Genomic DNA, 69,688 nt, shown 5'->3' on the forward strand with positions numbered 1-69,688 from the left:
AACTCTTGTGGAACCCAGTTCTCCTGGGCCATCTCTTGTGCTTAAAGGGAGGGGGAACCCAAACTCTGCAGGGTCAGGATGTCGGGGGCCTTCTCCCAGGAAAGACTTGGAAGCAGGGCGAGAAAAGGAGATGCCGTTGGCCTGTGGACACAGGCTTTCAGCTTGGGGTCCCCGGAGTGTCCTCAGCTAACAGAGCAAGGCTTCCCTACCAATCTGCTGGGAGGAGAGTCAGGAGCCCCGGGTCTCATCCAGAACCTGCCCTCCGTGTCTCACCTCCACCACGGGCTGGCCCGGGCCAGCGCCCAGGCTGCTGGTGGGACCATGTCGGGGCTGCATCTCAGGACAAATGAGGAACGCTGAATGAGATGTTTCAGTGCCCCCCACTCCTGGCAAGGGTCTGATACACTGTCCCAGGGGGAGTTGCAGGGAGAGTCTGCAGTAAACATCCAGGTACTGGGGGAAGCTTAAATGTAGCCTGCGCTCCAGTCCAGCCTCACCAGAGCTGGTTGGTACTGGAGAACAGATGGAGAGCACTCTGGGGTTTCCTAGTGCCCATCAGTGGGGGGGGGGAGGTTTGGGGGGAGTGGGCCAGGGGAAGGACTTCTCACAGCCCGCTGCATGGGCACAGGACTTCTGCCAGAAACATACCCACACCCACCTACACCCTGAACCCGATCTGCAAACCTCTGGTCTAGTACAGCCCGGCAGATACCGTGACTCCCTCCGGCCCCCACTTGGGCCATCCAGACACCCACAGACAGATGTGAAAGAGACCCCTTCCCAGATGTGAAAAACTAACGTCAGCAACAACCAGATGTTGCTCAGCTGCCTGGGGTCCTCTCCCGTCACTGCTGCCCCTTGGGAGGACGGGACAGGCCTGAGTTTGGATCCATGCCCCGCTGCTAACTCACGCTCTGAGCCGGTGTCCCTTTCTGTTAAGTGGGGACAGTGACACTACTTCTCCCTCCCTCATTGCGGTGCTAAGTCCTGCCCTCCCAGGGTCCTCCTCGGGGAGCCTCAGCCCGTCATGCTCTCCCACAGGCCTCTGCCCGCTGTCTCACCCCGGTCCAGCTGTGTGCTCATCTCTCACGGACTATCAGTGCCTTAGCCCCAGCACAGGTGCCCGTAACTGCCGAATCAATATCACCTGCCCCTTAGGGTTCTTGTGGGGGACATGCTGCTGCTGGTGGGTACACCCAGCACCATGCCGACCCTGCTCCCCAAGGCACTGGGCCCCAGGGCTCCTCACACTTCTCTCCACCGTTTAAGGCCTCCTCCCCTAACGGCTCAGTGAAGAGCCCACTTTGTGCAAATGCCCCTCCCTGCCCCTCAGACCCTCCTTGTGCCTTGGGGTCACCCGCTGTCTCCCCCCCACAGTCCATGGCCTCCCTGAGCCTCCCATGCACCAGAGGCTCTCACTGTTCATCTTGGGCAGTCTGTCCCACGGCAGTAGCCCCCAGGCTGGCCATGGAGGGTCCAGAGCTCCTGTCCTCTCTACTCAGCCTCCCACAGGGAGACCGGCCCTTTGGGGGGCTTTCTGGAAGGCCAGGGCAAGGACCCCCCATGGTCTTGGCTATTCCAGCCCCTAAGCCCCTGGCTGACCCTGGAGGAGGGAAACATGACACAGTGTCCCAGATCAGCTGTTTCCTGGGAGGTCACAAGGGCAGGGAATTGGGACACCTGCTGTGGTGGCTGGGGCCAAGACACTCAGGCAGCGAGTCCAGCTCTGCCCCTCACTCGCTGTGACCTCGGGCCGGCTGCGCCCCCTCCGGGCTTCCTCGTCTACCCAGCCCTGAGAAAGGTCTTAGTGAGCACCTCCTGGAGGCAGGGACAGTGCTCAGTCCTTCGGGAGGCCCGAAAGGGAGGGCACACACAGCACGGGGTGGTACACAGGGAAACTCCCACCCTGGGAGGGGGGTGTGCAGAGAGGTCCTGGAGGCAGGGCTGTCCTGCTTGGGAATAGCCAGGGCAGAACAGGCCCCTCGATTGCAGCAGAATCAGGGTGTCTTACGGGCTGAGGTCCCCAAGGCCTCCCAAGTAACAGGAGCGTTGAGCAGAGGAGCCCCAGGCTCGGGGATGAGGGCAGGCAGGGAGGACAGGGGACAGAGGTGCTCTGGGCTTGGCCCCGCCTCCATCACTGGCTGCCTGTGACCCTGGGCCAGTGACCTTGACTTCTGCAGGCCTGTTTCCTCACCCATAAAATGGAGACAGCCCCAACCCTTCTCGCAGGGCTGTTGTGTCCCTCCTGGCAGACGGCAGCCCCCAGGGTCTTACACTCATCCTGCAGCCAAACCTTCCCAGAATCATCCCGGTTGATCTCCCACTATTCCTGCCTCTGTCACCTGATAAGGCCTCCTCCACATCTCATCTGCCCCCTTCCCAGAGGCCATTTCTCTTTCAAAACCGTGTCAAGCATGGGCCGGACATACCGTAGGTGCTCAATGAATGCTCCATGAAACAACTAATGAATGTCAACACCCCAGGCCCTTGCTGGACACATTTGCACACACATGCCCACACACACCTTATTGCCCCATCCCACCTTGAGCTGCCCTGGGCCTCAGTGTAATAACCGGGAGGCTGGTGAGGTGCTGAGCAGGGCAGCCGGGGAGGGAGCGGGGGCCGGGTGTGGAGGGAGGGGGGTGGGGGGAAGGGGGCGGCTGGGCTGGGGCTGGGGCTGGGGCAGGGGACGGCGATGGCGGGGAGGGCAGGTGGTCACTGCGGCTCAGTAGCCCTGCGACTGGTAGCCCTGGGGCTCGGTATCGAAGGTGTTGGCTGGCTGCTGGTAGGTGCCGCCCATGCCGGCGGGGTCCGGCCCAGCGCTGGGCTCCACGTAGGGGGCGTAAGGCATGCTGGAGTCCTGGCTGGGGTCCATGTAGTCCTGGGAGAAGAGGGCCGAGTCGGCGCCAATCTGGTAACGCTGGAAGGCCAGCACAGCCTGGCCCGCCTGGGGACAGAGGCCGGTGGGGACAAGGGCAGGGGGAGGGGACGGTTAGGGGAGAGACAGACAAGAGCACTAGGTTAGTGGCAGTTAGTTCATAGGACACAGGCAACAGAGGGTTAAATATTCAAAGCACCAAAGATGAAACCAAGCCTGACTGAGGGGAAGGAAGGCTGCCCTTGCAGCCAGTCCCGGAGAGGCCCAGAAACATGTTATCCAGCCACAAAGAACTTCAGAATTCACTTGCTCCATGTCCCCCAATCTCAGAGGTCACTCTGGGCCACCAAAAATTCTATTGTCTCCACTGTGGAGTGTTAAAATGGCCAAAGGGCCACAGCTTCCTTCTCAAATTGTGTTCTCAGGGGTGTTACGTACAATGGGGAAAAAGTTTCTTGGTGACAGAGAACTGTTGGCATCTCCTTAAATTGTTCTGTCAGCTAGGTGCAGCCATATGACTCAGTTCTGGCCAATGGGTCACCCCAAGTTCTTTGTCCCACCCTTTGACCCGATGCCTGGAATGCAGATGTGATAGCTGGCACTCTAGTTGCCATCATGGACCATGAGGTCCAGGAGTCCACTTGTAGGGATGGAAGAGGCCTGGGTCACTAAAGATTTCTGGAGCCACTATGCCAACCCTGGACTGTCTCCCCAGACTTGGACTTCATTTAAACCACTGTTATTTGCGATTCCTGTCTTTTGCTACTGAACCTAATTCTAACCGACACAACTTGGTCAAACGAGTTTGGGAAACTAAGTTAGAGTGAGACAAGTGTCAGGACCATAGGACTTGTCAGAGCCTTGACTACGTAATGTATGCTGGGAGCCCCGAGGGGAAACTACAGCAGGCCATATGCGCCAACTGTATCTGACCACTGACGCCCTTTTTTTTCAGTTGGGAAAAACTTATCTATAGCATCCACGCATAGGTGGTAAGTTCTTTTTCTTAAAAGCGATTATATTAAGGACAATGAGTGTAACCACACCAAGCTAGGAGATACATTAAATCTGCCATTTAAAAAAGTTTATAGGTTTACATTGAAAGCCTCTCCCGAGATCTTTCCAGCCCAGGTAATCTGCCTGTGATGGGAAAATGCTAACAGTCTACATACCCGTTTTGGGACTCAAAAAACTAAGGCCGAGAGAAGGGAGGGCTCAAGGCAAAGTGAGTCACAGAAGCCAGACCTGAACACGGGTCCTGTCCCTTCCCAGGCCAGGGCCCTCCCCACCTCCTTCCCTTTGACGAGCACCCTGACAAGGCACTAAATCAACCAGGGACCCAAAAAGGCCATCAGGTCAGAGGCAGGTGCTTGGCGTTTGATTCTAGAAGCCCAGTGATCAGGCATTAACTTTTTGTGTCTGGAGAAAGCTCTGAGGGGCAGCCCTTCCTGAGAAGTGGCGGTTTAAAGCAAAGCATCTGGGGCCTGGGAAAAGCAGGCCTACGGGAACTGGGCGGAGGAAATCGGGTGAGGCCCTCTTGTGTTTCCTACTACCGCGTTTCCCCGAAAAGAAGACTGGGTCTTATATTAATTTTTGCTCCAAAAGATGCATTAGGGCTTATGTTCAGGGGATGTCATCCTGAAAAATCATGTTAGGGCTTATTTTCCAGGTAGGTCTTATTTTCAGGGAAACACGATATGTTGGTATGAGGTCCTGGCTGCAGCAGCCTTGAGAAGCAGGGAGGTGAAAAGCCCCTGGGGTAGCAGCCAGGTCTTCAGCACCCTTGGGCTATCGGCAAGCCCAGAGAGCATGTGGGAATGAATGAATGAGTCCCTGACAGGAACACCTGCAGACCTGGTCCTCCCGGAGCTCCCTGGATTCACTGTGCAGGCTGCTTTCCTGCACGGAGACAGAGGGCTAGAACAGATGACCTCTAGTCCTATCACGGAGACCCCATCAGGGAGAGACCTCTAGTGCCGGCCATGTGGGAACTCCTCTGCCCTCACTGACGCAAGGCTTCCCTTAGCCATCCAGTTCAACGGGCCACGAGACAGGAGCAAAGGAGGGACGTGGGCTCCTGTGGGATTGGGGTGCAGAGGGGGAGGCTGGGAGTTCTGCTCAGAGACCAGGGACCTGGTGGTCCACCTGGCTTTGCTTCTTCAGAACAGGTACACTCTCTAGAGCCTCTCCACCATGCCGCAAGCAGCCTGCACTTGTATGCCTCCAGTGTCGGGAAACTCACTCTTTGTGTGCTTTGCCCCGGGAGCCTGCTTGTATGTACTCCATTACCTCCTCCACTCCTGCAGAGAGTAGAAGGATAGGTGGATTCCTACCCAGGCAGCTGAGGGCCCCAAGAAGGGAACCTGTGCAGAACTGGAGGAAAGTCCTTTGGAAGAACAAGGACTCACGCCATGAGGATCACCCCCAAAGTCAAGATTACAGAGGTGTCTCTGACGCCTTGGAGAGAATGAGTGAATGAATGAATGAGGGGATGAATGAAAGAACAAAAGAGCCTACATTTATTGAGCATCTCTGTGCCAACCTTTGTTTCGTCCGCACAACAGCCCTGAGAGGTTGGTCCATCATCACTCCTCAGTCCAGGAAGTGGGCTGAGGCTCAGAGAGGTACCGCGATTTGCCCATGGTCACACGCCACGAGAGCAGGGCTGGGCCAGGAGTCTCTGACGTCCTCGGCCTGGCCCCCTTGGCAGCCAGCCTTCACGGGGACCGTAAGATCAGCTTTCGTGCCACAGCCGTGGGACAGGCTCTCACACTGTCCGTGGCTCATCACCCTGGCAGCCCACCTACGGAGCCACCTCCAACCCTCAAATAGCCCGTGGCAGTCCATGTGGGGGAGATTTTGGTTCATCTGTCTTCCCCTCCCCAGCCTGTGGACTTCTGGGGCCAGGGACCCTCTCTGATTCATCACCAGGCACAAAACAGCTGCTCAATAAATGTTTACTGAATGAATGGACACATGAAGAATGAACAAAGGAGTGAATGAAGAGGTGACGAGTCTTAACTGGCCTCTCAAGCCAGCCTTCCACTGCCCTGTATGCCCTGGCATCCTGGCCTTTCCAGGAAGTAGGCAATTCCCACAACCCGCCACGGGGCAGGACACTGGGCTCCCTGCTGCTGGAAGCCGGGCAGGGCTATGGCTGTGCTGAGGCGGGAAACAGCGTGCTGTATTCCTCCTGGAAGGTAAGGTCCTTGAATCTCCGCACGGCCAGGGCTGCGGTCAGGCTCTGCCAGGAGAGAGCAGGGGTGAGGCCAGCAGGGAAAAGCCGGGAAGGGCAGAGGTGCCAGCAGAGAAGCAGACTTCAGTGGGCCAGGGAGCACCTGTCAGTCAGGCTTTCAGACCCGCCCCTGATAGTCCAGATGTCCATTCACCACTCCTCTGTGAGCCCCGCCCCCATCTCAGGGCTCACTGCTCCCAAACTCCTCCCTGCAGGGCTGAGTGGACCCCAATTCCAGGGCATCTTCTGTGGTCTGAGATCCCTGGGGTCACCTGGTTCTTCCTGCCCAGACTTGAGGATACAGAGATCTGGAGTGACCATGGCTGGCCTGCTGGGGCCTGAACCACAGCTCGCTGCCTCCAAACTCGAGCTCCCAATAGTGTATGGCGGGGAGGGGTTCCAGGAGAAAATGGGTATCTAGGGGCCCTCAAAAAGAGACAGAAGTTGCCCCAGGGCAGGCAGAGGAGAACGGGGGCAGAGGGAGGGCTGGCTGCCTATAGAGAGCCCCGGAGACTCTCCTTGCAGAGGGCTGGGCTGTGGCAGGCCTGGAGGGGCTGGGGTTCGGGAGAGCCCTCGGGATGGGGTCATGGAGCCATGTGACCCCAGATAGCCGCAGGAAAGAGACGAGGAGAAAAGAAATACATTGAGATGACCTGGAATCTCAATTCCAAGGGCAGTCTTGATGTCAAGACCTCTGGGTTCAGAGACCACAAAGGGCCTCCCTCTGGCCAGAGACATACTCTCTTTGACCCACAAATATTTTTTTTAATCTGAATAAATTGCTAACATATAAAGATCAGATTTCACACAGAAATTCAGATTTCTGGCTTCTCTGGAAGCACTCTGTCGGTGCTTATTCCTGCTTCGGAATGGGGGCGGGGCACAGGATGCCTTTTGGGGTGTAGGCTTGCCACCTGGCCCGCTCATACCTCGCATCCTGCCTGCCCAGTGTACAGCTGAGTGAGAGACACCCTCCCACAAATCCAATATACTGATTTTACAGATGGGAAGACAGAGGCCCAGAAAAGTGGACGCAGCCCCAAGGTGTGACCTAGGTCTCCTGAGTCCTAGGCCTGGGCTCCATTCTGGCTGTGCAAGACGCAGCCTTCTCGTCTGTTGAAGGGGATAGTATATACCCACCACCCAACTACCATGGTGGGTGCTCTGCACAAAAGCAGGGGTCTGCTATCCCCATGTGACTGTCCTCATAGCAGTGACAACAGTCTCCTTCCTCAGGAGGCAGCCCTCCCGCCGTGGATGTTGAGGAGGGAAGCAGAATGGAGTCCCTGGCTATGCTAGAAGGCCCCAGCCCAGGTGCCTGGCTGGGTAGGCGAGTGAGGGCTGTATACTCACCCACGTGAAGATGGAGAAGAAGGAGAAGGCGATGGCGGCCCGGGCCGCATCTGTCCCCTCGTTCAGCGGGTTGTCTTTGGGCTTGGAGACCTGCCACTGATTGGCCAGGAAGCAGAAGCCCACAAACCAGAGGAAGGCCCAGAAGGCTGGGGTGTCCCCCAGGGTCAGGCAGAACGGGCCACACATGGGGCGAGGGGGCGGATGGGGAGGAGACGGGGAAACCGAGGGACAGGGAGACGGTCAAGAGCATGTCTCCCATGCTCCCCCACCCCCAAAGTGGGCGGGTGGTGCAGAGAGGGGAGCACAGGGAAGGGAAGGCGAGAACAGGGAGGGCAGTCAGATGCACAGCCAGAGCCAGACCACGGAAAGGAGCCAGCCAAGGCCCAGGGAGAGCCAGGGGCAGTGAGAGGGAGGGAGGGAGGGAGAGACAGAGAAAATGTCAGTCAGCCGAGGCCGGCATTTCTCTAACAGCCAAACACAGACTTCTGAGCTATCCCTGACTGGCCCACTGTCCACCCCAAGGCCGGCAGCATTCTGGGAGGAGCAGAGCTGACCAGCCCCTACTACAGCCTCACAGGGAACTGGGCAGGGGGAGGGGGCGGGGGGCTAGGGCAAGGGTGTGGCTCAACTACCAGGTTTGAGTCTCAACATCCAATGTGCCTGCAGCCTCATCAAGTCCCAAGGTTAGTGAGGGGCCTTTGAAAGCCGAGGTCTGGGGAGTTCAGCAGTGGGAGACTTGTGACAACAAGACCTTCGACGGCGCCCAGGGTCATATCCAGAGAGGACCAGAGCTGCTCAGACAGTGTATGTGTGCCCAGGGTGGGGTGTCTGAGCCTAGTCCCCCCAGAGGCACGGCTGGGGAATCATGGGGCTCCAACGAATACACTTTGAGAACTATTAATTTTGTTCTAGTTCCTTCAAGTCTAAGGGACCCCAGACCTTGCTGCCGGGCTCATTCTGAGAGTCCCAGGCCTGGAAATGGGGGGAGATCCCCACCAGAGACCTGGGATCATGGCCTAAGGCCAGAGAGACCAAAGTCTTACCAACCCCCAAACTAAGCCTCCACCAATCAGCTTCTCTGGACTCATGGGCCTGAGGTCAGGGTACCTCTGCCAAGGTCAGTTCTGAAGAGCTAGGGCAGCAGGGCACGTCAGCTCCTCAGCCTCAGGTTCTGACCCTCCCAGGGCACCTACTGTGTGCCAGGGCCTCCAGTCACCGCTGTGTAGTTCTCAGGGGGCTCCACCAGGGAGGTGGCACAGAAGAGGCCACTCCGAGCAGAGATGGCTCCCCTGGATGCTGCACTGCCCTCCCCGCCATGGAGCTGTGGGCTGTTCTGGAGTCTCAGGCCAGCCCTGGTCCCACTCTTCCCTGTTGCCAGTCCTGTGACTCCAAGTCTGTCCCTTCACCACGCAGGTGCGCGTCAGGGTTAATGGGAATGGGGCTGGGACAGACTCTGCTGCGTGGAGGGGACGCCCTCTGGGGTGGGGGCTCACCCGAGACACCGATGTCTGACAGGACGGCTTTCTTGCGGTCCTTCACGCTGCTGATCTGTGGGAAGTACACGTCCAGGGCCAGGTACAGCAGGCAGGTGAGGAAGGCGAACACGCCCACGGCCACACCGTAGCTGCAGGCGTTGGGGTTTCGGTTGTAGATGCAGAACTCCTTCCCCTCGGAGGGGGTGTTGAGGTAGCCCTCATTCACAATGGAGCCAAACACCACGATGGAGAACACCTGTGAGGGGCGGGGAGGGCGGGGCAGGCATGAGACCCGGTAGGTCCTACTCAGTACCAGCCCTGGTCAGGGAGCTACTAACAGCCCTCGGCCCGCTGCCTGCCCCTCCCTGAGCCTTCTTCACCTCCAACAGGAGGTATGTCAGAGGCGAGGCCCAGAGAGGGAGGGCAACTTGCTTGGGATCACACAGCATAGGGCAGTCAATCGTTTCCGTCCTCAGCCCCAGGCACTGAGGACCCTCTGACCACAGATGTGGCCCACCCCCACCAGCCAGGTCCTGAGAGGTCTTCCTGGGCCAACACCAAGGTTCCTGTAGGACCGGACCCGGCCTCCCAGAACCAGTGGTCTCATGCCCTCCTGGGCTGTGAACCTGCTAAGCCTCCACCCCACCTTGTGCTCCCCTCCCCTCCACAGAGCCACAGGCTGTTCTGGGGTCTCAGGTAGTGTCCTTGTTCCCACCCCCTTCCCTGTTGCGCAGGCTCTGGCACGTGGAAGGAGTGATGGATGAAAATAACATTAGTCACAGTCCTGCCAATTATGGCGGCCCGTACCCCCCTGAGTGTGTTACACGTGGTACCTCATTTAACGGCCCCAACAACCCTCCCCAACAGGTCTATTTCAGGTGGGTGGGCAGCCACCTACGATGGCCCCATGACCCCACCTCTTGGTATTCATGCCCCGTGCAGACTCCTTCCCCTGGACTGTGGGCTGGGCCTGGTGATTTGCTACAGAACATGGCAAAAAGGGATATCACTACTGCGAAGAGGTTACAAAGATTCTGGCTTTCATCTTGCCCACCCTCTCTTGCCCACCCTCTCACTTGCTCACTCTCATGGAAGCAGATGCCATGTTTTGAGCTGCCTCATGGAAAGGCCCGTGTGGCAACGAGCTGAGGGAGGCCTGTGCCAATAGCCAGCATGGAACTGAACCCCTCAGTCCAACAGCCCACAAGTGGGCAAGTCCTGCCAGCACCATGCAAGTGAGTTTGAAAATGGATCCATGCTCCACCTTCAGATGAGACTGCAGCCCTGGCTGACACCGCAGTTGTAGCCTGGGACAGACCCTAAGGCAGCGGCACGTAGCTAAGCAGATTCCTGACCACAGAAACTGTGAGATGACACATGTTTGTGTTTTAAGCCACTACATTTTTCGGGTCACTCGTTACACAGCTACAGCTACCTGATACAAAATCAGTATCACCAGCATTTTGCAGATAAGGCATTTAAAGTGCAGGTATTGATGTGCCCAGAGTCACACAACTGGTAAGTGGCGAGGCTGGCTTCAAACCCAGGGACCTGATTCTCAAGTTCATGCTTTTTCCTCCTGCCTCCCACCTGCCCTGAAACTGTGTGAGGATGAGGAGGACTGGATCCAACGACACACACACACAAGAAGGCAGAGGCTGGACGGCATTTTTATCGCCCATTTTCCACTCTTTGTTTTCCAAGTTTTCTACAATAAGAAACTTTAATTTCAATACAAGCCAGACATATTTTCACCCTCAGTTAACACCCAGGCAGGTGAGGGGGAAAATGAGAAGCTCGATTATTTGTTTATCTTAAGACGCCTACACTTTACACGGATTTCATCATGTCCTAGATATAAGTGTAGTAGTAATATATATAAAATGAATAAATATACATTTGATAGGAGGATTCAAACATTTTTTCCTGAAGGAGTACATGATCCAAAGTCGAGAGACCACTGGTTCATGATTCTCTGTGTTCAGAAGGATTCCGACCCAAATGTCCATCAGCGGATGAATGGAGAAGCAAGCCGTGGCATATCCAAACGATGGAATATTATTCAACCATAAAAAGGACCATAGCTCTGATACCTGCTACAACCGGATGAATCTTAAACCAAGTGAAAAAAGAAGTGAAAGAAGCCAGACACAAAAGGTCAGTATTATATGATTTCTTGTGTGTACTCTATGCATTTCAGTCACCGCTGTTTTTCTGGCTAGAGGTTACCAGCGGATGGGGGCGGGGGAGAATGGGGAGTGGTTACTAAATGGCTATGGGGTGTTTTGTGGGGTGATGAGAAAGTTTTGAAACTAGAGAGAGGTAGTGGTTGTCCAATATTGTGAATACACTAAGTGCCACTGAATTGTACACTTTAAAATGGTTTGTTGCATGTTACATGAATTTTTCTGCAATTGGAAAAAGAGAAAAGATTGTGGGGCTGTGCCTGGTTCAGCCATGCACGAAAGTGGGCCGTGAGCCACACGTTTACCAGTCCTGATTTGGGAATGTCCTCATGCAGTCATCCTGGCTCCCAGCTCTGCCCTGTCACAGGTCCTGAACCAGAGAGGGCAATTCGTACTGCCCCCAATGAACAGAGTAGAAAAACTGAGGCTCCGAATGAGGTGACACTGCTGTTAGCAGTACAGGCTGAACTGATTGTCAGCCCTGTGCTCTTTTCCACTTGACCAAGCTGACTCAGCCTCAGGAGATGGATCTTGAAGAAGGGGTGGTACTTCCTGAGACCCGAGGTATCAGCAGTAAAGCATCAGAGTGACTGGATCAGGCAGTGTGACTGGCGTGCCATGTCTGGTGCTTAGGGGCACAGAAGGGGAGAGACAGGAAGTCCTGACTCAAAGCACTTCCTGACACACTCTCCCTGGGGCTGGACGAGACCTCGCTGTTGCCAGACTTGGGAACAGGGGTGGACCCCCTTCCACAAGCAGGCCAGAGGAGTTGGGAGGGAAAGCAGGCTGGCAGGGGCCAGGCTTTGGGCACAGCAGAGGAGGAACCATTACATGGGCCCTCTAAGGGGAGAGAAGCAGAGAGTCCCAGGAGGGCCAGGAGGGAAGTGCTGCAAACCATGCGTCGTCCCCAAGAGGGTACGGAGCAAATCAAAACACCCTCCGAGGGACTGGAACTGTCAGGGCCCAGGGCAGAGCGGAATGAGGGGGCTTCACAGCAGCTCCCTGCTGCCTGGCCCTGGGCCCCTGGCCCTTGGCTCTGGCAGACGTGGGCTGCTTGGTGCCCGGCAGTGGGTAACCACGTCCACGGAGACCCTGCTGTGGGGGAGCTAGCGGTCTGGAGGGGCAGGAGTGAGGGGGGTAAGAGTCTGGGTCAGACTACCGGGGCTGGCTGAAACCCAGCGTGGCCACTTGGCTAGTGGGTGACCTTGGGCTAGTGTCTTAACCTCTCTGAGCCTCAGTTCTGTAAAGTGGGTGACAATAACCTAAACCACCGCCTGTGAGGAATGAATGAGGTCATGCACAGAAGGCAGCACATGACATGCCGTGAGCATCCCCCAAACGCTAGACTGACATACACAAGTGGAACAGGAGGGAGGGGGTCAGGGAAGGGTGCTTGAAGCAGGTGCTCTTGAACTGAGATGAGAAGGGACCGGCCCTGTGAAGATGGGGGTGGGGGGGTAGCATGTTTCAGGCAGACAAACAGAAAGGGTGGAGGCCAAAGGAAGGAGAAGTGAGGCGGAGTGTGGCTGGAGCAGTGACCGGGGAGCAGGGGCTGGAGCGTAAGAAGGGGGAGCAGGGCAGACAAGGCCTGGTGGGCCACAGTAGGGACACTGAATTTAAAGGCAGTGAGAAGTCACAGGAAGGTGATGAGATCTGGCTCGTGGATCAAGGTCCCCACCCTGCAGCACGAAAGTCACTTAAGTGGTCCCCACTGCCTTCTGGATATAATCAAGCTTCTAGGGCTGGTGGTCAAGGCCTCACCTCCCTGTTCTTCCCACCTACACCTGTTCCCCCACCTTCTCCCGCCCCAGGCTCTTTTCACTGTTTCCTCTCTGGAAGACGGTTTCCACGCCACAGATCCTGAGCTGTCACTAACTTTTCTGTTCACGTTCAGTGGAGGTGGCGAGAGCTGACGGGCGGCCCCTCGGCTCGGCATGTGCTATCCAGGGAGCTGACAGCTCTACAGCCACAGGGCTCCCTGCATCCGGGGCCTGGGAGGCCTCATCTCAGAGGCCAGAGAACTGGGGCTTGCCATCAGTTGTTCTATCATTCAACAGTATTTCCTGAGCACCTCGTTTGTGCCAGGCCCTGTGCAAGACGCTGAGGAGGCGGCAAGGTCCCTGTTCTCACCGAGAGAGACAAATAGTAAGCGGACAAACATGTGGGTACGTCCTGAAGAAGCACAAAGCAGGGCGAGAGGAGATGGACTGGGTGAGGGGATGGAGGTTCTGAGCAGAAGACCGACATTCCAGGGAGAAGTAACCATAAGTGCAAAGGCCCTGGGGCGCGAAGAAGCTCCATGTGTTGAGGAGGCACATGGAGGGCAGGGTGGCTGGAGCACAGTGAGCGAGGTGAGGCAGGCAGGGGCTGAGGCAGGCAGGGGCTGAGGCAGGCAGGGGCTGGCCACCAGTGCCTTGAGGGGCAGGATGAGTTCGGGAACCACTTCAGGCTTAAGAGCTGGCGACTAACATGATCTGATTTAGGTTTGAAAAGAATCACCTTGGCTGCGATGGAGAAAAAAGACAGCAGGGGCAAAAGTAAAAGCAGGGAGACTGGCGGGGGCTAAGCAGCGCCCAGGTGAGGGATGAGGGGCTGGGCTGGCGTGAGCAGCGGTGATGGTGAAAGTGGTGGAATGCTGACTGTATTTTAAAGGTAAAGCCACTAGAACCTGGGGACAGGTCTGCTGTGGGGAGTGAGAGGAGGAGTGAGGAGGGGAGGGGTCGGGTATGATGACAACCAGGAACAGAGGTGTGCATGCCAGGTCCCCGCAGGTTGCAGCGCTGGGCCGGGACAGGGAGCCTCACCTGAACCAGGCCTGCTAGTCAACAGGTGGAGAAACTGAGGCTCAGGGAAGGGAAGACACATTACCAAGGACACACAACCAGCCCCCTGCAGTCTCCCAGACTCCCTCTAGGACCCTAAGCCCCAGGTTAACTTCTCCATTTAGCTGCCACTTCCCCAACCCGAGTGGGAGGGAGCCCCCCAAGAGCAGGGCATGGGCCTGTTTCCCTTCCTTAGCTGCTCACAATCCGTGGCAGGAGAAAGGGGGACTCCCTCAGGACCCAGTCTGTGACTCTTAATTAACTCCACGAGGACCATGCGCTGATTCTCATTTTACAGCCGTGTCTGGGGACCTGTCCAGGTCCACACAGCTGGTTAGAGCAGATCCAGCCTCCAAACCTGTGGCCTCTGGGGTGACTTGCTAGGGCCGGATCTGCAGGGATAGCAAGGAGCACACAGAGCAGCCACCAGCGAACCGGAAATTAAACCAGAATGAAATTCAATGCTGTGCAGTGAAGGCGTGGGGAAAGTATCTTAACAGACCGGTCTGCTGTAGGGACCAGAGACAGGTCTGCAGAGGCAGACCCACAGCCGGAAGTGGAAAGGATGGAGGGACGGTGGCCTGGGGGAGGACCCAGAGAGGACACTGGTCACTGGCAGGCACAGGAGAAATAACCTCTTTCCCTCGAGCTAAAGAAAAATGCTGAACAAACAAAAACAACAACAAAAAAACCCCACCAAAGTAAATGGACCAAGGCTCTTTTTCTTTTTTCTTTTTTTTTTGCCATGTTTATAATCCAATCCTGGGTCTTTTAAAAAACGGATTCCAGATGGTACTTGGAGCAGAGTTGTGTCAAGCTCACAAAAAACACATCGGAAGGCATCTCAGAATTTTGGAATTTCAGGATCTTGGGCTGGGGATTCAGCTATGCACAGAAATGGAGAACGGCTCCCCTCTTCCCACCCCCTCTCAGCCATCCCAGAGAGCTGGGGGTTGACACTGTCTGATAATTTTGCACCTGCTGTTCCAGCCTTCCCAAAAGCCCTTCCCTACCTTTTTCATCTTTCAAATAGGAGTGAACTCTTTCTTACCCTTCAAAACCCTGCTGGGAGGTGGCGACCCCCAGCCGCGTTCTGGAACACTCTCTTTTGCAGTCTCTCTTCCTCGACCCTGCATATACTTCTGCTGGGGACTCATTTACAGGTCTGTCTCCCCAGAAACCCTGAGACAGCCCACAGCCTCTGCAGGGCCCTTGCACTGATGGGAGTGCCTGACAAATATCATCTCATTTAATCCTCACCAAAGCCTCTAAAGATAAACCCAAAAACACCCCCACAAAGCAGGCTTATTCTGCCCATTTCACAGAGAGGGAAGCTGAGGCTCAGAGAGGCCTGGACTCTGGCAGGCCCATAGCAGGTAAGCAGAGCACAGAGTCTCCTGCCAGGCCTGCCCCCCTCAGCCCTATTCCAGAATGGAAGCCAAGCCTCTACTTGCAGCTGCTGCCTCCAGAAGAAGTGAATTCCAGATCCCAAACTCCAGGATCAGCATGAGACCCAGGAGGGACACCTGCCGTCCCATGCCATATCACCAACCCACAGTGCAGGAGGGGCTGGGCCCACTTTACTCCACATTCACACACAGAGCTGGCAGGCCATTCACGGCTACTGTCGGGCATCCGGCTAATGCAGGTTCTGGGGAGAGCTGGGCCCAGCCAGCATATAGCGGGTGAGGTGCGGGGGTGGGGGGACAGAGATCACTGCTGTTCACCCAGAACTTCCAAGATGACTGGCCTTAAACGTCTTTAAGTATATGCCGAGTTTTCCCCCAAATAAATGGTAGAGAGACGAGATCTGATGCCCGCGGCCCTCTGAGACTGCCAGCTCCGAATGACACCATCTATTTCACCCTGCACAGGGACATCTGTTCCCAAGCAGAGTGGCTGGAAGGAATCCCTGGTCCCTGCCCCACACTGCGGACAGCCAGCTAGCTGACTTGCTCACTGGCTCCACACTTTGTAGTCTCGGCTGCTGCCCACGTCCAGGCTGCCAGGGCAGTCACCAACCCCGACTCTCACCAGTCCCCTCCTCCGGCTGAGGGTAAAGTTCCTCCCCCTAGGCAGGGGATGAGTTACCCCTATTTGGGCTGCTGATCTCACCCCCAGCCTCTCCTAGCCTCCCAGTGACCTCAAGTCACCCTCATCCTGGCTCCTACCCGCTGCTCAGACCCCAAACTGGGCTCGTCCTCGAACCCCATCCAATCTGGCAGGCAGGCCTACTGCTTCATCCTCCCCCAAATAACTGGAATTACTCCAACGCCCCACGCTGGCCAGGCCAGCATCGCCTCTGCCCAGGCGATGACAGCAGATTCCTAGTGTCTATGTGCCACCCCCACCCCCACCCTTGCACGGTCCTCTTTACAGCAGTTGGAAAGATCTCTTTAAACCTGAATCAGTTCATGTCACCCACCCTCTGCTCCACCCCACCTACCCACCCCCCACACCCTCAGGGCTCCTGCTTTCTTCTCAGATCCTTTCCTGCTGCTCTACCTCCCTTCCTCCTGCCTCCCCAGCTCATTCTGCCTCAGGGCCTTTGCACTTGGCTGTTCTCTCAGCGTGGAATAGGCAGGGTTCCCCAGATCTTCCTGGCTGGCTCCCGCTGGTTCCCTCTCAACCTCCAAATCTCAATGCAAGACACCTCCTCAGAGAAGCCCCCCAGACCTGACTCCCAGATCTACATTATTCTCCAAAACCTCAATTTATCTTCTTGATAACATCATATAATTTTTTTTTCTATTTACTGGTTCAGTTGTTGGGTATAGGTTTTACCCTCAGGGCCAGAGGGAGTCAGGAAAGGCTTTGAGGAGAGTAAACAGCAAGCCTCATAGATGGGCAGAGCACAAGCAGCAGGGGAGTCAGGAGAAAGGAGTATTCCCTCCTTAGCATTCCTGGCTTGTGCCCCCGCTTGCACACCTGTGACCACAGAGAGCTTACTCCCTAACGAGGGCGCTGCTGGGTCCTCTCCCTCACGAGCTGAACCTGCCTCCCTACCACTGTCCCTACCCAAGTCCTCCATTCTGCCTCCTGGGACCCAGGGAAAGACTCAGTGAAAAAAGGCACCATCATGCTTTTGAGGGATGAGTCAGGCTGCCAAGGGCCCCCTTCATGGGAATGGGGCCCTGTCTTCCCCAAGGTCATGTGAGGAAAACAGCTGAAGCCACGGCAGGGGCGCGTGATGGACACTGGACAGCCAGTCGGCTTCCTGAAGAGCCTCGTGTGGAGCCGCAGGGACAGGCAGAGTGGGTGGGGGGCTGGAGTCCGTCCTCCTACCCACCCCCGCCCCGCACCACATTCTGCAGCCTTGGATGTGACCTGCTGGGGATTAAGCTGTAATCTTCCTGCAAGCTGTCCCCTCCAGTTCTCAGCAGTGGGGCTAGGGGATGGGCTCTGCTGGGCAGGGGCCAGAGCAAGTAGCCCCGTGGCCCCAAGGTGCTGAGACTTAGCCTGGGTGGACTGAAGGCTCCTCCTTCTCTCCAGACTGTCACCGTCCTCCCCTTCTTGTGGCCAGGAGCCTCGTTAGAAAAAGGGAAACTGAGACCCAGACAGGGGCCCGGGACTCACACTTAGTGGCAGAAGTGTCCTGATGCCCACCCCAGGTCCTGCCACCTCTGCCCTGCCTGAGGCGGGGAGCCAGTGGGGGTAGTGAGAAATGCCACCCCCGGAAAAGGGTTGTAACACCAACAGCATGGCTGAGCCCTTCCCAGGCAGGATCTCCTGTGCACCCCCATCTCACAGGTGGGGAAACCGCGGCTCTGTGAGGTCCCTCAGCTGGTAAGAAGGGTAGAGGAAACCACCCACTGCTGTCTGCTCTTCCTCACCTCAATGCCTGCCTCTGCCCTGCCAGTCCCTACACGCCTGACACTGTTCCCTGTTTCTCTCCCTCTGTGGAAATTCCAGGCCTTCAGAGAGATAGTCTGGCCCCAGGCCCTGGCCCACGTTCTAGAAGAGAAGAAAAACACAAAGGGTGGAAAGACCTTTGCTTTGAGAGTTCTTACAGCCGTTCACAAAGGAAATGGGGAGGACCACATGAGCTTGGAGGAATCCTGGAAGGCTTTAAAGGGGAGGTGATATTTGAGGTGGGCCTGTAAGGCTGGTGGGAGACTTGAATAGGGATGGTGGGTGGAAGGAGGAGGGCAGAGCAGCACACGTCACAGTGTTGTTCACCCACAGGTGGAGTCCCTAAGAGATGCCAGGCACTAACACCGGGTGTACGACTGTGATATAACAGACCCTGTCCCTGGGACCGCTCTGCCGCACCTCTCAGCCTTTACTACGCCTTTCCACCTGCCTGGAACACCTTCCCCTTCTCTGCCTGGCTGGCCTCATCCCTCTTCTCTCAACTCGACCGTCACCTCCTATCCCTGACCCGAGCGAGCGTTCCCTTGCCCTGGGTCTGCTCACCTCTGTATAGTAACTGCTTTCTCCACATGCCCCCTCCCCCAAGATTGTGAGCCCTCACCGAAGGGCAAGCACCCAGCACGCGATCCATGTGTAAATTAAATAGAAGATGACAGGGTGTCTGTGTCGCGTGGCAGTTGGGTCCAACGGGAGCACATAAAAACCCCTCACTACCTGCCAGAAGCAGCCGAGAGATCCATTAATAACAATCAGCAATGGGATTTGGCAGTGTGAAGGTCACGGATGATGGAGAAAGCCTCGCAGGGTGCACGTGAGAGAAAACCAGAGGAGAAACACTGCAGACGGTGACCGTAGACAAATCTGAAGGATCCTGGGAACGGGTGAGGGATGGAAATAACGCACATCTGTAAGCTGATGGGAAAGCGCCAGAGAGGGGAGGGCGAAACTGAGGATGAAGGGGGGGAGACAAGGAGTTGGGAATGTTGAAGGTCAACGTCATTGCTGGATCTGAATCCCTGAGTAGGCGAGAGGGCGGGTCTAGTGCCCCAGGGAAGCTGGCTTGAGCCACCAGAACAGGAGACAGCCTGGGGGAGGCTGAGGGTGGATGTAAGCAGAGCTTTGCCAGGTGAGCGCAGAAGGCTAGAGCTAGAGGCAGGTGGGTGAGACCACTGGGGACCCCAGGCTGGAGAGCGGGACAGAGTGGACCGGGGTGAGGGTGGCTCACAGTGGGAGGGTCAATGGCTCAGAGGTCCTAGGCACAGGGACCATTGGAATCAGGGGAGGCGAGGGAGAGAGCTAGAAAAACAGAAGGGGTGGGGAGAGGTGGTCCCCCGAGTGGGTGCACGCAGGAGAGAATGGCCTAGGGGACACCTGGCAGTAGTGGCTGCCGAGGAAGATGAGGACAAAACTGGGAGGAGGGGAGGCCGAGGAAGTGAAAAGCCAAGGGTGGGAGAAGGATGATGGGAGTGGACACTACAGTGACCAGGAATGAAGGGGGGTGGTGCTACTAGAGCGAGCAGGCGCTCAGAGGAAGTGCTGGGGCTGGCCTACAATGAGGGGAGGGGCTGATCCTAGGCCGGCGTGAGATTCCAAGCCTGGGGAGAACGGTCTGGAAACAGCCTGGAGCCAGGGGGACCCTGCCCCACCTCCAGGCCCAGCAGAGGGAGGGTAAGAGGGAAAGAATGGTCCCCACTGAAAGGGCTGCCAAGAAAGCAGGGTCCCGGGGGGGTGCCAGGTTACAGTGCAATTTACAATCAGGGACGTTTAGAGGGTGCTGAAGAGTCAGGACACAGAACACGTCCTCCGGCCACGTCCTGAGTGAGTTATTTGAGGAGCCCCAGTTGTTGGGGTTCCTGGATGATGGCGTTCTAAACAGTCTGGGTGTGGCAGCGTGGGGCTGTTCCCGGCAGACAGCCACCCCTCCCCCACATCCTCCTCTCCTGCAGAGGGGAGCTGAGCAAAATTCCATGCCCAGAAGGGAAGGCTCCCCCAGAAACACAGGGGAACAGCTGCCCTGCCAGGCTCTACTGACACTGCTCTGCTCACACGTGGACCTGGGGCCAAGAAGTATAAAAATATACTTCTTTAAAGACCGACCAGTCCGGAAGTTCCCAACCTACAGTCCACTAAGAGCAAGAGTGGGGTTATTTGAGGGTGGAAACCACCAGTCCAATCTGACCATCCTATCCCCATCTGACAGATGGGGAAACTGAGGCCCAAGTAAACCACCAGTCAGTGTTGGAGTGGATGCAGAACATGGCCCCAGGCACTCCCCAGCGCCCTGCCCTGCGTCTCCTCCCACCAGACAGCTGGTTATTCCGGTCTGGGTACCAAGTGTGGCTCCCTCGCCAGCACTGCCATCTGCCCTCTCCCTTTTCTCCCTCCTCCTCCTGGTTTTTCCTCCTCTCTGCCTTTCCTCCCCCAGCCTTTGTTCTTTCTCCCCTGGCTCAGGCTGGGGACTCCCTGAAGCAGGAAACGGGCCGTGTCCTCGACATCAGCAAGAGCGATGATCCCAGCAACTCCAGTTAAGCTCTCTGGGTCTCAGCTTCTCCCTTAAAGTGGAGGCCACAAAACCCACTGCATGAGGACATCACGTGCCTAGAAGGAGTGGATTATATGGCAGGCCGTTTGAACGTCCATTTTCACAAACCTTCACATCCACCCCAAATCTGCACTCCAAACCCATCTTACAGATAACGTAATGGAGGCTCAGAGAGGCCTGGGGTTTTCCAAGGTCCTGTTCTGGGGGTCCTGCTCTTGATGCCAAACCCCAGCTGTCCCAGACTCCCTGAGCTCCTGAACTGCCCCTGTACACAAGAAATGCCAAGACACTTGACAGAATCCTATCAGCCAACATCTCCTAAAGACCCCCCCTGGGCTGCCCGCCCCTCTAGACTCTTGATTTGTCACCCTCACTCACACACCTGGGGCCTCCAAGAACTCACCATCACTTCTAAAACCCACTGAGATCTCATGACTCCAAGTATTTGCACATGCTGTTCCTTCCACCTCAAACACCCTTCCCCATTTCCTTATCAGAATCAGCTCAGAAATCACCTCCCCCTGGAAGCCCTCTACATCCCCTGGCAGAAGTAGTTATGGCCCCCTGGATCTCCTTGTAGCATCCCAAGCCTCCTGGACGGTGCCTTTCAATGCAATTCTGTTCTCACTGGACTAAGGGCATCTCCGGTGGAAACACACAGGCTGGCGCTGAGCAGGACTTGATATATACGGAATGAATGAACAACGGCCAGAGGCTCTGTCTCCACCTGCACCCCTTTTACTCGCCACCACCATGGGCTCCAGCATTTCTGTGCAGTATGACAAGAGCATGGCAATCTGGTTGGGAGCAAGGGCAAGGGTCTCATCTTGAAGCTGCTGCGTTTGCAAAGCAAGGTCAGCTTCATACTCACTGTTCACTTGGGATGATTGAGGGGGGCTGATAAAAATGAGGGTGTAAAGCTGCCTCCCTTCAGCCCACCCCTTGGTGCCACTGCGACCCAGGCAGGGAAGCCACCAGGAGTGTACTGAATGAGGACCTTGCAGACCAGGTTGAAACTGCCCCTCTGACAGTCCGAGCCTTGAGGCCTGTGGACAAGTTCCCTCCAGCGTGTGCCTAACTCTGTATCTGGGGGGACAACACCCATCCTACTTATCAAATCCTGCCTGGTTTTTACACAGCCAATGCCCTTAAGAAATCAACCTGAAAGTGGAAAATTTCAAACATTTTATCGTTCATTTGCCAAAATAGAGCCCCGCTATAAAAAAACTCTCTCATCTACCAGCACCAATATTCTTTCCCACAGGTCATTTCAACCCTCTAAAAGCAAAACTACAAATCGAAATAGAAGGTGGTCGGTCCTTTATATGAAATCAGTTAGTTCCCTGCTGGAACTCCCTTTGTCCCACTTGGCTCCAGCACAGAGAAAGGAGTCACTGCTGGCTGCAGTCATGGTGCAGTGGCACCTCTGTCCTAGCCTAGCCTCATTCAGAGGGCATACTGAGGGGCGGGTGGCGGGGCACAGCTGGTGCCTGGGGAGCCAGGAGTGGCAACAGATCTCCTGGCCCCCAGCCAGCATAGCCCATCTCCCCCCAACCTGGGTCAGAGGCAGCAGCTCTGAGGGTGCCCTAGACACTGTCCCCAACTCAGCCATCCTCCCCTTGCCCAGAGCAGATCTACCTGCCAGAGGGCTTAGCAGCTCTCTCCCCACCTTTAACCACATGATGACTTCCGCAATTCTTGCTGTGAGTGATCACCCTGACAGGTGTGTGTGGGGGGGGGCAGGGGGTGACTGGGGGGGGCGGACACGGGGGGGGCAGAGAGGAGCTGAGAAAGTCTCCGTCAAGAGACAAGGGGGTCCTAGGACCTGCTTCTGCCCCAGCAGGGCCTGGGGGCTCAGTGGGCTCAGATGCCAGGGTGGGCCCAGGTTGGGGGGGGGCCTTGAAGCTTATACAAGTTTAGGGGTCCTCTTTTAGAAAAGGAACAGGGAAAGATGTGCTTTTGCAAATTTTAGAGATCACAAGTCCCTAGCACACATTGCTGGGCCCCTGGGGGGGGGGCAGCACAGGGGGATTCCTGGATAGAGAGACCAACTGACTGGGTTTGTCTGGGACTGAGGGGACACGAGACTTTCAGGGCTAAAGCCAGGAAAGTTCCTGCAAACCAGGACAAATTGGTCACCTCAGTGCTGGAGCTCAGGCTTCATTAGCTCAAAGATGAAGCTTGTGGACAGCCTGTGAGACCCCCCCGGGGTACTGAGGGGGTGTGAGGGCGAAGGGATACTCCCCAACGTGTTAGAATGTCTCCGCACACTACATATTTTTGAAAAAGACTGGAAGGAGAGACAGCAGCCCTCTCTGAGCAGTGGGATCTCACATGCTTTTTTACTCCAATTTTTTTTTAATTGTGGTGAAATATACATACTTAACATAAAATTTACCACCTTAACCATTTTTAAGTGTACAATTCAGTGGTATTAAGTACACTTATATTGTTGTAACCATCACAAGTGGTTTTTAGATTTTCCAATAATTGGCAGGTATTAATTTTATGATCAGGAAAAAAGACTCTATTTTAAAGGTGTCAATCAGCTGTAACAGAAGCCTCTGCTCACACAAAGGTAGTGAGCGGAGCTAGGGGGCTGTGGGGCCCTGGGGTGTGGGCATCGGATGGGGTGGGTACAAAGGACAATGGGTGGGTGCCGAGACCCCCGCCTCCTTATCCTGTCCATTCCTAAAATTCCAGGATTCTGAACTCTTCCTGCCCCAGGGGAAGTACTGTGCTTTGGAGACAGGAAAGATTTGGGTTCGAATCTTCCATCTGCCACTTCCATGCTCAGAAATCACTGGGCCTCTCTGAGCCTCAGTTTCTTCAAGTGTTACACAGGCTGTTAGTTGGGGGAGCTAGCTGGGTAATCGTCACAGCGCCCCTGTCTACAGTGGGGGCTCAATCAGTTACTTTTCCTTCCTCTTGCCTGGAATGTCCTCCCTGCACCCCGCTGTGCACCCTCCTCATCCTTCCAGGCCCAAACGGAGGTCACCTTCTCCATGAAGCCTCTCTGATTCCCAGGGCAGGCAGGGAGACCCCTGGCCTGGCTCTAAACGGCCTCTGCCTGGGGGTGCCTGGCTCACTCCCCAGCAGGACTATGGGCTGTGTCTGAGTCATGCCACCTTCCCTTGGGGCCCAGCACACTCAATAAAGCTTTGCTAAATGAAGCCATCACAGGCAGAAGTGACCCAAGCAGACAAACTGCCACACCCCCTCACAAGCCGGTGGCTTCACCCTGCCAGGCCAGTGGCCCAGGGGCCCGCAAAGGAGAGCAGTGCCCACAGCCGGACCACCTGATCAGGCACGTGCCCTCTCCCCGCCCCTCCCCCAGCTCTACCAAGGACCTATCGGGTCTCTGGGGATCTGGAGACCGACACAGATGAATGAATTCAGCACCGTTAAATCCTCATGGATGTGCCAAGGGCGCAGGTGCCAGCACTGAGGACCCAGACTTACAGAACAGGGCTTCCCTGCCCTCAAAGAGCTCCCCATCTGGTGGGCACTTGCGGAGAAAGGGCCACCCTTCCTGTGGCACCAGGAGGTTTTAATGGTTTTAGACGAAGGAATAAACACCCAAGCTGTCCCACCCATCAGACCCTGGAAACCCAGGGATGAGGGAGCTGAAGCACCCCGAGGCCACAGGAGGCCTTAGGTGTAGCCCCAAGGGGTCACCGACAGGGCCCCTGACCAGTGTCTCCTGCCCAGGCCCTTCTGGTCTGGGCCCACCCGGAATGGTCGCAGGCCTGTAGAAGCCAGACCCTCTAGTGAGGGTGTCTGGGCAGTGGCCAGCCAACCCTCGTGAGCCCAAGGGACCTCCTCCCCAGGCCTCAGCTGGCCTTCTTTCCCTGAGGTGCTGCCAAGGCCATGTGAACCCCTCCCTCTGTCCCATCCTCCTCTCCCCCCCATCTCATGTCTGAACAGGGTCCCCACTCAGCCGTCTGCACTGGGGATTCTCACCCAGTGCCCTCACCCAGGCTGGAGATCCAGAAGGGGCCTCTCTCCTCTTCCCTGCAGGGAGGAGAGCTTTCCGCGAGTGGTGGGGGCAACCCCCACAGGCATCAGGTGTATTGGGGGGTGGGGGCGGTTGTCACGGATTCATGATATCAGAGCCCTAGGAAGCTTCGATGAGGCTCCTCCTACCTCTCTACAAATCGGGAAACTGAGGCATGAGAGAGGAGCTGACGCTCTACCTCTACCCTCGGCATTAACTCCTGGTTTCCCGTGAACATTTCTTGGTTTCTAGCCAAGGTCACGCTGCGAAGGAAAGGCAGTTCCTGGTGGAAGCCAGGTATCAGGCTCGACACAATCGCTCCACACCGCCCCGGCCAAGCCATAAAAACCGGGTCCCTTGCCCTCTCCTCCTTGAACATCCACGGCAGGTGCGGCGTGAACCCCCGCGATATGATCCACGCCTTGATCACCCCTCCCCCCCAAAAGGCCACCTGAAACCCGGGCTCTTTCCCCATGGTCGCGGTCCGCCCGGCGGCCGCGCGCAACCCGAGCTGCTAGCTGCAGGGCCACGGCCTGGAGGTCACGGCGATGGTGGGGAGAGCACGAATTGGGGGCGCCGGAAAGCAAGGGCCTCGGGAGCCACAGCGGGCGCCCCGCGCGAGCGACGGGACACGCGCTCCCGGGGCCCGGAAAGACGGGAGGGGAGGGACGGGAGGCGGAACCCCCGCAGGACGGGCTCTCCGCAGGCTGTCGCGCCTCTGTCCCGGTCCGGTGGCGGTTGGGGTCCACTCGGGCTCGTCGCCCTTGCCCGCGCCCCAACCCCGGCCTGGCCCGGCCACCAAGCCGTCCTTACCCAAGACACGACGCGCAGGATGGTGTGTCGGCTGCCGGACCAGCGTGTGGGGGTCGAAGGCGCCCCCGGCTTTGCCTGCTCCGTACGCACCCCCTTCCATCGTGCCTGCACCCGCGCGGTGCCCCCCGCTCGGCGCGCGCCGCCGGCCCGTGCGCGTGCGCGGCGCCCCCGCCCCCTCCCTGGCTCGCGCGGCTGGCGCGGCCTCGGGCTCCCGCGATGGGGCGTAGTGCGCGGGGAGCGCGGGCGGGCGTGGGCAGCGCACGTGCACGCGCGCGCGCAGGGGCGCGTGTGCTGCAGACCCGGCGGAGGGCGAGCTTGTCGCTAGCGTTGTGACCTCTGCGAAGTGGGGGGTGGAGGGTGGAGAGTATGCGCAGCAAAGGCAGGACGTGTCCCCACCCCCGGGAGGCCAGTCTACCTGGCCGCCCTGCCCCATCACAGCCCCTCCGAGCCTAAGGCTCTGGTTGAACCCATCATCGTTATTTATTGGCTTGTCGCTCAATCTGCGCCCAATATAGTGACAGGACAAGGGGCCGCGTTTGTCCTCCTCACAGGATGCTCGGCACACAGGTGCCGCAGGAAGATTTCTCGAAGGACTGAATGAACCACGAGGAAGGAGCCGTTTCTCAGAGCCCTGGGAAGCACAGCCCCCTTTCTACTTTATTTGTCTCGCTGACGTCATGTGGGTTCCTAAGTCTGCGCACCTCCCACCCCAGCCTGGAGGGGCCGAGACACCAGGCACAGAGGCAGAGGCTGAGGAAGGGCAATAAAGATGAGACATCCCCGCACCCCTGGAACCCTACCCTTTTCCTTAATCCAGTAATTAATTAATTACTTGTTCATTGTTTTCCTCTGCTAATCTGTGGTTTTGTCTGTCTTGTTCACTGCTATAGCCAGGGCCTGGCACACAGTAGGTGTTCAATAAATAGACCATAGTCCCCATCACAGCTTGGGCTAGAGCTCCAGGTGGAAACAGGTGGGATGGAGGAGTGCTCGCCGCAGTGGGTAGAACCACCTTACAGGTATGGCTCTTCCGATGACCTATACAGTCCTTAACGCCTTTTTCTATGCCTCAGGTACCTCCATTGGTTTCAGAAGCAGGTGGACAAGGACGTCTACAGAGGTTCTGCCACTGTGTAATGACAGGACACCCACATTCTGTGACAGGATACCAGAGGAAATGTGTAGTGGGCGTGGGGCCACCTCTTATAAACATTTCATAGGCCGGCCGATGTCCCATCTTAGGCTCTGTGTATTGACTGTTAACTCTGTGCCAGGCTCTGTGCTGAGGGCTTTACATCCATTATCTCATTTAATAGTACAAATTATAAGATTATTTTATATATATGTACTATGATATATATAACTTCTAGAAGAAAACATGAGAAAACTTTTGTGACTTTGGGTTAGGCAGAGTTCTTCGATACAACACCAAAAGCATGGTCCATAAAGAAAACGGGGTAAATTGGACTTCATCAAATTAAGACACTCATCGAAAGACATTGTTAAAGGATGAATGCAAAAGCAAACCACAATCTGGGAGAAAATATTTGCAAAGCATGTACCTGAGGACGGATTTGCATCCCAAATGCACAAAGAACTCTTAAAAGCCAATAATAAGAAAACAACTCGCTTTTTTAAAAAAATGGGCAAAAGATTTGAATAAACTTCACCAAAGAAGATATACAGATGGCAACTAAGCACACGAAAAGATGCTCAACCTCATCTGTCATTAGGGAAATGCAAATTAAAACCAGAAGGAGATACTTCCACACACCTTTAAAATGACTAAAAAAAATTTAATTTGACAATTATCAAGTGCTAATGAGAATTTAGAACAACTGGAACTCTTGTACATTGCTGGTGAAATACAAAATGGTGCAGCCACTTAGGAAAACAGTTTAGCAGCTTCTTATAAAGTTAGCTATACATTTACCATATGACCTTGCAATCCCTCGCCTTGGTATTTACCCTACAGAGATGAAAACTCACACAAAACTCTGTACAGCAATGTTTATAGCAGTTTTATTTGTAATCGTCAAAACCTGGAAGCAACCCAAATGTCCCCTCAACTGTGGAATGTATAAATAAACTGTGGGGCATGCATCTGGTAGAATACTACTCGGGAATAAAAAGGAACGAATGATCAATATGCTCAACAACATGGGTGACACTTAAGTGCATTATATTAAGTGAAAGTAGCCAGACTCAAAAGACTACAGATTGCATGACTCTCTTATGTGACACTCTTGCAAAAGCAAAACTATAGGGAGAGAAAACAGATCAGTGGTTGCCAGGGGCTGGGAGTGGGGGCGTGATATTGGGCTGTAGGGTGTGAAATTTACTACTAAGGAGAATGGGGAAATTTAGGGGGATGATGGAATCATTTTGTATCTTGTTTATGGTGATGGTTACATAATTATATGTTTGTCAGAACTTGCAGAACTGTTCATAAAAAGGGTGATTTTGCTATAAGTAAGTTATATCTAATTTTTTTTTAAATGGAGAAAACAAGTGTGCAAGTGTAATGGGCCAAATCAGTAAGCAACATTCAGATCAGTGACTAATATTCATTCAATAATATTTATTTAAGCCCACCTTGCAAGGCTTTGTGTTGGGCATGGGGGCAAAAGGAGTGAAGAATTTAGAGACTGTCCTTAACCATCCAGCACTCAGATTTGAGCACACTAGTGAATTAAATCTCAGAAAGAGTTAGGAACCTGAGCTGCAGACTCAGATATCTTTGGATGGAAGTCTGGCTTCCCCCCATACTGGGCAAATGGTTTCTCTCTGGGCCTGTTTACTCATCTGAAAAATGGAAATAAGTATAGTTTTCTACCTCTGATGATTATTCTGAGGATTAAATGAAAGAATGCACAAAATGTGCTTAGAATAGTGCCTGATGCAAAGAATTCCGGTTGGTTTTCAAGGTACATCACAACAAGGTATGTAAGCATTTTCTTAGGAACACAAAGCTATGTATAGTGTGTAGGTTTTCCGAGCTCGTCTGTGAACCTCTACTTTACAGCTATCACTGCAGGTTATAGAAACATCCTCCTCTTTTACCGTCTGTATTTATGTGTTCTGAGTTAGTGGCAAGGCCCAAAGCAGGAAGTCAAACTGTTCTTTGTAGGTCAAGCCTTTAAAATCCCGTAGCTGCCTGCAGCAAGCCATGTCCTTTCCGGTAATTCGAGTTCCCTGCCCAGGCCAGCGGCACCTCGCCTTTGCTTCCTCCTCTGCTGCCCCCTTGAGGCCGCTTTGGTATCGAGGGTGTTAGATCTGTTTTCCACGTCTGTGGAGTTCTCCGGGCAGAGAGGGGAAATGCATTTGAGTGGATGAGCCACAGCATACAGTCTTAAAATTTGCCTCAAGTACCTTTCTGAGAACTGTTTGGCAGTATGTTTTCAATTCACTAAAGAAATTAGTCAAATGGCCATTTGGTCCAGCAAATCCCATTCTTTTCTCAAGGAAGGGATGAAGGAAGCGAACACTTACTGAACTAAGTGAACACTTAGTAAGCTCTAAGCCTATGTATTGCACATTCATCTGGACATTTGTTCAATATATATGTGACACTACTGTATGGCAGGTAATTGAAGACCCTTGGGATCCAACAGTATTGTAGCACATGGTCTCTGCCCTAAAGGATCTTATAGTTGAGGGGAAAAAATAAACAAGGGTGGCTGATGAAATATGGTCACAAAGTCTTTGACCCTCCTCCCACAGAGAGGCAGAGTTTGTGACTCCTCCCTGGCTCAGGTCTTAAATATTATTAGCTTTCACTTTCCATCTCTTGAAACACTCTCAGCCCTGAACGATCACGTAAGAAGTCTATGTTGAGACCACCGAGCCCTCATGTTCATACTCAGGACAAGAGTCCCAACTAAGACCAGCCTTCTAGCCATCACCACCATTGTCTTGAACCCTCCAGACTGATCCATGTACCAGCTGAATACACTGAGTGACCTCGACTGATGCCACATGGAAAAGAATCACTCAACGGAGCCCTGCCTGGGTTCCTGAAGCACAACATCGTGACGTATAATAAAATGGCTGTTGTTTTGAGCCACTAAGTTTTGGAGTAATTTGTTGCACAGGAATAGATGACAACCACAACAAGTCAGCAGAAAACTTCTGCACTATACACAGAGCAATGGGAAGAGGGCTGAAGCCATCGGCTTTGGGCTCTGGGTCGAAGTGGACACCGAGGCTCCAGCTTACGTGTGGTAATAGAGAAATATGTTCCACAAGAGACAGAACCTGAGCCAGGCTTCTGCATGAAGCCAGCGACAAGGGTGGCACTCCGCCACTGGGAAAGGAAGCAGAGTCTCTGCCTGGGACTCTGACTTAGAGAACCTGGTGGGTCCAGGGAGGGAGCACAGAGATTTAGTTTGCCCACCGAATGCTGAAAGCAAGCCTCCTGCTGGCTCTTCAACTGAGGCTGCAGTGTCCCCAGTAAGTCCATAGGCAGGAACCCTCAAATAACATTGTGAGATCTGCTTCTGGATTGTGGGCCCCGAAGCCTGGTAGAAGCGACAGCAACTCTCCTGGACAGAGAGCGTAAGCACACAGGGAGGGAGAAAGGAAAGGAAAAGGAAAAACAAAACCCTCCTAACAAAAACAACCCCAAATTCCAAAAGCCTTGTTGAAATCCCACGGGCAACAACGAATTCACCACTCCCAACAAGCAGAAAGTGACGTCACTGCAGATGAGATGAAGTTATAGAAAGACAAAAGACTATATTTAAAATAAGTGTGTTTGGAATCCTCCGAGAAAGAATATTAAGGGCGAGAAAAGGAACAAAACCAGCAGTATGGAAGTCTAGATAGCCAAAAACTTAAAATACTAGAAAAAAAAATGAATGGATGACAAACAAGTAAGGAAGACGTGAACCCAGAGAGGTGAGCAGGCCCTGAATTCAGAGTTTCCCTAACACAGTTGCTGCTCCCTGGTGCCCTGAAAATTTAACAGCCTTGACGCGGAACTGGAGACCAGGAGAGGCAGTCTGGACCCACCAAGGTGGAGAGCTGATTTGGATCCCACATAAAGCTCCGATGCCCAGAGGGACATACTCTCAGTGGCAGTGTGAACCAGAAGGGCAGAGGGCAAAGAAAGCTGGCTGTCTTGGGCTTCACGCAGGATAGAGAGGGATTGGAGTTGGGACCCAGCCAGCCCTCCTGCCTAAATTCACTCTTTCTGCCTACTCTGAAGAATCCCAAGTAGAGAATTTAGTTTTGAATGGTGCTGTGCAGGTGGCACTCTCAGGCCCCAGGAAAATGCACATCTTCTCAATACAAGCTACAGAGAATTCCTGCAGATAAAATTTCACCAAATAAGAACTCAAACTAAAAAAAAAAATCACAAACATGTGAATAAACCAGATCGTGAGATAAAGTCAGCAGAAATAATAAATCAGACCAGGAAAAAATCCAGATGTTAGAACATAATGTGATCATGATATAAAATGGGAATACTTAATGTATTGAAGAACTAAGAAAGAATCAAAAGGATGAGAAAGGAATCAAAGACTACCAAAAACAATCAGGCAGATATGAGAAAAAAACAAATAGAATTTCTAACGCCAAAAGGAAGGAAAAAAATATACCAGACAAATATGAACCCAAAGATGGTTAATGGATCTGTAAGAATATTAAACAAAATGGAATTTAAAAGAAAAAAGTATTCTTAGTGATAAATAACATCACTATATAATGTGATATAAAGTTCAATTTGCCAAGAAAATATACTGAAAATTTCATATAACACTCATATATGTTGTTAAAAAACAAAATTCAACTGAGTTAGTGTGAAGATCTAATTGGCTTTATCAAACAATTCATAAATCAGGCAGCATCTCATCTAGCAAGCAGGGAGATACTCTGAGGAGTTACACAAACAGAAAAGAGCGGGGCAGCCAGATGGCTCAGTTGGTTATAGTGCGAGCTCTGAACAACTGGGTTGCCTGTTCTATTCCCACATGGGCCAGTGAGCTGCACCTTCCACACTGGATTGAAGACAAGGAGCTGAGCTGAGGGGCAGCCCGATGACTCAGTTGGTTACAGCACGAGTTCTTAACAAGGTTGCTGGTTCAATTCCCACATGGGATGGTGGGCTGTGCCCCCTGCAACTAAAGATCAAAAACGGCAACTAGACTTGGAGCTGCGCCCTCCACAACTAGATTGAAGGACAACGACTTAACTTGGAGCTAATGGATCCTGGAAAACACACTGTTCCCCAAGGTTCCCTGATAAAATAATTTTAAAAGAAAAAAAGGGTAGGGCAAGAAAGTCACTAACAAAGGAAAAATGAAAATTCATTGGAGGAAAGTAAGAATTCAGGATAAAAATTGGCTTCTCATTGGCTGAGCTGTGGCATTTTCCGTTGTCTGGGCTTGTTGCTTCTCAAGAAGAAAACCTTCCTTCCTCCTGGGAGGACAGTCAAGTAGATACAACTTCCTGTTGGAGAAGGAAAGTAGTCTCTTCCTGTCTGGGGTAATTGAGGATGAGCGGTAGGGCATGAGAGCTCCCTCTACAGGCCTTCCTGACTCCAACTTGATGTTTCCTTGATTAATTTTCACAATATAAAATAAAATAGATGCAGAACATATTCAATTAAAAATTGACAGAACCTTAAGATATTGACACATTCTGCATCACAGTGAATGCACATCCCTTTCTGAAGTTGATAGATCAAGGAGAAAAAAGTCATTAAGTTTAGAGACGATACAGCGTATAACAAACAAGCTTTACATAATGGAATATATAGAGCAGAGTACTTAATAATTGGAGAGTAAAATTATTTTAAAGTAAAGTGATCTTCAAGCATTTCTCATAAAATTTCCAAGAATCAGTAACACAGAGATCACTTTTCCTGACCACAATACAATTAAGTTGAAATGGTTAACAAGAACAATAAAAAAACTAAAAAGAAAAAAAACACTTAAATTTTTAAAACACATTACTAAATAACCCAAGGATCAAGGGAAAATATCATAATGAAAATTAGAAAATACTTACGACTGCAAAATAATTAAAATTATAATTTGGGGGATACAGCTAAAGTAATATGCGGAAGGAATTTTTTTTGTCTTAAATGCTTACATCAGAAGAAAGGCTGAAAATTAATGAGCAAAACAACCAAATTAAGAAATCAGATAATGATCAACAGAATGAACCACCCAAAATTAGAAACAAAGAAATTATAAAAATAAAAACAAATTAATTAAAAGAAAATACTACAATAAAGATCATCAATAAAGCTAAAAGTCAGTTCTCTGAAAAGACCAAAAACTTGACAAACCTCTTGCGAGATTGATCAATAAAACAGAAGGCATAAATGAACAACATTAGGGATGAAAAAATTGGTTATACCTGGAGATGCAGCAGAGATTTAAGATAATAATAATAATATTAATATAGTAAGAAAATATTGTGAACAATTTTATGCCAATCAATTTGAAAATAAACAAAAATGGACAATTTCCTATGTATTTATAGAACATTATAACTTACTAAAACTGATCCAACAAGACATAGAAAAATCTATACAGTCCTATAACCATTTAATAAGCTAAACAGTTGTTAAAAATCTAGTAACAAATAAAATGCAAGGCCTAGATGATTTTTTTGAGTGAATTTCACCAGCTAGCCAAAAAGGAGATAATTCCATTTCTACACAAATTCTTTTAGAGTGAAAAAGTGGGAATACTTATTTCATTTTATAAGGGTGGAATACTTTGACATCAAAATCAGACAAAGATATTACAAGAAAGAAGAAATTCAGGCCAATCTCACTCATGAATATCATTGCAAACAGTGCTGAGAAAATATTAGCAAACTTAATCCTGCAATGTATAAAAAGATAACATAGGGATGGCCGGTTAGCTCAGTTGGTTAGAGCGCAGTGCTCTTAACAAAAAGGTGGCCGGTTCGATTCCCACATGGGCCAGTGAGCTGTGCCCTCCACAACTAGATTGAAACAACTTCTTGACTTGGAGCTGAGGGGTCCTGGAAAAACACACTTAAAATGAATTTAAATAAATAAGTAAAATAAAAATAAAAAGATATGTATCATAAACAAGTTGGGTTTATCCTAGGAATGCAAATTTGGTTCATTATTAGAAAATCTATAAATGTAATTTCTCATATAACAGATTATAAGGTAAAAAGTATTTCGTCATTTCAATAGGTGCATTAGAAGTATTCAATAAAATCAATATCCATCCGATGTAAAATCTCTTATCAAATTAAAAATAGAATGTCCTTAACTTAATGAAGATTACCTACAAAAATTCTATAGGGTGAGTATACAGTAACACACAGTAGGAGCTGGCCTTTTTCGTCTCTGAATACATATGGCCAGATTGAATAGCTGAAATCCCTGGCGGACGGAGGCGGAGCTCAGAGGCTAACATAAGTAGAATCTGAGTCATACAACTCCCTGAAAATAAAGGCAATAAACTGTACTGACATATACTATTTGAAGCAGGAGTGTTAGGACAAACAAACCAAGAATTTAAAGTGAGTATAATATGGAGATACGGGAAGATATTAGCAATATAAAAGAGGAACAAGAAATAATAAAAATGAAAAGTGGCGAAGTATTAGTAACGAAAATACAAACATTACAATAAAGAGAATGCAGTAGCATGGAAACAGCTGAAGAATGAGTTAGTGAGGTGGATGCTTACAGCGCTTAAATGCCTTGATGGCTGTGGTGCCAGTTGTTTGGTTAAACACTAGTCTAGATGTTGCTGTGAAAGTATTTTATAGATGTGATTAACACCTACAATCTGTTGACTAAGTAAAGATTACCCTCCATAATGTGGGTGGGCCTCATCTAATCAGTTGAAGGCCTTAAAAGCAAAAACTGAGGTTTCCCAGAATGGAAGGAATTCAGACTCCACATGACTCCTTTCCGAGTTTCCAGTCTGTCGGCCTGCCCTACAGATTTGGGACCCAAGCCTACAGCATCAATTCTTGCCTGAGTTTTGAGTTTTGAGCTTGCTGGCCAGCCCTAGAGACTTCAGTCTTGCCAGCTCCCAGAACCACATGAACGGACTCCTTGGAATAAATCATATATATATGATTGGTCTGTTGGCTCTGTTTCTCTGGAGAACCTTGACTGATAGAGGTGAAATGTAAAAATCTCACCACCATAGAAGTTCCTTTACCTTCTCCACTTTGTTGTAGTTATTATAGGTATTACCTCTATACGCACCGAAAACCCCATCTGTGGGAGTTGCAATAAATTTAGAGGGACTGACATGGAGAGCGAGGGTGAAAGTGGAAGCCAGAGAGGCTGGATGTGCCTGTTTCCTCATGATTATGTGTACGTTAAACATTTGGACAGTAGTGCACAGATAACGCCATGCATTTCCTAAGGCGTGCCATGGGGAGGGACACCAGGCCAGGTGGTTCCACGTATAAGTGGTGCTGCTCGCTTAAAGTGGTGACCACCGGTCTTCCTGTTGTTGAAGTACACTTCTCCTTGGTAATTAATAAGTAATCTGTAGGTGATCATTTGCATGACTCTCCTGTTTTCCGACTGTGTTTCCCCCAACGGTTTTAACGTCTCTTGTAGAGCCATGCCTCCGGATTCAATTAGAGACTTTAACGGGCGATTTTCTACTGTCATTCTGTATTGATTAGCAGAGCTGTTTTGTTTTTAACAACATAGTGGTAGGTTTGGGTGAGCTGGATTAGAAACATGGCCCATCTAGAATCCTACAGGTAAGTGGAAGGGACTTGGGACCATCCAACAAAGAGATTCTGGTCTAACCCCCTTATTTTCCAGAAGAGACTCAGACCCAGAGACAGAAAGGGAATTGCTCAAAGCCTCCCAACATGGCCTTTGTAACGTCCCGAAGGAGTCTTGGGTGCACAGGGAAGACTTTTACAGTCACTTGGATTTTAAGTTCAAATGATTTGCCCAAACTCTCCCTACCTGCGTGTAAAAGAACCTGGGGTTCTTTTACAACATGGCTGTGGTTCCCCTGCCCCCAGCTTCTGATTCAGCAAGCCCCGGGGTGGTATCTATATTTTGAGTAAGTCCAGATGATTCTTATTCTGTTTCTTCTCAGATGTTCACTTGATTTTTATTTTTAAAAATTGCACCAGTAATTAACAATGAGTACATTCTTGTGAAGAATACAGCCGAGTGTACAGAACCATCTGGGAAAGCCGCCTTCACACTTACCCCTTATGTCCACTGTACTCCTCAAATGTATCCACAATTTCGTAAGCCTCCTTCCGGTCGGCTGTTTGTGAATTTACTCACTCTATGTGCATGGACATACATGTGGATTTTAAATAAATGGGATTATAGCATTTGTGTTGTTCCATGACTTGCTTTTTTTACTTAACAATGTGTCTTGAAAGTCTTTTTCTGTTGCTATATACAGATCTATCTAATTTTGGTTAACAGGCTGTGAACTATTTCCCTGTACAGAAATATCATTGAAAGAAATCAGAATATGTCACTTCCAGATATGGCTCTTTGAAATAAGAATTATTTTGAGGCGACATTCACAGGTTCTAGGTGGACATATGTTTTGGAGACCACTATTCAACCAACGACAAGAGCCATATATATTTTTTCATGTAGTGAACCAATTTCTCCAACTCTGTCTGCTAAATGACCCATGCTCTCTCCATTGGTTTGTGATGTCACCTTTTCATGTACCAAGTCCCCACTTGTAGCCAGCTTATGTCTGGGCTCTGCATGCTTTTGCTACTATGATTTTTTTGTAATATGTCTTAATATTTGACAGAGCAAGTGCCCATCTTGGCTCCATTTTCTCAAAAATGCCTTACATTTTTAAGGAATTTGATCTTCCATATACATCTTAGAATCAGTTTGAGTCTCCCGTCCCCCAATCCCTTGGGATTTTGGTTGGACTCCTAATAACTTTATAGATGAATATGGAGACAATTGACATTTTCAAGACATTAGATCAGTCCATCAATGAATTGACTTATGTCTCTCCATTTATTCAGGTCTTCTTTTTATGTCCTGCCTAGTTAAGGAAATTAGAGAGGGAAGAGCACTCTATACTTTACAAAAGGCACATTTTATATATCCTCTTTCCCTGGAGTCATATTATCTATACTTACAGAAAAGGAAACTGAAGCTGAGAAGGGTGAAGGGAGCTCACCAAGGAGACACAGTGGTGACAGAGCTGAGTCTAGGTCTCCCAGCCCAGCCTCTGGTATGTGTGTGGCTTGCATACTGCATACCACCCACCCTTGCCCCAGCCTGGTGAAGGCCTAGGGGATAGATCTGACGCCATTCAGTTTCTCACTGATAAAGCAAGCCAGGGCCATACCAGAGGCCACTTCACACTTGATCATTTATTTTAAGATTTGCACGAAGAGAGACACGGCATAGACATACAGAAGAATAAGGAGAGCACTGGTTGCCTTGACTTGCTGTGGGAGGACCTGCTTGGATGAAGACCTGAAGGCCATCTTGCCGGTCCTATGGCTCTGGAACCTTGTGCTGATGGGCACATCGGTGGCCCCAAAGTTGCAGTCTCCTTTTCACGTGCTGGCATCCTTGTCCCCAACCTTGAGGCACAGGCCAGTGGAGGCTGATGTGAGCCTGCTCAGGGTCGATGGGTAGCTCAGGTCCAGGGAAGCGCTGGCTAAAAGGAACAGTGGTGGCTGGAAGGATCATGGTAACCACATCCAGGTCTTTGGAGGCTGCCCAGCATAGCCTGGCCCACTCCAAGGGTTGAATGCCCCTGTCCCATGGCTTCCCAACACCTGTCTAGGCAGCGGACCAGCAGAGACACACCTACTGGCTGCAGCACAGCCCGCAGCAGCAGCAGCTCTTGCTGTTCTCGTGGGGGAAGTGGACCAGGCTGTAACAGGCCCGCTGGGCCACGGTGAGCATGGCGAGGTGGGCTGCCCATCACAAGTGCCACAGGAGCTGCAGTATGTGCGGCAGGCCCCGTGGATCTGGGTGACCAGCAGCTGAAGGCTCCAGGCCCACACGAGGGTCAGTGGCTGCCTCAAGGCCTGTTGGACAGGAAGTAGCACCTCCATGCACAGCTTCCAGGCCAGGATGAGGGGGAGCCCAGCACCCAGCTGCAGGCTGCTGCACCCCAAGATGCATAGGCCCAGCAAGCCGACTGAGAGGCAGTGGGAGACCATGTTTGCCATGGCCGCCTGCAGCCCTAGCAGGGGTCCACAGAATTTCACCAGGCCAGGGCTACACAGGAGCAGGAGCAGGAGCTGCCAGGCACCTCTGGCCAGCCTGCTCTCGTTCTGTGGGGTATCTCCCTGGCAGCTGGTGGTGAAGGAGCAGGGAGTAGGGTCCTTCATAACCCAGAAGCTCTGTGCCCAGGCTCCTGCCCCGGGGGCATGGGGCTGTGCTCATGCCACAGGCTCATATTAACGGATCCCCCAGCCCAAAGGCCCTGTCATCTGGGCCAGGTGGTTTTCAACAATCAATGACAGCACAAAAAATCGGAATGTGAGCTCATGTCAAAGACGGGGGCATTATTGCTTCAACGGGCAAGGGAGGCAGCCTTTGAAAGTGCAACTTGCACGTTCTAGTTGAGGCTTTCTGTGTTCTTGCCCTCTTCTGACCAATGTGAGCCTTCTCTGTGCTCAGCCCTGCTCTGGGGCTGGGCACATGGGAGCAGGACAGTGTCTGCCAATACGAAACTTCTGGTCTGGTAAGGCAGATGGACATTGAAACACCGTCATGACAAAGCTGCCTCACTCAGCTCCTCCTTTGCCCTTCTGCCTCCCCATTCTGCTCCTCCTCACGTCCGCTTAACTTTCGCCATCCTTAGACTACACCTCGGGTTTTACCTGGCAGCAAAGGACATCTGCCCTTCAGGTCTATGAGCAAAACCTCGGACCCTTTTCCGCACCTTACTATAATGGAAGTTCCATTTCGGAAACAGTCCTGATGGAGGACCATTTCTAAATAAAATCAATTCATTTCTTTCCAGACTCTGGATTTTTATCTTTGGATTAAACCAGCAATCTAGGCTAAGGTAACCCAACCCCCTTGTTTTGGCCCCTTGTTAACAGCTTGCACAGATCGGATTGGTGCCATGAGTTCGTTGGTTGGCACTGAGCGTGCACAGCTATTGTGTGTTCATTGTAGGGCGAGGTTCAGGCTATCATCAGTGATATCCCACTCTGGCCCCTTTAGGAGAACCTCCCCTCCCCAGAGAAGTTTGTTTCAAACCTCATTTCAGGCACAGTGAACTCCTTCTGGCCACTGGTTTGTTTTTATCATGTGGATATTGTGAATCATGTTACTAGTCATATTTATCTTTTTTATTTGGCTGCACAGAGGCTTGGAACCAAATGTAAGGACTATCTGGCATGAACAGAGTTCTACAAGGCCTTTGGGTGTGAACCCTCTCTGGCTTCATCCTATTTTTCTTCTCTCATTTTCTCACTTTTTTGTTGTTGTTGTTGAGTTGCATACCTCTTGGTATGTAGCCTTAGACATGATCTTAGAAGGAAAGGATACAGTTAACCCTATAAATGAATCCAAACCTACATATATCAGTTAATCTATTCCTTCTAAAAGTAACACTATCTACCCAACATTCTAAAATGGATATGCTGACTCCTGCCCTCTCTGCTTCCTCCCCCTACCCCAGCCCCAGGGACTCATACAAATGGTCTCCAGATTCTGTCCGTCCTAAATATCTCCTGATTCTGCTCCTTTATGTCCACCTTCAGTGCCCTTTTCCAGTCACCCACCCTGATGGCTTGCAGGGAATAATGAAAGCCCTTCTACCTCATCCCCACCTTTTAGCTGGCCTCTCCCAATCCAGTTGGCTCCTTAGTGTCATTCTTAGGCAGAGCAGGCTCAGAACACACTTGTTGAATAAATGAATGAATTTCTCATTTGACATGGGGAAACTGAGGCCCAAGGCAATATGGACAATTAGCATGACAGTGCCGATCTATTAATGCTGTCATCTCTCATGATCGCAGAGAGGGAATTCCTTTTAGGGGAAACAGTTTGTCCAGGACTTTCAGAGACATTGTTAAATCTTTTTTAGCCCTCGCCACAATTTTTTTGGCACCCACTATTGTTTTATATTAGTTTCAGGTGTACAGCCTAGTGGTCAGACATTTATATAATTTGCAAAGTGTTTCCCACATGCCCCCCTCCCTCCCCCCACCCCCGTCCCCAATAAGTCTAGCACCTACCTGGCTCCGCACATAATTATCACAACGTTATTGACTATATTCCCTATGCTGTATTTTATCCCTCATCACAATTTTAAATAGTCTAATTTGGTCTGTGATGGTGGCCGTCTTGATCCCCTTATTCCCGCAACCTGGTGTGGTACCTGGCACAGACCAGCTCCTCAGTAAGAATTTCTTGTTGAGTCAATGACTGACTCAGGACCCAGAGCTCCTTTTCCAGTGAGCTCCTTTTCCACCGAATTCCCGAGTCTGATGTCATGAAAACTCAATCTAGAGTCGGTCAGACTTGAGCTCTGTCCTTTATGAATTGTGTAATTTTTGTCAAGTAATTTCCTCTTGGCCTGAAACTTAGTTTTCATGGTAAGCGGGGACAATATGGGTCACAATCCCTTCTCTGCAATTCTGAAATCAAAAAACTTCTTAAGCTCATTTGGTGGCAAAAACCAAACTGACCTGAATTTTTCAGGCAAAGTTAGCCTTGAACTCAGAGGAGGCTATTTATATTTTTTGTACTTCATTTGAATATTCATGTTTCTTTACAGAATTAATTAACGTGTTTCAGCGAAGAGTTTTGGGAGGATTACATAACATACAGTATGTGCACCATATTGCATATTATTTAAAACATGAGAAATGCTGAATTTGGAAACACATCTGGCCCCAAAGATTTCCAGTAAGGGACTGAGGACCTGTCAGTGCTGCCCCTCAAGGATGGTGTGAGGATTAAATGAGAGAATGTTTTTTTAACAACGGTGTGAGCAATGGCCAGGCCAGGAATCAAAAAAACCTGTGGGGTGGGATGGAGGAGGGTGATATAAGGGAGAGAATGTGTGTGCTTGACGGCAACAAAGAGGCCAGTTAGAGCAGTTTTGGGGGTAGGGGGTAGCCTCAGGAATTCATGCTTAATCCTGAGGAAACAACCGCAGGCCATGGGACGTCACAAAATGAGATTTGACTCTTAGAAAGATTTGGAGGGGCAATTCTGGAGCCCAGGCAGAGATCAGCGAGGATCCTTCCTGCAGAGGGTGTGGAGGGCAGCGAGAGCCAGGTTCCACGAGGCTGGGCAGCTGGACCCATGACCGCAGGTGGAGAGACCCACAGAGACCGCAGAATCCCACAGAATTCAGAGACCCACAGAATCAAGCTCGGGCCACTGCAACTGGACACTGGGAGGAATGGCGACATGGGACTTGAGGATGGGAGACGCCCGAAATCAGTACGCATTAACGGCAAGTTGGTGTTGTGGAAGCGGCTCTGGGTTGGGAGCCAGAAAACCAGGGGTTCGGTCTTTTCTCTCCAACTTAGAACAGGTGGGAGCGGCGCAACTCGTTCTAACACAACGTGCCCGCACAATGGCCACAACGCTCATCTGTGTGGGACGGAAATGGATACCACGTGTCAAAGAGCTTTGGCCTGAAGCCTACAACTGGGTTATTCAATCCCAGAGGTGACCGCATTTCGCCTGAAAAGAAGCGACGTCGCCACCTTGCTTAAGCCGGACGGCGTGTTGCATCAAGTGTGATTGCCGCCCGTCGCTGTAGGTTTCCTACGCTCCAGCTCTTTGCCAGCGAGTCCGAGGCTTTTCACTACGTTTGAACCCAGCCGCTTGCCGTAGGGGCTCTAACTCCTGCCTCTGAAACTGACGTTCGAGCTAGGAATGAGCGCGGGGCCAGGAGGAGCGTGCGTGGGAACGGCACCCGTTCCCCGACCCGACGTCCGCCGCGGGTGCGCGCTCGCACCGGAAGAGGCGGGGCCACGGCAGGCTTTATATTTCGTGCCGCGGGCGCCGCTCGACCTCTACCGGCAGTAATCGGAGGCGTGATGGTACGTGGTGTCATGGCGGCTCCCTCCTTGTCTGCAGTGGCGGCGTGGCTGAATCCGCGGCCCATCGCCGCCATCTCGGCTCGGCCAGTGCCGGGGGCCTGCTGTGGGAGCGCGGGGGACTCGGCGGGATCCGCATTCAGTCCTATTTTTGGAAGCACCCGAGGCCTGTAGTTGGCCTTGGGCCTGCCGTTTGGCTGGCGGCGGGCGGCCTTCGGGCGGGAGTCAGGCTGGGGCCCGACAGTTTTCAATGGATTCTTTCTGGGATGCGACCACCCCAGTGTAATGCTACTCGAGATTGGAGTCCATGAGCACTTGGGCCAGGAGGACTTTGAGTGGGGGGCGCTTGGCACTGTAATTCTTTTTAAACTGGTAGGTGCAGAAATGAAAGCAGGCAGGAGGTGGAGACTTAGGGCGAGGGTTGTTGAGTTATTGTGAAATGTCATGGATGTTGATACAAGTCCTTAGGCCTCTAGAGTTCCCAGAAACCACAGATGATGAACTTATTGACGGGCGGACAGAGACTATGTGCTGATTGTCATGTTCTGATTTGGCTCTGTCGAGTTCTAGTGGCCTATACGTATCATTGGAGCTGGAGCCTTTAGTTCTATTTGCTACCAAGGCAACTGTTCCAGAATTCCCTTTTTGTCGTTGCGTCTGACTCATTAAGCCACCTATGAAGCTATTTTTAATGCCAGCACTTGGTGTGCTTTTGTCCCATTTAGATGGGGATTTGAGGTGAACGTTTAACTCATTTGAATACTGCTTTAGAACATGTGACTCTGCAAAAAGTTAACCTAATTCAACATGTGCATGGGTGGCTGGGTCTGTGGTTTGGATTCAGCATTGCTGAGAATCCTCAGAACAACCGAGGCAGCTGGAAATCAAGAGAAGTGAGGCACTTACAAGTTCAGGTGCTAATGGTAGTCATTTTCTCCCAAGTCTCACAGGAAGTTCTCCGCTCCCAGGCATGGGTCCCTGGGCTTCTTGCCTCGGAAGCGCAGCAGCCGGCACCGCGGGAAAGTGAAGAGCTTCCCCAAGGATGACCCCTCCAAGCCTGTCCACCTCACAGCATTCCTGGGCTACAAGGCTGGCATGACCCACATCGTGCGGGAGGTCGATAGGCCAGGGTCCAGTACGTACTTGCTGCATCCTCCCTGCTGGTGGGGTGGAAGAAATTGCAGGTGGGGACAGATTCGTTGGGGCCAAGCTGTCAGGGCAGGCTTCAGAGGTCACCAGAACCGCTCAGTAGCAGGATGGAGATGATACATTGTAGGACTGATGAATTAATATTCTACAAAGGGCTGGCACTGCTTGGTCTCAGTGGAGGGGTGTATTGGAGTCAAGAGCCACAGCATAGAGAAGTATGCTAACCTTTTAAAAAGCTTGAACACTGCCGACGTCCCTGGATTGTGAGGTTTGAAGTAGGAAAGTCGCCCAGCAGGACACGGTACTTAGCCATGGTAAATACTAATGGTAGGTTCATATTGTCTACCCGGGCTCAGAGCTATTAGGACATCCTGTTATACTTCCTTAGGACTCGTGTATCATCTAGGTAATAAGGAATTTGCTTCTGGAGACGCCTGTGGACAGGAACTGGAGCCAGCCTAGGCTGTTAGTTTGCCTTATTAGGATCCTGTATTTTTGATTGGGGTCTGCAGACAAGTGTAGTAAGGGCAGCCCTTGAGAGTCTAGGTTGCTGCTAGGGGCCCCACTTCTGTATGTAACCTTCCTGTTGTCTGAACCACACGAGCCCCTTGGGGATTCTACTCAGTCCACTCAAGTCTGACCACCTGCTTGCGTTGCAGAGGTGAACAAAAAGGAAGTCGTGGAGGCTGTGACCATTGTAGAGACGCCACCCATGGTGGTGGTGGGCATTGTGGGCTACGTGGAAACCCCTCGAGGCCTCCGTACCTTCAAGACCATCTTTGCTGAGCACATCAGTGATGAGTGCAAAAGGCGCTTCTATAAGAACTGGTAAGGCGGGTGGGGGGGCACGCAGGCCCTAGGTTAGAGGCTGGGGAGGAGCTGCTCTGGAGTTTCGGTTAGTTACCTCTTGAACAGAACCATTCCTGGGGACAGACCTTGAGCAGCCAGTGGTTTCCTGAGCTGGAAGCAGCACCTTGAGACATTCTTTCGTGTTCCGCTTAGTGGGGGTTGGCTGAGGACTGAGTTTTCAGTATTCTCTTGGTTGCTGGAAAGCACTGAGTCCAGGTGGAAACCCAGAGACAGCAGTGTAACTCCCTGAGTCCTGCCCAGGGGGTGTGGTCTGGGTAATGGCTAGACTGGAGCAAGCATTAATGTGTGTTTGAATGTTTGTAACTTCCATTAACCTGTGGACCTCTGCTCAGCTCCGCTCGGCTCTGCCCGATGAGCTCCATCCAGGCTCCGCTTGCCGGTGGAAAAGGCTCCTTAGAAGCCGGCAATGAGCCACATCCCCGCCTGGTGCCTGTGTGCCTTCCGCTCCCCCCTTGGAGGGTGATGAAGGCCTGCACCTGGTCCCCCCCCAACTCTGCTCTGCTCCTGAAGGCATAAATCTAAGAAGAAGGCCTTTACCAAGTACTGCAAGAAGTGGCAGGATGATGATGGCAAGAAACAGCTGGAGAAGGACTTCAACAGCATGAAGAAGTACTGCCAGGTCATCCGCGTCATCGCCCACACCCAGGTGAGCGCTCGCTGGCGTGCCCAGGAGGGCAGCTTTTTGCCTGCTGCTTCCTGACTAGAGGTGACCTGTGACCATATGTGGCTTTGAATACCAGATGCCACCTATTTTGGAGACTCAGCTCTGACTGATTGTGCTGTGCCTCAGGATTTTAGGGGGATGGTAAGACTGGTTCATGCGTCTCAAACTTTGTAGTGATGGAGATAGGCCAGTGAGCAGCCTGGGGGCCCTGCCCTTGAAGCCGGGGTTCCTAGGGCCTGGTTAAGGCCATGGACTGTGGCCTGGGAAGGCATCCAGTGCTGCTGCACTTGTGGATTGGTCTCAGTTGCCAGCAGAGGGCACTGAATCCCCATTGGCTCTTAATTAGGTAAACCATGCCCCATTTTAAGGAACACTGGTTGAATGAATTGGTTACTTCAGACTAACACTGTCAGGGGCCTGATTGAAAATAGTGAAGTCAGTGTTGAAATACTACTGGCTGTTTGCACTTCAAACCTGACTTGTTAGAGTGAGCACCTCTTGTGACCTGAGCCATTATCCTGGGTGCTTACCTCCTGATTGCTCAGTGCCCAGTGGCCCTGTGTAGTTAGTGACGGCCACAGCAACACAGATTTATAGCAGGTACCTGTCACTGAAGAAAGTTCTGTAGGACAGCACTGGGCACTTCTTAACTAAAACCTTTAGGCTTGAATTTGTTTTCTAACTTGGCAGTTTGTACTCTTGGCTGCAATGCTGTTCTCCAGAGTAGAAGTGGCTTTGTTGACAGTTAATTAGAGCAAGGTAGCTGGCCATGGTAAACTAGGGCAGTACCCCAAAGGAACTGGCCAGAGGACAGTGGTTGGAAACGGGCTCGTTGGTGCCTGGATCTGGTTAAGTCGGCCTGTCTTGGTGTGTCTGTTAAGGATGGGCTCATCGTGATAGTGTTTCAGGCTTCAGCATTGAAAGGGGACTTGTACCCAGCGGGGAGTCACCAAGTTCTTGCTCCGCGGGAGGAGAGTTTGAGTTGAAGCTCAGGAAGCTCAGCTGTGTCCATTTCCTCCTAGATGCGCCTGCTTCCTCTACGCCAGAAGAAGGCCCACCTCATGGAGATCCAGGTGAATGGAGGCACAGTGGCTGAAAAACTGGACTGGGCCCGTGAGAGGCTAGAGCAACAGGTCCCTGTGAACCAAGTGTTTGGACAGGATGAGATGATCGACGTCATCGGGGTCACCAAAGGCAAAGGCTACAAAGGTAAGCTTTGTGGTGGCCCAGGTTGCTGTGTTTGGCCGCTCAGGAGGGTCTCTGGCCCAGCTGTTCGGTGATGAGGCCCTGGAATGAGCGCTGGGCACAGCGCCCGAGTCAGACTGCGGAGACATTCCTTGCTGCCTTCCTTCTGAGAACAGCCCTGGGGTCGGTGGCTGGGGAGGCACGGGGGACTACATGTGACCTGTCTGGTTCGGGGCTACTTCTCCAAGGCCTGTGCTTCCTACATTTAGAACTCAAGACTCCTTCCTAGGCAGCTGTTCAGCTTGAGGATGTGGGAATTAGAGGGTAAGGGGCAGGTCAAACCCACCTCTGTCCTTCAGACTTACCCAGTCATTGAGTGTTTGTCCGCAAGCGAATAAACTCAGCATGAGCACACCCAGGAGCCAAGGGCCAAATTGCATGAGTGCCAGACCCCCAGTAACAGCTTGTGTCTGTTCCAGGGGTCACCAGCCGCTGGCACACCAAGAAGCTGCCCCGCAAGACCCACCGAGGGCTGCGCAAGGTGGCCTGTATTGGGGCGTGGCATCCTGCCCGCGTGGCCTTCTCGGTGGCCCGGGCTGGGCAGAAAGGCTACCATCACCGCACTGAGATCAACAAGAAGGTGAGGTGCTGGGGTCCAGGTGGAGAGTTCAGCCCTGGGAGGGAGGGGGAAGGTGACCCCATTACTGGGAGGGAGGGTTCCTGTCTCTGGTGCTTCTGGGCATCACAGGGAGTTCGCTGCTCACGTGTGATGGGCACCGTTCTGGCTCTCAGGTGTCACGATGTGTAAGGTGCCATCCTCGAAGGTGGTTCCAGCGCCACTGACCCTCAGCTGGACAGTTGATAAGAGCCTTGTCCTTTCCTCTCCCCGGGAAGTGTCGGAAGAGGTCTCCATCCACAGTCTCAGTTGGATGGCAGTCGCTTTCGAGCCAGCCAGCTTTTCTTACTGCTCTGAGCCTGGGATACCCCATCACTAGGCCTGAAGTCAGAGCTGCTTTCCCAGAGTCCTTTGCAGGCTAGTCCACTGCAGTCTGTAACTTGGTGCCAACCTGTCCTGTCTAGGGGCTGAGAGCATGTGAGTCCAGCCCCATCTCCCCAAGTGCTCACGCATTCCCTTCCGCTTCAGATCTACAAGATTGGCCAGGGCTACCTCATCAAGGATGGCAAACTCATCAAGAACAACGCCTCCACCGATTACGACCTGTCTGACAAGAGCATCAACCCTCTGGTGAGTAATGGGAGCTGTCGTAAAGCCTCTGAAGTCCTGGGTCTGGCACATTTCTCCCTCATTCTTCGTGAGTCTGCCGCAGGCCTCACCTGTGGGGTGGGGGGCCTTGGTGTGTTGGGGCCCTGGTTCATGGCACCGTGTTTGTACAGTTGTCTTTGCACAGCAGCTTGCTGTCTTTCCTTTAAATGGCCTGTCTTCCGTCCACTGGTTGGGGCTGGCTGGTGAGAAGTGGGGTCTCTCCAGCCCGATTGTTTGGTAATGAGGCCCTGGAATGAGCGCTGGGCACAGCGCCGGAGTCAGACTGCGGAGACATGCCTTGCTCCTTCCTCCTGAGAACAGCTCTGGGGTCCCCATGCTTGATCTGTGCTAACCCAATGGCCTTGCTTTTTCCAGGGCGGCTTTGTCCATTACGGTGAAGTGACCAATGACTTTGTCATGCTGAAAGGCTGTGTGGTGGGAACCAAGAAGCGGGTGCTCACTCTCCGCAAGGTGAGGCTGGGGGAGGGGCAGCCTTTGCATCAGGATCCTGTGGTGGGGGGAGGGAAGTACTACCAGAAGGAACAGCCCACAGTCAGGCTGAGCTTTGTTAGGGAGGGGAGTTGAAAGGAAACCTGCTCCTTGAACATCCTCTGAAGTCCTGGAAGGAGGAAATTCCAGTCTGGCTCAGCCGTTTGCTTCTGTGTTCACATGTAGAAGGCAGCTCCTTGGGTATGGCGGGCCAGACCATGAGGTGTGGGGGTGGGAAGCCTTGGTTCCAGCACAAGCTGATTCAGGTTGAGCTGATCTCTGCCCTCAGGCCTTGACATAAGATGGTGCGGAGAAAGGCCTGCGCTTAACTAACCTTCTCTTGGCCCATAGTCCTTGCTGGTGCAGACCAAACGGCGGGCCCTGGAGAAGATTGACCTGAAGTTCATCGACACCACGTCCAAGTTTGGCCATGGCCGCTTCCAGACTGTGGAGGAGAAGAAAGCATTCATGGTGAGCCCCGACCTGGCTGCCCTCGCCTGGGCTTTGGGTGGCTCTGGGCTGGGAGACGGCCCAGCACCTGATCCCACTAGGGTGTGGCTTACTCTTCCTGGCCACCTGCCTTTCTCCACCTCTAACCTTGTCCCCTGCACCTTCCTCCACAGGGACCACTTAAGAAAGACCGAATTGCAAAGGAGGAAGGAGCGTAGTGTCAAGAACAGATTGTGCAGCTGGTGGGATCTCAATAAAAGTTATTTTCCAGTGACATCTGACTGACTGGACCTTCCCAGTGCTGGCTGCTTCCACAAGGCCGTGTGCTCCCAGAGGAAAGCTGCCCATGGCCTCGTGGTTCCACTTGGTCTCCTTTGCCCTGTCTTTGCCTGGTCCTGGAGCAGACTCCAGTAGGAGGAGGCTGAAGCTCAGCCTGGGTCTGCCCCCGAACTTGTAAAGCCACCCTGGGGCAGGCAAGCAATGAGCTTTGTGCAGAATGTTTGTCACCAGGGTGAGGTGGCTGGGGCTCAGCTGTGGCAGTGTTTGCACAGCCTGGGTGGCAGGTGGAGATAGGAAGAGGCGGTCAGGCCTTGCTGTTCCCTGATGCTTTTGGTTGTTGATGGGCATGGCACGGCTGACCCTGGGTCTCTTGAGGGTACGAATGAGTAATTGAGTTATTAATCCACACAGGAGCAGTTAAGGCTTGTTGAGGTTCTTTTGTAACCTGGAGGACATGTGGGAGAGGGGCTGTCACAAGGCCTGCACTGCACCTGGAACTGGGAGGGGAACACTGTTGATTCTGAGAAAGGCCCTGGTAGTTTAAAGGGACTCACCCAGCCTCACTCCAGGTGAGACCGTGGGCATGTGGAGGTCATGCCTGGGCCAGGTTCACCCAGCTGGGTCAAGTCCTTGGGCCCATCGTGGCCTGGAGACTGAGGTTTCAGCAGCTCAGACGCCCCTGATCTGAGCCCTCTGACCCACCCTTCAGGGATTGATTCGCTTGGTGAATCCCAGGGCGGCTCCTGGCATTCCAGGTGTGCAGCGTGCACTTGGCTGCTTCCCATGTAACATCTGGTTGTGGCATGCTTTGCCTCAGCCCCACCCAGCTAAGGGCCAGGTCACAGCTGGAGCAGCTCTGACTGCCTTGCCTAGCAGTGTCACCTGGGTTCTGGTGCCCTCTGTTCCTACAGATCCCTTGTACCCCATGTACCATGTGCCCCATGTACGTGGTGCTGTTTCCAGGGTGATTGCTGGAGGTGGCAGCATGGCATTCAGGCTTTCAAAACGCAGGTCAAGGTCAGAGGAGGTTGCAGACATGGGTTTTGAGGCAGGCGGGGTGGGGCTGGGAGTGCACGGAGCAGGAGGCATGAGCCTGGACCCACTAGGTGTCCGCCCGGCATTGTGGAGCCCCTTCTGAACTGGGTAGGGGAGTGGGCCTAAAAGGCCACTTCTGGGCTAGTGCATGAGAACCCCACTACCCCTGTAGTGCCTCCCATCTTGGAATCCAGGGCTCAGAGCCCCTGGAGCTGCACTTCAGCATGGAGCCACCAGGGGGTGGGAGTGGGCGGCGCCCAGCTGGGTCAGCCCCTCACCCCTGCGGAAGGGTCTCCCTACAGTCTTTGGAGGGGGCAGAGTCCTCTTCACCCACCAGGGTCTTGGATCCCCTGCTCCCTGGAGACAATCCCAGAGGGGATTAGTATCTGACCAAGGCAGAGCCAGGCATGGGGCCTGGGTTCTGCTGTGAGGGCTTCGGTCCAGACAGGTCCTCAGGAAGATGCTGAACTGGGCAGGGCCCCTACCTCATTCCCTTGCTCATCCCAGTGGCCTCCCCTCCCAGCCCTAGAGTCCAGCTGCCCACCCAGCCCAGGTAGGGAGTGCATTGCTGGGCCTTGCTCCCTGTCCCAAGCTCTCCCCAGTTGGTACAGATAGCCAGGATGATGGGATATGGGGCCCAGAGAACAGGGTTCCTGGGGCAGAAGAGTACTCAGCTCCCAGGCTGACAACATGCACGCACAGGCATACACACATCCAGCACCACACATAACACCTATAGGTAGGCTGTCACCATATCCTTATCTCTCTCCACACGTGACATGCATACCGTGTTTCCCTGAGAAAAAGACCTAGCCGGACAATCAGCTCTGACACGTCTTGGAGCAAAAATTAATGAAACCCAGTCTTGACTGGGTCTTTTACTAGAACACCGGGTCATACGTTAGTTTTTGCTCCAAAAGATGCATTAGAGCTGATGGTCTGGCTAGGTCTTATTTTCGGGGAAACAGGTGGCAAGCCCTTTTTAGGGGCAGGCGTGCTTGATGGGAGCTGAGCCCTTGTCTGTTGACCATCCCCATATCCCCAGTCTTCCTTGTTTCTGCCCTGCAGCTGGCCAGTGAGGGAGCTAGGGCACAGCCCGAAACAGTTCCAAGCCTCGTCATCTGGTGGTGACTTGCTACCTCAGCGGTGGTTGTGGCACCAAATGAGGAAAACCCAGTAGGTTCACAGAATGGCTGGAGTCAACTGGTTGAGACGGATGAGAGGGGCTCACCCGTGCGTGTGTGTGGTGTGTGTGTGTGTGTGTCTCCAGCTTCATACAAGAAATCCTGAGTGCTCCTGTGGACACCATTTCTCCAGGAGCTGGCAGCAGTGACGAACACAAAGGCCCTTCTCTCAGGAGCTTAGATTCTAGTTGGGGGTGGCAGACGGTAAACAAGATAGTGTTAGAAGTGATGAATGCTGTGAAGAAATGAACAGGCCCCTGGGATACAGTGATGGGGGCGGGGAGGCCTCGCTGAGAGCTGAAGGTGCCAAGGAGCCAGCCCGTGGGAATTCTGCAGGAAGGACAGACCAAGCAGAGGAAACAGCAGGTGCAAAGGCCCTGGGGGAACGAGGCTTCCAGGCTCAGATTCTGGGGAGGCAGCTTCCCAGGGGAAGGTCTGTGAGGGAGCTCTGAAGGCAGGACTGAATCTCCCTAGCCAGGGCCAGGCATATAGTAGGTGCTCAGTAAATGTTATTCCCTGCATCTCTGGGACATGCCTGTGCTTGTGTGTGTCTGGGTGTCCCAGACCAGGGTCCTCAGGCATTTCTGGGGGCCTGCGGTCGGGGTGGCTGTCTCAGTCTCCTGCAGTCTGTGAGTGTCACTGAGGGTACATCTCTGTTGGCTTCCTGTCACCAGAACCCCCAGACAGGCCTCAATGGAATTCTGCGGTGACAGAACAAGAAGTCTCATTCCATTCCTCTTAAAAAAACAAATAAAACCAAACCTGCTGGGAATTTCTGAGCAAGTGGGAACAAGGAGGTGGCGGGAGCCACTATCACCTTAAAAGGTACAACAGCCAGTGACTTCCCTGAGCTCACCTGGGGGTGGCCTTGGGGGGTGGAGGGGGTGGACAGCTGCCTCGCCCCAGGTGCTCTCCCTTGGATTCTCACAGAGCCTTGCCAGTGGGGGCTGCGCTGTGCGGGCCCCCTCTGTTCACCTCCCCCCGCACCCCACACCCCAGGTGCCCAGCCCTGTGCTTCCAGCAGCCTTACCCTCCTCCCGTCGGCTCTCAGCACGCAGCTACTTGTCTGAATTTTCTGTTGGTACCCCGCCTGCCATGGATGTCTCACTGCTCTTGCTGGCACTCAGGGTCTCCAGCATCCCGCCCCCCACCCCAAGTCCAGGTTCCCGGCCTGCTCCCAGGAGCCCAAGTAGCCTTCCCCACCCTTTCAGCATCAGGTTCAGACGCTGACTGGACCACCAAGAGAGGAGGGGCCTGACCCAAACATCACTAGAGACAAGAGGAATGCCCACGACCCAGGAATGAGGGAAGCAGCACTCAGGAACATTCCGGGGCCTAGTAACACATCAGAACTGCTAAAATGTCAGAATCCTTACCATGTCTTGAGCATCCATCAGCCCCCTGGCCCACAATGACCAGTACTCACACGGACTTTAAATGCCTCCAGAGTGCAGTGCCCAAGCTGGCAGGTGGTAGTAATTGTGGATACCTCACGCCTGTCAGGCACCATCCTAAGTACTCTGTCTATAAACTTCGTTTTCAGGATTGCCCCTTGAGGCAGTTTCTGTTATTACCCCATTTCACAGATAAGAAACTGAGGCGCAGCGAGACCAAACAACTTGCCCAGCTTGCTCAGAGGCACACAGTGTTTAACAGGTAGGGCTGGGATGCTACTCGGGGCCTGTAAAACACATTTTGGCTTAAGAGAGAGTAGGGTGCTCGTTCATTTGTTGAACACCTACTGTGTGCCAAGCTGTGTGCTAGACACTTCAGAGTTCCTTGCAACCACTATTTCTTTTTCACAGATGGGGAAAGTGGGGGCCTAGAAAAAGAATCCTCTAAGGTCACAGAGCCAGAATGTGCTCTGCCAGGCGTCTTAGATGCTGCATCTCACTGAGTGATCATAACAGCCCCACGAGCTGTGAGTCGGTGCTCCTATTCCCACTTCCACTTTCACAATTAGGAAACCGAGGCACAGAGAGGCTCAGCAAAGGTCCCTCAGGTCAGACTCAGGAGCAGTGAAGCAGGGATTCAAACCCTGGCTCCAGAACTCTAGTGCTAACCACTGGACCACACTATCCACACTGAGGGGGCCTGGAGGCTCCTGTGAGGAGGGAGGTACTCCACTTCCCAGCAGCCACTGCAGCACCAATGTCCCTTGGCTTCTGCCCCCCTCACAAGCTCACAGGGGCCCCTGCTTGCACGATAGACGATAGACGGGGTGGCAGGGGATGCTGCCCTCAGGGCTGCCAGCAGACAGGTGTGGGTGGAAGAGCTGGTCCTGAAGCCAGCCCCACCCTCTTCGGGCCCGGCCCCACAGCTGGCCTCCAGGTCACTGGCTTCATGTGACTGGAGAAGTGGCGCCTCCAAGCCCCAGCCCCACACAGCCAGGCAGAGGAAAAGTGCTGTGAGAGAAGGCGCTAAAGATAGCCAGCCCGCCGACTTCCTCATCCTTACTGGCCACCACCTCGTCCCCCGGCTCCAGCAGGCCCGCGCTCCATGTCAGGCCACTCCTTGGAGCCTGGTCGCCCAGTGTGGAGCACAAAACAGGGACCCAGGCAACAGTCATGCTGTGAAGACTCACCACCCTCTGGGCAGCCAGCAAGGCAGGGATGTGCCTCGTCCTGCTCGTGCCGTCCCCTTGACAGGAGCCAGGAGCGTTTGTATCACCCCCACTTTACAGGAGTGAGCCTGAGCAGAGGGGACATCAGCTCCCACGAGCACACCAGACCATTTCTATACCAGTGCCTGTGGACACACCTTGACTCTGACACAACCACACCATTTTCCACTGTGGCCATGACACTGAACATTCTGACACGGCAACACTGAGGCCCACGCCGTCACCCATTCATCAATGAGTCCATCTCCACCCACATGGAAGCCTGTACACCAGGGAAACTGGAGACACTACATCCGGGCCTTTCTTTCAGAGAGCTGGTTGTTAAACCAGCTCACCACCGGCCTTAACCTTCAGATCTCCTGCTGGTGACTCCCAGTGGCTGAACCCAACTGGAAGCTGGCGAAGGAGCTGGGTGGATGCAATCCCTAGAGGTCAGCATCCTGGGGCACAGAGCAGGGGGTGGGAGGGTAATCGAGGGTCTGGGAAAAGCACAAGGTGTGCTTAACCTTGCTCTGCCTCCTGGGGAGCCAGGCACTATTCTAGGCACTTTCCAGAAATAGCAAAGGCAGGCCCTCCCTGCTCCAAAGCTCTCTGTGGCTCCACATTGCACATTCATTTATTCCTATATATAAAACATTTATTAAGCACTTACTATGCAGCAGGCACCTTGGTGTGGCATTCAAGGCTCCTCACAATTTGGCCCCGGTTTACCTACCAGCTCATTACAGGCTCTTGTGCTTCCATCAATGTGGGGCCCCCATAGTCATCCTGAACAGGCCAAGGTGGCTCCGCGTGGTGGGGAAGAGCCAGCCATGGCTGGATCCTGGCTCAGTCTCCTCCCAGGGCCATGGCAGCATCCAGGGTTATAGGGATAATTCAATGGGATCCTGCATGGAATATGCCCAGCCCGTAGGGTCCATCCTCACCTCTGGTCCACACTCTCCATGAGTAAATGCTGAGTGTGTGGCAGCCCTATCAGAAGGCAATATTACTTCCATTTCACCGATGGCAAAACCAGGGCTCAGAGAGGGCGGCTGACTCGCCCAGGCTCACACAGCCAGCACATGGCCATGCCTGGTCTGGCACCCACAGCCCGCTAAGCCACAAGCGGCAATTGGCAGCCCAAGGGCCAAATCAGCCCCTAGCTATTGATTTGGCCCTCAGAGTGAGCTTGTTTTACTGAGGCTTTGAATTTGGGAATTCGAAGCTTTGCTTTTATTTTTAAAAACTTGATCGATAGCACGAACCTGGATACAATGACCAGGTCCAATGACCAGAGAGCTGTTAAAGGAACGCCTGGGGGTTCCATTTGGCAAGCAAAGGAAGAAACGCCAGCTGCATGGGGACCTCTCTTTGCAAAAGAGCCATTTCCAGAGGAATCCTGCTGCATGGAGGGTGCCTTCACATTTCCTTTGTATGTGTGACACCAATGGTAAATCTGACCTGCTCTGGCTGGGTGGCAGGCTGGACAGTGACCGGGTTAGGCATCGAGGACAGCCTGGCCCCCGTCCGAGCAGCCCTGAGAGCTCAGTGCGTGGGCCTCCGTTTTCTCATCTGCAGCATGGGGGCTCAGGGAGGTCTGGGTTGGACAATTTCTCAGGTCTCTTTCAACTCTGAGGTTGGGACTCTGAAGACCAAAGACCAGTGCAAAGTGAGGAGATAGAGAGAGACAGAGAGACAGAGAGAGGCTCCATGTGCTGCAACAATCAGGGAAGGCTTCCTGAAAGAGGGAGGCTTGAGCTAAGCTGTGAAGGCTGAGCAATACCCTGCGCGAACCTGAGTAGGAATGGGTGGTTCTGGAAGGGTGGGAAATTACAATGGAAAGGAATGAGTTGGTAATAGAGAGATTTCAGGCAGCAGGAAGCAAGCTGAGGGCGTTGGGAGTGGGTTGTGGGTGGGCTTCCCTGAGACTCTCCATCACACCTCATCACAAGAGGCCCCGTTTCCAGACCAGGATGGGGTCGGTGGCGGTGGGGAAGTTGACCTTGTGGTCCATAATGTGCCGTGTGCCAGGTACCAAACCTGGCACTTGTCCTGCATTGGCTCATTTATTCCTCCTCTCGGGGAAGTAGGCACTAAGCAGACCCCCTTTTATAGAGGAGGAATCTGGGCTTCACACCAGGCTCCTCTGGGCCCCTTTACCTGGAGGAGAGGAAGGAGAGGAAGCCTTTCATAGAAGCAGGAGGCCAGCGCCTCAGAGCTTCTGCATAGGCTGTTCCCTCTGCCTGGAATGCTTTTCCTTCTTTTCTGTGGTGAGTAACCCCAACTCACCTTCTGGCCTTGGCTCCAATGTCACCTCCTTCTGGAAGCCTCCCCAGATCCTCCCCAGAACATCAGGGTCCTCTGATGTTCGTTCTCTCTGCTCTCCCTCACCACCCACGCCAGGACTATCGGCATATTATCATTTGTGCTGCTTTGGGCTCTGTATCTACATTCCCAGCCAGGGCCTGTGTCTGTTTTGCTATTCTTGTGCCCTCTCAACTCAGCACAGTGTTGAGCACATAGTAGGTGTTCAATCACTGTTCACTGAAAGCCCAATTGACTGAAGGCATGAAAAACAAATAAATTTAAGAATAAATGAAGTTATTTCTCCCAAGGTCACCCAGATGTAAGTCCAGCTCCAGAGCCCACATGCTGTCCCATGAGGTCACCATCCAAGGAGAGGAAAGATAGAAACACCGAACCCCACAGCACTGGGGAGTCTGGGGGCACCCAGGAGCGAGAGACCACATAGCTCAATCCCCTGAGGCCCCGAGGGGGCACGTCCTTTGTTTCAGGAGCCCTTCCCCCCCACATACTCTATACACACAGGGAGACCCACAGACACAGAGACACGACACATGCTCGTGGCCTCTGGGACCGGCTGCAGGAAGCACTCAGCTGCTTGGCCATAGTGCAACCCTGGGGGCCTGCCTCTGCGGCAGTGCCCAACCCTCTGGCCTTCTGTCTGGTTTCCCTGCTTCCATTCTGAACAGTCATGTCTATTCTCCATCCAGCAGCCAGAGCGATCCTATTAAAACAAGTTAGATTGCGTTCCTCCATACTGAGTTTCAGTTTTACAAGATGAAAAGAAAGTGTTGTAAGGATGGATATGTATTTAATACCACTAAAACGTACACTTAAAAATGGTTAAGATGGTAAATATTATATTATGTGTATTTCACCACAATAAAAAAAAAAAAAAGCATCCCTCCTCTCCTCCAAACCCTGCAGAGCCTCCATTGGAAGCAGAGTAGTTAAAAGCCCAAGTCACCGCAGTGGGCCGGGCCCTGCACCTCCCTGACCTCCCCGCCCTCCCTCTCCCCACTCAGCCACGGCCACGCTGGCCTTCTCTCCTCTCTGTTTCTCTAACATGGCAGGCTCACTCCTGCCTCAGGGCCTTTGCACTGGCTCTTCCTCTTCCTAGAATGTCCCTCATGTAGAAATTTGCAGAGACGCCCCTTTGTCAGGGAGGCCTGTCCTAGCTACCCTCGTCACAATGGCACCCTGCTCCCCCAGCACTCCTGACACATCCCCAGCCTCACCTCGGCTCTTTCTCACAGCACAATCACCTGCTATCATCGGTAGCCTGAAATTATTCCTCACGTTTACTGTCTCTTTCCCACTCCCTTTCGTTGGGTCACTGTTCTTCAGACTTCCAGAGAAGTCAGGGTGGGAAGGGATGTGGTCTGGAGCGCGTGAGAGAGAGGGGAGAACGCCAAGTAACAAGTTCCTCAAAGCAAATTTAGGAAAAGCTGAAGTGAAAAAGGCTTGGGCAGCTGAGTGCTTCCTGCAGCCGGTCCCAGAGGCCACGAGCATGTGTCGTGTCTCTGTGTCTGTGTGTCTCCCTGTGTGTATAGAGTATGTGGGGGGGAAGGGCTCCTGAAACAAGGGACGTGCCCCCTCGGGGCCTCAGGGGATTGAGCTATGTGGTCTCTCGCTCCTGGGTGCCCCCAGACTCCCCAGTGCTGTGGGGTTCGGTGTTTCTATCTTTCCTCTCCTTGGATGGTGACCTCATGGGACAGCATGTGGGCTCTGGAGCTGGACTTACAGGGTCCCGATCCCAGCTCAGCCACTAACTGTGTAACCTTGAGGAAGCCATTTAGCTACAGTATGCCTCAGTCTCATAATCTGAAAAATGGGAATGATCAGACAAGAACCCACTGTCTATCGTTGTTTTCAGGATTCTAAGGCATGTGAGGGGCAGAGGCCAGTAGGGGGCCCACAGTAAATATTCACAATTGGGATTGGTCTAAGATCCAGCCTGAGTGAAACCCAACCCAGCCTCTGGGAGTGGGTACCCAGGGAGAGGCCACCACCTGCTGTGCAGTGGGGGTTGCAGAGGAGGCACTGGCCCCAGGCAAGTGGTTTCAGTGGAGGCCTCGGGCATGAGGATGCTCTGGCCAGAGAGGAAGGGCGAAGGAAAGGGGCTGCAGGGAGTGGGGTAGTGAGAGACAGAGATGGCCTGGTGGGGGCTGCCAGGGACTGGGTAAGACCCATGCCCCGTGGGACCCAGGGGTGAGGCTGGAGTGCAGCCTCAGGCGCCTCCTCAATGAGTACCAGGGTGTGTTTGACTTTGTCCCGGGGCAATGGGGAGCCATGGGAGGTATTTGAGCAGGGATGTGGAGGCTTCAGCCCAAGACTTCTGGTTCCAGGCTGATGGGGAGACACCATCATCATGTAGACTGGGAAGATGAAATATTTTTGCACCAAATATGTAGAGAACAAGGCCTGAGTAGTTAGAGCACACTGCCTGGTGGAGTAGTAAAATCTTAAGGGGCTAAAGGGGCCCAGGAATGAGGCAATGATCCGTGAAGACTGCCTAGAAGAAGAGACTGTGGAAGTGAGCCTTAGTGGTGGCAAAAAGAGACTGCCACAGCGTGCTGAGTAATCGACTTTGGGTAAACCGGTGCCCTCTGTGGTCTTTGCTGCCACCTCCTCTGCCAGGGCTGACCCAGGCCCCTCCCAGGGGCAGAGTCAGGTTCTTGGTTTAGACAGAGACCCCACCTGCCTTGGTTTCCCTCTGCACTGGGCTGGGAGTGAGGCAGGGAGGATAATAATGCTTGATTGTCAAAGGCCTTGCACACCTCAGGGGCCAGATGCCAAGGATTGTTTCCATTCATAGGAGGGTGGGCCCTTCCTGCCAGGAGAAAATTCCGAGCTCCTGCGGCCGGGGAGAGGGGGGGACCATGCCACCCCCTGTGACCACATACCCGCCGCCCAAACCTGTGGCATCAACAGCTTTCTTTCTTTTCTCTTTTCTTGGCAAAGGTAGCCGCCCAGGGCCTAGAGGAGAGGCCCTCAGCTCAGAAGCGCCCCCTCTCTTCCTCTCTCCCTTCCCGCCTTTGCTGTTCCTGCTGCAAAGAAACTGCCCCCAGGCAGGGACCACATTGAAGGACCCTTGCCAGGGCCTGGCCTGTTTTGCTATTGGACGTCGATAGTCTCGGTGCTGGGGACAACGCACGGCTCGTGTCTTCTGGGACAATGGGATTGTTGTTTGGGAATTTTCTGCTTCTCAGAGCCCTTGTTCCCAGAATTCCCTAAATCTGTTTCTGTGGTTTTGATCTTTGGTTGCAAGACACTGCATTTCTGAAATTATTTGGTTCTGAGAGATCTTGGGCCTGGAATGGAAAATGTTCCAATACTTGATGGTCCTGGAATTTTCTGGTTTTACGAACCATGGTTCTAGAATTTTCTAGTTCAAAGGCATTGTGGTTCTGGGAGTTTAGATCCAGTTGTCTGATGCCACACCTTGGGTTGATGATGCCACAGGGATTGGTTGGGGGAGGGAGTAGGAACTGGGGAGGGGGTGGTGGCAGGGTGGCACGGTGGCAGGCCAGGTGCACTGGTGTGGGTGTTGGCGGCAGGTCTGGTGCTGACAGCTGGGCAGGGGCTGCTGCCTGAGCTCATGGCACCTGGCCCTGACCCAGGACCGGGTGGGGACGGGCCAGGAGGGGGACCCAGAAGAGGCCAGGCTGAGAGCCTTCCACAAGCTATGCCACCACCTTCTCTCCCTGGGAAACCCTCCTGTTGCCCACTGAGTTCACAGTGGCTGACTGTTGGCCCCACCTAGGGCAACCCCCCATTGAACAGTGGGGATTCCACGCACAGTCGGGGAGGGAGGGGCTTTCCAGTCCCACCGAGGGCAGGGGCAGCTCAAGGAAACACCCCTGCCTGTCCAGGGCTCTTCCCAGGGGGTCTCCGGTTAACCTGTTCCTCAGATACCTCTCTTTTTCTCTGGATATTTAGTCTCTGGTCACAGACTGATCGCCCCCCTCCTTGCCCCCACAACACCCTGTCACCCCAGATCTTTGGCTGGGGAAGAATCAGGAGCTCAGAGTTTGACACCAGGGGGCCTCAGTCTTCCCATCTGGGCACTGGAGGCAGTGAGCTGTCTGCCTGCAGGGCTCTGACCATGGCCACTCTGACCATCTGCTCCTTCCGCCCATGGCCCTTCCCCAGGCTCCCCTGTGCCCTCCCGGCTTCTATGAGGAGGGGAGCCCTACCCCTCCCTGGCCCCGCTTGGCACGCTCCCAGCAAGCTCGTGGGAGCTGGAATTCGGAACGGTCCCTGGCGTGTGTGTGTGCTGCCTCCCGCCTGCCGGGGCACCTCCCCTGACTCGGGGCCAGGAATTCCTCCTGCTTGTTCCCAACAAGCCCATGGGGAAGGAGGAGCTGTGGGAAGGGGCAGGGAGCATGCTGGATGTCAGGACTGAGTGGGGTGTTGGGAGGGAACCACAGTCGGGGACACCCAAGGCAGGACAGGCTGGTAGGAGCAGAGGAAGGGTGGCGGTGGGCTGGGGTCACATCCCGCAAACCTCGTCTTCAATCCCATCATGTGTGCAGATAGCAGTTTTAGAGTTCCTCAATATCCTTCTATGGATTCATTCATTGGTTCAAGTATTTATTGAGCACCTACTATGTGCTGGGCGTTGCACTAGGTGCTGGGGATACAGCCGTGAGTGGGACAGAGAGAAACCCTACCCACATGGGGCTTACATTCTGTGTGAGGACCGATGATAAACAGAGACCTGGGAGATCAGAGAGAGTTTTGTGCAAAGACAGAAATCCGGTGGGTGCTGGAGCATAGGGTGGCTGGGGGTGGCTTCTGCAGACCAGTGAGGGCCTCCTGGAGGAGACACCTGAGAAGAAGGCATAAATGATGAGAAAGAGGCAATCTGTGATGATGGGGCAAGTCGTGCAGGCCAGGGAGCATGGGAGAGGCTGCAAGCGGCCCGGAAGATCCTTGGCTCAGTACGGAGCGCGAACTGGAGGGGCAGGAGGTGCCTCAGAGGTGGTGCAGGGGAAGGTGTCTTTGTCTCGTTCTGTTTGACATCATTGGTCCTTTAAGTTGAGAAAGGTTTTCCTGGCAGCTGGGTGGAGGATGGACTGTGGGGGTGGCAGGGCAGAAGCACGGAGGGGGTGAGGGGCAACTCCAATAGCCCAGGTGGATGGAGGCTGGGTCCAGGTGGGGCCCTGGAGGGTTACAAGTGGTCAGATTCTATTACTATTTCAGAGCGAGAGCTTTGCTGATAAATTAGATGCGGGCAGAGGGGAGCTGGTTAACCACTGGTTCTCTGGGGGGGAAGTCCCTGATCTGTAGCATTTGCCCATTTTTGTGGTGTAAATATACCCACCATGGTCAATTTCAAGCTATGGAGTGTGAAGTTCCTGAACTCAGTGCGGGAGAGATGCCCAGTAGCCTGTTATTATACAGCGTTCCCACTCTACAGAGACGATAGATTTAAATAACCTTAAGAGCATAGATAACAGTACAATGCAAAAAAATAAATTAGGAAGTGATTAGTTGTATTTATTTACGTACAGGTTTAAATTCTTTAATTTTTAATCATGACTGTGTTTAAACGCTGGTCTGCCAAATTCGTGAACACTCAACGATGGGTGAGGGTCCAGTTCCCACATATCGTTGGATGCGCGTTTTCTGGGCAGTGGGTGGAGAGTGCCCGGAGGAGATGACATTGTGGGAGGAGCAAGTAGGGGGACGATTCCGAGTTGTGCTCCTCCCTCTGTCACTGGGAGTTCCAGGGGGCGTGGACCCCCTGTCCTGTCTCCACTTGAACACAGCCCCTGTTCTCTTCCAGCCCTCATGCCTCCCCTCCCACCCTAACCCAACAGGACACTGGGAGGGTGGCCCCTGGCTGGGCACCATGTCCCAGGAAACGCGCTTGGAGGACAGAGCACTGTGCTGGGAGACGGGAGGGTGGGGTCCCTTTCTTCATCAGCCGCTCACTTGCTATGTAACCTTGGGAGAGGCACTGCCCTCTCCGGGCACTTGTTTTCCTATCTCTAAAACGACGCACTTAAACCAGAGGTGGTGGGCACCTTGATGGCCTCCCCTCTGGTTTCCAAGGCACCTGGGGCTTAATAAGAGCCTTTGGCTCTGTTGGGGGTTGGCGCCCGAGACTGGTGACATATTTCCAGCCGCCCACCTGGCCACACCCCAGCTCGCCTGGTCCTCTAGCTGTTCGACTCAGAGCAAGCAGTCTGGCTTGCCAGTGACGTCACTGCTGGGGAGACAGTGACATCATGTGGGGGTTACCTTGCCCCAGGCTCCTCAGGCCCAGCGCCAGGCCTGCTTCCTACTGGGAGCTCTCATGGGTTACTCTGCTTCTCTGAACACCTCCCGGCTAACCCAGACCCTCACTGTGGGCTAGACCCTCATTTGAATGCCAACTGGCTCTGCCCAAGCTGATCTGGTGCACCCAGAGGGCAGGGCAGGGGTCTTGGGGCAGAGCAAGGGGTCCTGGCTCAACCTTAACCAGCTGTGTGACTTTGGGCAAGTCACTTTCCCTTGCTGGGCCTCAACTCCTCTCCTGAAATAGGGGTCAGTTTCCAAACTGGGTCCCTTAGCTGCCTCCCAGCAGAGAGCGGGTGGGAGGCCTGACCCAGAGCAGGTGGCCCTGAGTCTATGACAGCAAGACATGGTCCCCTGATAGTCTAGATAATTCACACACTCCTCTGCTCTCATGGCTTCAACGTCATGGACGAGCTGAGCTGCCCGACTCTCATCCCCAGCCCCGTCCCATGCCCGGCTGCCTGCTCCGCACCCGCCTCCTGACACAGAACCCTGGATCCTCCCAACCTGCTCTTGCCTGGCTGTCCCCAGCTCTGTAAATGGCACCACTGTCCACCTAGCTGCTTAAGCTACAAACACCCCCCAGCCTCAACCCCCATCACGTGGCAACGCAGACCCATCTCATACAGAGAACAAACAGCCAGGGTGTGAAAGGAGCGTGGGAGTGGCGTCACATCCATGAAGGTCAGGAACAGACAGAGCAGGGGGATGGCTCCCCTGGCAGGGGCTGGGGACTGGCCAGAGGGAGACCGAGGGAGCTTCTGGGCACCGGGAATGATCTGTGCCTTGATCTTGGAGCCGGCTCTGTGGGTATGTTGAGTTAAAAAATTCTAATCATCAGTCTAGGTTCTTCTTTTCCCACATCTACTTCATATAGCAGGAGCTAAAAATCCCCTCTCCCACACCTTCCGTCCTAGGAGGGGCGGGACGTGGGTGGGTGAGCAAGAAAACAAGTAAATATGTCCTAAATCAGAGATCGGGAAGAGCTGGGAGGCGAAGGACGCAGGGCCAGGGAGATGAGCCTGAAGGAAGAGGGAAGGAGCCACGAGGCTCTCTTGACATGTCACGGGAAGGAGAGGGACAGCACGGCAAAGGAGGGAAATAAGGAAACGTATCCTGATAAATACTGTAGTGGGTTAGAATAGGACACTGTAAGTGCTAAGAAGAAATAGAAACTGGGGCAGGGTAATTGGAAGTTGTCATTTTAGGGGTTGGTATCAGAAGTTGATATATTTGGGGGTTGATATTTTAGCCCCCGGTTTTATTGCCTGTAGAGTACTTATCTGACTCAATCTGAGTCTATTGTTTTCTCTCCACTGAACAGACTGCCCTGAGTCCTCCCCCCACATCTCAGCCCCCTGTGTGCCTCGCCTGGGATGCTGGCTCAGTACGTGTGATGGATGAGTGAACCAACGTAGGCCCACTTTTGTAGATGGAGCACACATCCTCTCCTCGTGGCAAGGTTTACTTTGGACACCACTTGCCCCTGGATGCTCTGTCAGTGCCGCCCACGAGGTCTACTCCACACCCGGCTGTTCCCTGCAGTAGGTACAAGGCGTGGGCCAGGTCTCATCTCAGTTGTTACCTCTCTGGGTGGCCCTGGCAAGCTGCTTTTCACCATGAGTTGGCTTCCTGGACTGTAAAATGGGGATATTGCACATAGGTAGGGGACACAAAGGGCCCGCACAGGCCTGGCCCATGGGAGGAACTGTGAGTTGGGGTGCCCAGCGGCCCACTGGATGGGAAGAGGAGTACTTAGGGAAGAGTAACTAATTGGGGACCCTGGGATTTGGATTTTGGCTGTGTGACTTGGGGCAAGTCACCTCCCGTCTCTGATCCTTGCTTGGTTCCAAGGTAAGTGGTATAGCTGCCCTTAGGGGCCGGGGACCAGGACAGGGGTGCTTTGGCTTGTCGGGGGCCAGCCCCACCTGGGAACAGGAGGACATGGGGAGGTGTCGGAGGCAGGAGACAGTGGCAGCTCAAAGTGTCTGGGCCAGACAATGGGCGCTGTGTGCGGGGGCACAGGGCGGGACGGTAGGGTGGCACTGGGCACCCCAGAAGGAATGTGAGCGCCTGTCTGGGAATTCGGGCACATGGCTCTCCTCATGGCCTGCTACCCCACGGTGGGCTCCCTGGATGGCCGCACACACCCTGTCACACGTGGTTAAGAGCCTGGAATGGCTGAAGGGAGCAGAGGCCAAGAGAGGTGCTGGCAGACTGGGACTTCCTGGGTCCCCACCCCCGGAAAGCCTGAGCAACCTCTCTGGGCCGTGGGAGAATGACGAGGGTGGGCACAGAGCTTCCCTGTGCCACTGACTTGCTAGGTGATCTTGGGCAAGTCCCTGCCTCCCTCCAGGCCTCAGTTTCCCCATCTGTGGTCTCTGATCACCCCTTAGGGACTTCCTGGGGTTAAAACATCCCCCCTGGCCCAGTCACTTCCCTCACCCTCCCTCATTCTCCCCTCCTTGGAGTGGGGTCTTAGCTACTAATCTGTCCCCGGGGCCCAGAACAAAGTCTGGCCATGGCTGTGCTCAGTAACTATTTGCTGAATGAAGGCGTTTTCATTATTATTCAGACTATTTTCTTCCTGCTGCCTTCAGGTCCTTTCTCTGTCTTCTTCATCCTGCCCTGTCGGCTGCCTTCATTCAATGGGCTCTCAGGGCAATGGGCTCTTCTCAGCAGCTCAACCAGTGGGAGGCACTGCATATGGGAGGGTGGGAGGAGAGAAGAGGGAGTTTTTCTCCCTGCTCCCTCCTTGGTCCCAGCTGCAACTATGACGACCGCGGCTGCAGCTCCAATGTGTATGGCCTTCCTCCTTGCCTCCCTCTCACTGGCTTGATGGACCCTCTGCCTCTCCATGACCCTCAGCTCTGGGTATGGCCATAGCTCCCACCTTTCCCCATTGCCTCTCTCCAGGAGCTTCATAACCCTATCTGCCCACAGTTCAGAGTGTTCCCTTCCACAGGATTTCTTTTTCTAAAGCCCGTGATGTTGTTTTTTTGCCAGGATGCTGACATATGCCTCTGGGCCAGGAAGCTTTCATGATCCCCATTTTCCAGATAAGAAAACTGAGGCCCAGAGAGGTGAATGGCTGTGAATGGCTGTCATGCAGGGTGTCATGTGGGGTCTCTGGTCCCGCTCCCCACATAAGAACGCAGGACATGGTGAGGCCAAAAAGGAACACCCACGGAGCCATAGGTAGGGGAGTCATACCACTATAGTCTTGCTGGCAGCTGGGTTGGAGACACAGGAAGCAGGAGCCATACGATCCGCAACCTGCCGTCCACTTCTCTCTACCCACCAACCTCACTTGCTAGCTTTAATCCGCCATGCTAACTGCAATCTGCTCTTGCTAGTTCAGCCACCATCTTCTTGCTAGCCCCCCATTTTTCTGCTAGTGTAGCCACGGCAGTTATATTAGTGGCCAGTGGCTCACTGGTTACAGCTGACGGCCAACTAGCCACAGCTGATGGCCATCCAATCACAGTTGATGCCATTTACTACCCGAGTGAGCACCTTTCCACGTGAGGCCGAGAGCCTGGAAACTGCACTCCTGGCTCTGTCCCCACAATGGCTCCAAGCCTTGCATCAAGGAGTGCCAAGATTTGAACCCATGTCTTTGTTACTCCTGTGTCTGGGGCCTTTGATTTTTAGCTTTTCTGATATCACAGTACTAAAAGCTTACAGTGAGTGCTCAGGTGGAATGACTAGCAAATAATAAAAATAATCATAGTCATGTTCCCTGACTCTCACTCAGGCAAAGCCCTGGGCCCTGGGCCAACAGCTCATTCGAGGTGTCTCCTCCACTCTTCTCTGTGGTGCGGAGCTGTGAGGAAAGGAGGCTGGGCGGGCCATGGTACTGCGGTCTGGGCAGGTGGAGTAGAGGACTGGGAGCCACGAGGCTGGTCTCCATCGGTCAGCGGGCCATCTCCATCCGGCAGCCAGGGGAGCAGACAGCCTCATCCTGGGAACTCCCCGGCCAGTGAGTCCAGGGGCCAGACAGGCTCCCAAACTCCCGAGGTGACCTGTGCCTCTGGATGACTTCATGGGCCTTTCCCACTCATGAGTCACCTGTGCCTCACTCACTGACCCCTTGGGCACCTTTGGAGGGAGGGGCTGGGCTCAGTTACCTAATGGTGCAGGGAGAGGTGGGGAAAGGAGCCCCTGGTGTTTGTCTCTGGTGTGAGGGGCCTCCGGGCCCCTCTCTGAGCCTCCGGGGCATGTCACCCCTTCTGAGGGCTTCATCTAGAATTTCCGCCTGGTTATTCCAGCTTGGGCGTGCTGGAATTGGCCAGCTCGGGACTGTGCATGTGACTGCACCACAGTGAAGGAAGGAATAAATCCCTGTCTGTCTGCCTGTCTCCTCCTTGTCCTGTCCAAGCACGGGTGTGAATCAGCCCAGGTGAGGAAGCTGACTCACCTTCCCTACCTGGCTCTGGAGAAAGGACTACTTTCTCTTCCTTGCAGGTTGGAATCGAACTTGAACTTGACTTTCTCTCAGAAGAGAGTGACTCTGCCTGGACACAGTGCCAGGACTTAGTGCCAGGTCTCTGGGAGTCACTGAGCACCTACTAAGCACCAGGCTCATGGCCTCCACTTGCCAAACATTATCTCAGAGGATCTCAAACCAACCTGCTGTCAGTGCTCTTGTTGGCAGATGACGAAACTGAGGCTCAGAAGGGGGCATGACCCACCCAAGGTCACACTGCCCAGGTACGTGCCTGTGGACGGAGGTCTGACCAAGCCTGGGATTCTTGTCCTTGGAAGAACTTTCTTGCTTCATCTTATACCCTTAATCCCCCAGCCCCCCATGTGAGTTCAGCCCCCTTCCTTAGAGACCAGGGGAGGCTGCCAGGGCGTGGGGGCAAGGTGGGGTGGGGGTACAGAGCCAGCCCTCTTCACACCCCCTTCTGTCACCAGGGGTCACCAGGGAAGAGGTGAACTCCTCCGTGCCCCTATCACGGGTCAGCCTGTCCCCCACTATCCTGCTGTTGTTAATCTTTAAACAGCCTGATGATTAATTAATTACCAAGACCCAGGGGGCTCGGTTGAGTGCACCTGGTGCCTGTGACCAGGGCACCCTCTCCCCAGCCTTGGTTACATGGGGCCTGTTTGAACTTGTAAGGCACTCTGGAAGCTTTGGGTCCTTGAGTACAGCACCACTGACTGGACAGGACGGGCCCTGTCTGAGCCTCAGTTTCCCTCATCTACCTCACCGTCCTGCTTGCCTCCTGGGGTAAACCAGGAAGAATGAATCTCGAGTGGAAGCACCAGGGGCTGTAGCTGGTGGGTGTTGGGGAGATCAGGGGTCAGGGCTCCCTCCAAGAAGCAGTAGGACAGGACCAATGGCTCTTAATGCAGGAGGTGACCTTGGCCAAGTACTTTCTTCTCTTTCAGCCTCAGTTTCCCCATCTGTGAATGAGGGGCTGGGATCAGTGAACACCTAGGACCTTGGGAGGCGTCTAAAGAGGAGCAGTCACTGGTGTCACACGGAGCCCCCAGCGCACCATTCCCCTCCCCTCTGTCACCCCCCCCCCGGGGGCTCAGCTCACACTCCGGGAGGTGCTGGGCTGTGACTGTCATCCGATCATCTCCAATAACATGGAAGGCTCATTACCTGCAGGCCGGAAGACCCCAGGAGACTTCCGGCCCCACCACCGAGGGCAGGTGTGGGAGAAGCGTGAGCCCTGCCCACGTCGCCCGTTTTTACCTTATCACTGAAGGAACTGGGCCTCCCAGAAAATCCGAGACACTGACCCTGGGAGACGAGGGATCTTTGAAAGACATCTGATCTTCTGTGGTTTTTAGAATTTGTGTAAGTTGACATGAAATAACACAAGTCATATCTAAATCCATAAACACATTTTCATGTTAGAAGGCATATTTGCCTTCCCACCCTGTAGGGGTCTGCATCCCCCACCCCCCCAAATTCAGGTCTACCCAGAACCTCAGAGTGTGACCTTATTTGGCATGAGGGTTTCCACAGATGTAATTAGAGTGAGGATCTCAAAATAAGATCATACTGGACTTGGGTGGGTCCTAAATCCAACCTGAGTGTCTTTGTAAGAGAAAGGAGAGGTGGATGTGAAAACACAGACACAGGAAAAGCCATGTGAGACGGCGGCAGTGGCTGGAGTGATGCAGCCACAAGCCAAGGATGGCCGGGGCTCACCAGAAGCTGGAAGAGGCAGGAGGGATTCTCCCCCAGAGCCTTCGGAGGGAGTGCGGCCGTGCCGACACCTTGATTTCAGCCTCCAGAATGTAAGAATAAATGTGTGCTATTTTAAGCCCCCCAGTTTGTGGTCATTTGTTACAGCGGCCACAGGAGACCAACACACACCCAGATCCCAGGGCCCTTCACAATCTGTTGTCTGTCCCTCATCTCTGCTCTTCGTACAATATGTGTGTCTATATGGTGCGTACAGAGGTTGTGTTTGTATAACTTCAATAGGTGTACAGCCCATGTAATGTTCTGTAGGTGGCTCTCGCTCCTGCCCTAGTGCACCTGGGAGAAGGCTCCGGGTTCTTGCTCCTATAATCCTTTCTAGCGGCCACAGGCTAGCGTGTCACTCTACCACCCCTTATTTAATGAGCCCTCATTGATGGACGTGAGGTAGTTTCCAGCTTTCCTCGATGAGACACAGCGAACACCTTTGCGCCGTCTCTTCTGTACACATGTGCTGATTTCTGGAGCATAGGAGATTCCTTAGGAGGAGAATTCCTGGGTCAGAGGGTAAGCTCCTTCACAATTTGATTGTTTTGTCAAGTTTAATCAAAAGGACTTGGAAACTTAGACTCTTGCGAAGGAGAGAAGCGTGGAAATAGACTTTTGGATTGTATGGTGTTGGATACTCCCAACCTCAGCATCATGAACATTTAGGACACAGAGAGAGGGGACCTTGGAAAGAAAATCTATACTGGGGACCCAGGAGGGACCACTCCCAAACGCTGCCTGAGTCTCTGTCCCCCTGGAGTGGGCGAGGAGGAAGCAGATGAGGTAGGATTGGGGGCCTGGGACCCTGGGGGTGTCAGGCAGCTCTGGCAGGGGGTGAGGCACCTCTCCAGCCTGGGCACCCAGCTCTTCTGCCCCACAAGGCTGCTGTCCCTGCCCAGCCAAGGTGCCAGGCCAGCTGGGCCTCTGTAGTCACCCTCTGTGTGTGGCACGAAAGAAGATGGCAATGTGCGCTCGTCTGCCGATCCCTCCTGCCCCCCTCCTGTTGTCCCCCTGGAGAGGGACCTCTTCATCGGACCAGAGGAGCACAGCAGACTGCTGGCCCTGCGCTAGCCCATGGCCCACGGCGTGGTGCGGGAATGGAACGACGGGGGGTGCATCTGGCAGTACCTACTCCCAAGGCCAGCTGCAGACCTTCTCCGAGGAGCTTCCTGTTCTTCTAACAGAAGACCCGCTCAACCTGAGTAAGAACCAGGAGAAGGCAGCAGAGGTGTCCTTTGAGACCTTCAACGTGCCAGCCCTGTTCATGCTCTGTGCCGGCCATCCTCAGCCTGTACACAAGATGGGGCCACCCATGCTGCCCCCATGTATGAGGGCTTTGCCACGCGCATGCAGGGAAGGTGGCCGGCCGCGACCTCTCTTATGTCCAGTTGCTGCCACACAAGGAAGGTGTCGACTTCCACACCTCCGCTGAGTCTGAGGTTGTCCGAACCATCAAAGAGTGAGGCTGCGACCTGTCCATCAAGCCACCGAAGGATGAGGCTCTGGAGACAGAGAAGGTGCTGTGTGTACGTTGTGAGATGGCAGCACGCAGGACGTGGGGCCTGCGCGATTCCGGCCCCTGAGCTGCTGTTCCTGCCAGAACTGGTAGGGGGCGAGAGCGAGGGGCTCCATGACGTGCTGACCTTCGCTATCCACAAGTCGGGCTTGGACCTCTGCCAGGCGCTGTTCGCCAATATCGTGTTTTCAGTGGGGCTCCACGCGGTTCAAGGCTAAGCGAAGTGAAGAAGCTTGCCCCAAAGGATGTCAAAATCAAGATCTCGGCCCCCCAGGAACCGCTGTGCTCCCCGTGGGTCGGTGGCTCCACGCTGGCCTCGCTGAACACTTTTAAGAAGATGCGGGTCTCCAAGAAGGAGTAGGAAAAGGGTGGCTCCCATGCTATTCATTGTAAAAGCTTCTAGTGCCCAAGGAGAAGGGGGTGGCATGTTGGGAGACTGGGAGGAAAGGGGAGCCAGAGCCCTTGACCCTTTCCGGTCTGGACACACATGCCAGGTCCCTGGCATGCCCTGAGCGCCAGCTAGGTGCAACCGTGCTTCCCCGTGGCTCTCTCCTCGGCGTGCACACACAGTACTACTTAGCTGCATGGCTGGGAGTCTTGAGCTGCACTACAGGAATTGAGAAGCCCAGCCTTGAGTGGTTCTGGGTGTCCCTCTTGGCCGGGCCAATTAGGCCTGTGGTTCCTGGTTCTGACCTTCAGGGCTGCTTCCCCGAGCTCCAAGGCCAGACACCCAAATGCCCCCGTTTCCTCTGACAGGGTCCCTCCTAGGGCCAGGGTGCCTGGATGCCTGTGTAACTAGCCTTGGGGAGTGGGGTGGGAGAGGGTATGTCCATCAGCTCCCTGCTGGTGTGTCACTGCTTCTCGGGCCACCTCCTCTTCCTGACCTGACAGGGGAGCACAGAAGGCCAGGCACTCTTAGGCATCCCTGACCTTCCACACACTGTTCCCGCAGCCTCTCTTCCTGAATGGACATCTTGGTGTAAGCTGAATTCTGGGAAATCTGCCATCCC

General features: G+C 53.4%; 2 protein-coding genes, 4 non-coding genes and 1 pseudogene across 6 annotated transcripts; 6 read left to right on the top strand and 1 right to left on the bottom strand.

The window, feature by feature from the left end:
- Positions 1–601: 601 nt before the first annotated feature.
- SYNGR1 (synaptogyrin 1) lies at positions 602–25,312 on the bottom strand. The gene is given in 5 exon segments (XM_033118031.1): positions 602–2,947; positions 7,467–7,612; positions 8,960–9,197; positions 25,175–25,201; positions 25,203–25,312. Coding segments are annotated over 5 exon segments (705 nt in total). The 5' UTR covers positions 25,275–25,312; the 3' UTR covers positions 602–2,725.
- A 15,885-nt stretch (positions 25,313–41,197) lies between these two features.
- RPL3 (ribosomal protein L3) lies at positions 41,198–47,527 on the top strand. The gene is made up of 10 exons (XM_033116696.1): positions 41,198–41,272; positions 42,110–42,317; positions 42,991–43,159; positions 43,712–43,847; positions 44,888–45,074; positions 45,530–45,690; positions 46,195–46,296; positions 46,690–46,785; positions 47,155–47,274; positions 47,427–47,527. Exons 1-10 carry the CDS (start codon positions 41,198–41,200, stop codon positions 47,469–47,471), a joined length of 1,299 nt encoding a protein of 432 aa, XP_032972587.1. The 3' UTR covers positions 47,472–47,527.
- Positions 41,672–41,735, top strand: LOC117029558 (small nucleolar RNA SNORD43). The gene has a single exon (XR_004424290.1). It is a non-coding gene; the product is annotated as a small nucleolar RNA SNORD43 (small nucleolar RNA).
- Positions 43,658–43,711, top strand: LOC117029501 (small nucleolar RNA U82P). Its single transcript, XR_004424240.1, has one exon. It is a non-coding gene; the product is annotated as a small nucleolar RNA U82P (small nucleolar RNA).
- On the top strand, positions 45,134–45,227 carry LOC117029493 (small nucleolar RNA U83B). Its single transcript, XR_004424232.1, has one exon. It is a non-coding gene; the product is annotated as a small nucleolar RNA U83B (small nucleolar RNA).
- LOC117029494 (small nucleolar RNA U83B) lies at positions 46,544–46,636 on the top strand. Its single transcript, XR_004424233.1, has one exon. It is a non-coding gene; the product is annotated as a small nucleolar RNA U83B (small nucleolar RNA).
- Positions 47,528–63,041: 15,514 nt separating the features above from the next.
- LOC117028308 (beta-centractin-like) lies at positions 63,042–69,081 on the top strand (annotated as a pseudogene).
- The last annotated feature ends 607 nt before the right edge of the window (positions 69,082–69,688 follow it).

This window comes from Rhinolophus ferrumequinum, chromosome 10, assembly GCF_004115265.2.
Source record: "Rhinolophus ferrumequinum isolate MPI-CBG mRhiFer1 chromosome 10, mRhiFer1_v1.p, whole genome shotgun sequence".
Lineage (NCBI taxonomy): Eukaryota > Metazoa > Chordata > Mammalia > Chiroptera > Rhinolophidae > Rhinolophus > Rhinolophus ferrumequinum.

Coding starts and splice junctions, on each gene's coding strand:
- RPL3 (XM_033116696.1), top strand. CDS start 41,198: ATGGCGGCTCCCTCCTTGTCTGCAGTGGCGGCGTGGCTGAATCCGCGG. Junction 41,273..42,109: donor CCGCCATCTCGGCTCGGCCA/GTGCCGGGGGCC, acceptor TGCTAATGGTAG/TCATTTTCTCCCAAGTCTCA. Junction 45,075..45,529: donor CAAAGGCAAAGGCTACAAAG/GTAAGCTTTGTG, acceptor TGTCTGTTCCAG/GGGTCACCAGCCGCTGGCAC.